The sequence below is a fragment of the Lathyrus oleraceus genome, chromosome 7 (assembly GCF_024323335.1).
Source record: "Lathyrus oleraceus cultivar Zhongwan6 chromosome 7, CAAS_Psat_ZW6_1.0, whole genome shotgun sequence".
NCBI lineage: Eukaryota > Viridiplantae > Streptophyta > Magnoliopsida > Fabales > Fabaceae > Lathyrus > Lathyrus oleraceus.
Window position 1 is genome coordinate 530,825,612 of NC_066585.1, and position 60,948 is coordinate 530,886,559.

General features: G+C 37.5%; 1 protein-coding gene across 2 annotated transcripts; it reads left to right on the forward strand.

Annotated features, from left to right (window-relative positions):
- The first annotated feature begins 32,619 nt into the window (after positions 1-32,619).
- On the forward strand, positions 32,620-37,133 carry LOC127105152 (probable serine/threonine-protein kinase PBL1). 2 transcript variants are annotated; one of them, XM_051042310.1, is made up of 6 exons: positions 32,634-32,846; positions 33,087-33,153; positions 33,758-34,425; positions 35,379-35,636; positions 36,035-36,154; positions 36,306-37,133. In XM_051042310.1, the coding sequence occupies exons 3-6, from the start codon at positions 33,799-33,801 to the stop codon at positions 36,936-36,938; spliced, it is 1,638 nt and encodes a 545-aa protein (XP_050898267.1). In that variant the 5' UTR covers positions 32,634-32,846; positions 33,087-33,153; positions 33,758-33,798; the 3' UTR covers positions 36,939-37,133. The 2 variants fall into 2 exon arrangements, with proteins under 2 accessions (XP_050898266.1, XP_050898267.1); XM_051042309.1 differs by lacking the exon at positions 33,087-33,153 and having other exon boundaries at positions 32,620-32,846.
- The last annotated feature ends 23,815 nt before the right edge of the window (positions 37,134-60,948 follow it).

Here is a 60,948-nt window from a genome sequence, read left to right on the forward strand (position 1 = left end):
CAAATAGAAAGCTCCATGAACCAATATACCATTTTAGAAAGGCACCACTAACCATTACACCTTGTTGCTGGCATTGTGTGATCTATTACTAGCATTATGTAACCGATTATACCTTGTTGGTAATAAATACAACCTTTATTTTCTTTGAAAAATGAACAGTAAACATTTTAATTCAATGGTTTGAATACTTTACTTTGAAAATAAGTTATCTTATGATTGAGTGAAGTTTCTCTTAAACTTTTAAGTGATATATAAGTGTAATGGTGACATATTAAAGATAAAGAGATGTTTAACCTTAACATAGAAGATTCTTGTCATTTCGCTATAGAACATTTGTTGCCATCATTTTTTTATTGATGTTTTGATCAAAACCCAACTTAGTAGAGATCTTCTTCACAGTTTAGTTGATTGTTTCATTGATATTAAGTTTGAGGTCAACAATAATTTTCTTTTCTGAAAGAGGAAAAATTCTAAAATGCATATTTGTTTTCCTGTTTTCCTTATCTCTATTAACTTGTGTTATTGATTTTATATGTTGATTAAGCTTTTAGATTAACATGGTGTATGCACAACTGCTGTTTTGATAAATTATAGATGGAAGTATGGGCCAATTATCATGTTAGGCCATCAAACACAATTGATAGAGATAAGGAAAATCTACAGATTGTTGATAATGGTGTAGTTCTTAGTGAAGAGCGGAACTTAAATTTTGTATGTGATGGTTGGGAAAAGTAAAAAATGAGGAAAAACTAATCTATTGAAAATTATAAATAATAATTGTCCTGGGTATGTTCGAATATGACAAAAATGGGCAATTGAGTTCACGGTAATAAATGCATTGCAAATAGTCTCACATAGAAATTGAAGCTAACATTAAAAACATTTATAAAGACCTTGAAACATTAAACTCACCAAATGAGTCAAAGAGGATAAGGTGGCAGCTTGTAGGCGGCCTCTTTAAATGACCTTATAGTTCATCAGATGGATGTTAAAACAACATTTCTAAATGGAGAATCTTGATGAGGAAATCTACAAGAGAAAATGCTTGATAAGTTCAAACACCTAAAATTTAGGAAATCTACATGAGAAAATGCTTGATAAATTCAAACACCTAAAATTTAAGGAAGTAACCACTCCATTTGATCATGTTGTCAACTCAATTGGAATATGCAAGTGCAATAGGGTGTCTTATGTACTTAATGCAATGTATCTGGCCCGATAGATGTTAAAACAGCATTTCTAAATGGAGATCAGGAAATCTACATGAGAAAATGTTTGATAAGTTCAAACACCTAAAATTTGAGGAAGTAACCACTCCATTTGATCATGTCATCAACTCAATTGGAATATCCAAGTGCAATAGGGTGTCTTATGTACTTAATGTAATGTACCAGGCCCGATATATCATTTGCAGTTAATAAAATGAGTAGATTTCCTAGTAATCCAAGTAATGAACACTGGAAGGCAATCACGAGAATTTTTGACTATCTACTAAAAATCAAAAACATTTGCCTTCATTATGGTAGGTCCTCTGCCATACTAGAAGGATGTACTGATGCGAATTGGATATCTAACGTTGGAGATCATAAATTTACAACTGGGTGGATATTTACACTAGCTGGAGGAGCAGTTTCTTGGAAGAGCAAGAAACAAACATGCATTACTCTTTCGACCATGGAATCAAAGTTTGTGACTCTCGCTTCCGCTGGTCAAGAAGCAGAATGGTTGAGGGATCTTCTATTGGAAGTTCCATTGGCTAAAGACAATGTTTCAAAGGTGATGATACACTGCGATAGCCAAGCCACTTTAGCAAGAGCATTCAGTGAAGTGTACAATGGAAAGTCTAGGCACAAAGGACTTAGACATTCGTTTGTGAGAAAAATGATTAAGGATAGAATCATTTCACTCACCTATATACGAACAAGCTATAATTTGGCCGATCCATTTACTAAGCCATTGGCTAGAGACTTAGTAAAAGCAACCTCGAGAGGCATGGGGTTGAAACTCTTTGAATAAGAGTTCCAACAACGGCGGCAACCCAATCTTATGTTAACAGAACATTAACTTCAAGATTCAATGGGTAACAACAAGTCATTGATTTAGATATAAGTCAGGCATTGGGTAATAATGTTGACTATTTTAAATAGAAGGTTGAGGTTTTCACGACCTCTTAATGAAGTTCATAACCAAGGAAAAGTATATCATGGAAAAGGATACAACATGAACTTCACCTATGTGAATTTCGAGATGGTGTTGTCTCAAAGTGAGAGTTGGAGTTTCTCTCATGGAAAATTCATGAAACAGGATAGCATATGGCCATAAATAAGAAAGAAACCTGCATTACTCTTTCGACCATGGAATCAGAGTTTGTGACTCTCGCTTCCGCTGGTCAAGAAGCAGAATGGTTTAGGGGTCTTCTATTGGAAGTTCCATTGGCTAAAGATAATGTTTCAAAGGTGATGATACACTGCGATAACCAAGCCACTTTAGCAAGAGAATTCAATGAAGTGTACAATAGAAAGTCTAGGCATAAAGGACTTATACATTCGTTTGTGAGAAAAATGATTAAGGATGGAATCATTTCACTCACCTATATACGAACAAGCTATATTTTGGCCGATCCATTTACTAAGCCCTTGACTAGAGACTTAGTAAAAACAACCTCGAGAGGCGTGGAGTTGAAACTCCTTGAATAAGAGTTCCAACAATGGCGGAAACCCAATCTTATGTTAACAGAACATTAACTTCAAGATTTAATGGGTAACAACAAGTCGTTGAATTGGATATAAGTCAGGCATTAGGTAATAATGTTGACTATTTTAAATAGAGGGTTGAGGTTTTCAAAACCTCTTAATGAAGTTCATAATCGAGGAAAAGTATATCATGGAAAAGGATACAACATGAACTTCACCTATGTGAATTTCGAGATGGTGTCGTCTCAAAGTGAGAGTTGGAGTTTCTCTAATGGAAAATTCATGAAACGGGATAGCATATGGCCATAAATAAGTGTTATGTGAGATATGTAGAGGAAGAACCTTTAAAGAGTGTGTGTAAGGTAATGTCGATCTAATCATATGGATTAATGGTTTAAAAGCATTGCTACCTAACATTTCGATTAAACTTTGTGTCATCTTCACTAAGGTTAAGTTTTAAATCGAAAGATATCTAACTATATTAACATTTTTTACATCTCATTTTTTGGAATTAGTTTTGTCATTATTAGAACAAGTAGGGGATTGTTGGAAATTATAAACAATAATTTCCATGGGTATGTTCCAATATGACAAAAATGGGCAATTGAGTTAATGACAACAAATGCATTGCAAATAGTCCCATATGAAGTGAAACTAGCATTAAAATCATTTATAAAGACCTTGAAACATTAAACTCACCAAAGGATCCAAAGAGGATAAGGTGTCGCATGGACATATATGGTGGTCCAAATCATTATGCCACATGTCACATTCAAACAACCACTTGCCGGTGTAGCCATCGGCGACACCAGCTCCAGCTCCGGGATCGGGTCCGAGGGTGTGGGCGTAGAGGCGCTAGTGGCGACTTGTAGGCGGCACTTGAGCACTTAGGCATGACGCATCGGAGCAATCGGACTATTCGCGATGTTAATGAGGCGGCGCTCGGCGGTCGGCCTTCGGCCGGCATACTGCAAATTAATTCTAAGTATTGCTCCAGGATTTTGGTCGTTGCTTACAACTTGAATTTTGAGTTCAAAATATATAACACTTCATGAAGTGGTGCATTGTAATTTAATAGGTGAACCATTGCAACATATGGTGAAAAGGTATCAAGAGATGAAAACTTATGAAACAACACATGCATGACCTATAAATACATGATTATGAATTCGGAAATCATTCACTCAAAATCTGCACATCCTCTTAAATATTCCAGACACACTTCCTTGCATTTGAGTTTTTCACCTGTCTTATGCAGACTCGATTAAAAGGCTGAATTATCCTGAGTATTCTTGCTTTTCGACTCTAAGACATCAAAGAGAGTGTTTGAAATAATTTAAGGAAAGTGACTTCGTTCACAATTCAACCTGGATCCATTTAATCTTGTCGAAATTTCTAACATAATCTTGAATCAAGTTAAATGGTTCTTCAAGTACAATATTAATAATGATGGTTACAACCGTCCAAGTCAAATTTTGGACGCATTTTCTAAATCGTCGCAACATGTTATGTTGTAGGGGCCATGCAGAACAGGCTTGTGACACAAGGTATTGCAACTGTTGGCAAACCGTCGTAACCCAGACTTAGCGATGTTAGAATCCCGTAACATTCAAAATAAATTATCACAATCTTTTTTCTGATTTAATCAAATGCACTTTTCTCATCATCACCATAACCTAGCTTCATCATCACCACCATTGTATCACCACCATAAAAAATAAAATATAAATCTTTTGGTCCTTAAATCCATATTTTTTCAGTTAGATTTTCGTATGATTGGTGTAACTTGAACCAATTGTGCTTCTCATTATTAAGGGGGTCATATATAAGGTCAATATGCTTATAAAGAGAGCATAAATTCTAACATATCATTCCTTATATTTATTACAACTAGCATGAAATAATATTGATAAAAACATTTTACTTATCATTCATGTCACAAATTCTAAGCCTACTTAGAAAACAAAAGGTCTTTAACTTCATAGGTTTGATCATAATGTCAGCAAGTTTCTCCTTTGTGCAGTTGTGACCCAATTTATTACTCCATCCTTAATAAGATCTCTTAATAAATGAAATATTACATCAATGTGGTTACTTCTTTCATGCATCACAAGTTTCTTCGACAACTTGATGTTGAAACTGTTGTCAAAATAAATAGTGCAACATGAATCATTGGTTAAACATTCCTTGTTATTAATCACTTTGGAGTCCCTTCCATCTTGAATGTGTTTGAATTTCAGAATGATCATTATCATCTCAATTCTCTTACAAGCATATGATGTAGCTGCCAAAAAAATTATCTTTAAATGTTGACAAAGAAATAATTGCTTGTTTCTTTGAGGACCATGATATTGCACTTGATCCTAACTTAAATACAAAACAAAAAATAATTTTTATGTCTCTTAATCACCTACATATTCAAAACCAGAGCATCCAAAAAGGTCTTCTCCCTTACCTTTTTCACACAAGACTCCATAGTTTGGGGTATCATGTGAATACCAGATAATCCTTTTGGTTGTTGACATGTGCATACCAATTGGCATCTCCATATACCTGGAAGTTATGCATACAACATATTTTCAAATGTGACATAGTTTCAAGTAGATATATGAAGCATCCCATAATTTAATTTTACTCCTTAATATCAATTCCATTTTCAGTTTCATCTTTACAAAGTTTGTATTCAGGCACAATTAGATTACAAACTTTGTTGCAATGTATGTTGAATCTCTACAAAATCAGATTAACACATTTTTGTGGGTAAATGAAGATTCCACAGTTTTCTTGTCTTACTTCAACACCAAGAAAACACATCATTCTTCCTAATGTTGGGTGAGAATATGAACAATAAATGGTCAAAGGGGGTTGAATAGACCTCCCAAGTTAAAAAATTATTTTAAAATGGCTTGAAAGAGTTTTTGTCAGAGTTTCTAAAATGAAAGTAATTTTGCATGGTGGAAGCAAATTTAGCATAAAGTTTATCAATTAGTGTTAAAACAAAGATACTTAAACAACTCACAATATAATCAAGATTGATAGTGAATCAAACCAACTGAATAAACTAATTGTATTGAACAATCGATCAATTACATAAAGAGTGTTATCATACAATTTCCAATACATATATAAGATTCTACAACCATAATTTTTAGGTTTAATCGACACTAAGACAAATTTGAATTACAAATTCTAACAAAACCTACTTTTTTACAATTAATAGCTACCAAGAGAAAATCCTAATGGCAAAAAATTCTAGAAAGAAATAAAGAACAACTTAATCATGTGATCAACTACAAAATTAAATGAGAGAGAGAGGGAGAAGAGAGAGATAAGAGAGTACACTGAGATTTATAGTGGTTCAGCACGTTCATCCTTGATTTGCGTTTAATCCATTCTCAATGGTTTCCCAATCATCCTTGCCCTATAAATATAGCCATCCTTTCTCTTAATTTGATCAACACATTCATTTCAAACAAACTCTGCAGAAATATCGCCCTAACCTATACTCTAAAGCTATCTTCCCTAGTCAAATAGAGCTTCGTATTGAATCTCTACTTGATTGAGCTCAGAACCGCGTACATACACAAACAACACCAAACCAATATAATAGTGCAAATAAAAAATAGGTATAGGAGAAAAGAGGAAGAAACAACATGCAAAAGAGAAGGGAATTCAGTGCATTCACCGATGCAGTTTGTCGGAGAAACTCGTCGGAGCCTCAAAACTCCTACAAATCCTTCATTACTCTATTTTCGGGTTTTTCTTTAGCCCTCTGTGTTGCCTCATGTTTGTATATCTAGGGTTTAAATTTAGGGACGGTCGTGATCTCTGAATCTGTAGAGTTTTTTTGTTTATTTTGTTTATAGATTGGTGTTTAGAAGTATTTTTTAGGGTAGGGTCGTGTTTGGAATTTATTTGTTTGGTTAAGATCTGGAAAAACTGGATTTCATGATGAACATCTTCATGATGTTCATCATCACCCCCGTAGAGTCCACCTTGTTCAATCTAAGTGGTGGTTGAGATTTGTGTTTAGGTTGTTTTTCATGGTGGGTATGATGAGTTAAAGAGAGAAAGGGGATAGACTTTGCATGAGGAGAGAGAAGATCAATTAGCAAATGCTCCCAATACGTGTGACCTCCCCTGAATATACTTATCAATTGGTGTTAACACGAAGATACTTAAATAGCTCACAATACAATCAAGATTGATAGTTAAATCAAACCAAATGAACAAACTAGTTGTATTGAATAATTGATCAATTACACAAGGAGTGTTATTGTACAATTTCCAATACATATAAGATTATACAACCACAATTTTTAGGTTTAATCGACACTAAGACAAAGTTGAATTACCAATTATAACAAAACCTACTTTTTACAATTAATTGCTACCAAGAGAAAATCCAAATGCCACGCAATTCTAGAAAGCAATAAAGAACAACCTAATCATGCGATCAACTACAAAATTAAATAAGAGAGAGAGAGAGAGGGGGAGAAAAGATAGAAGAGAGAGTACACCAGGATTTATAGTGGTTCAGCACATTCATCCTCGAATTGGGCTTAATCCAGTCTCAATGGTTTCCCGTTGAAAATTCGTTGGTCTTCTATTAATGTTTCTGACTAAATTACACGAGTCCGTACAATCACAATATCCAAAATAAATGATAAAAAATAAATTTCTCCTTTCTGGATCTTTGACTTGTACAGAGCTCCACGAACTTAATTCTATGAGAAATCCTTACTCGAAATCGCTTCTTGAATCTTCCATCCCTAAGAACCCGCTCTTATGTCTCCGTCAGCAGCAAATTCCATACAATTTCACCGGTATCTTGAGTGTTGGTATGTTCTGAAGATTGAAAATAACTCCTACCCTATCTGTAGACTTCTACAAAGTACTACCAAGGTCAACCTAGAGAAGGAAATCTCCTTCTTTTTCACTAGAATAGTCAGAACCAGTAACACCACCACACAATCTTGCAAGCCTCTGAAATCTTAACCAAATCTTTAAAGAAATATTAAATTCAAAAATGAATCTCCTCGACAATCCCGAATCTTCAAAGATAAGATTCATATTTATGCAATAATGGAAAAATAATGAGATAGAAGATGAAAGAAGTTGTTTGCAAGTGTTCAAAAAAAAATCCAAAACTCTTATGAAAATTGCTAGAACAAGTGTTTTGTGAGTTTACAAATCAATTTGGGAAGAATGTGTCTTCTAACATTGTGCATGATTTGAGACTAAAAATTATTTATAGGTTCTTGAGATGAAGCACAATAAGTAGTGAAAAATCATGTTTGATCCGAGTCATGAACACTTGTATGATTTGAGTCAAGTGTAAAACTAATGTGGAATTAGAGTTTCACTATATGAGAAACACATTTTTCTATGATTCGAGTCAAGTTTATATTGTGATTCTACTCATGCAAGTTGTGATTCGAGTTATGAAGAAGTCATGGTTTGACTTAAAACGGACAGGGGTTGACAAGAGTTTTATGATTTGACTCATGTGTAACTTGTGATTCGAGTCACAGAGTTACATGATTCAAACCATGTGTAAATTGTGATTCGTCTCACATACTCACCAACTTTTTATTTTCCACCTATTTAGTTTGATTCAACTTATAGGGTTGTATGATTCGAATTACGCACCCAAAATCTCAAAATTTGAAGTTTTCAAAGATGTTTTGAGATTTTACTTGGGATATGACTTGAACCAATCTTGACTATAATTCTTGTTCCAGAAACTCAATTAATTGACTTACAACATATCATACCAAAACATAAATAGTTTGAATTATACATTTTAAAAAGTACGGATCTAAAACTTAATCCTTGAATGTGCAATTAAAGCACATCGTTGCGAGCAGCATAGCGGGGTTGTACATAAGACCTACCTTAGAAAGATGGATAAGGTCATAGATCCCTTATTCTTCCCACATGGTTCTTTTCTATGACTCCACCCGGTCTAGCCAGGTAATATAAGCGGAGTCAGTGGTTTCAAAGGGAGGCAAAAAGCGAAAAATTCATTTTTGCAAAAAACCGAAGTCAAAGAAAGAACCTTTGAAAGCCATGGGGCCCTAGTTTTCCTTGGGACAATTGGGAAAGAAGTTTCCAAAACGCCCAGGTAGCTTAGAAGCTTTGGGAATAGGACCAGTGTAAGAAAAAGTAGTGTCTGCTACTAAAAAAAGGACTAACAGATTCGCGTACCAAGGACGCCTCTGAGCATCCGCTATAGGTGGTTCCCAAACATATGTTCGATCGTTGGCCAGAATCAACTCATCAAGAATAATAAAATATGGAGGGTGATCACGAATGAGACGCTATGGTACCATTTTCAAAGTCAGTTAAAGATGACAGGTTTGGTAAGGGAAAAGTAGTTGGTGACATTGTTTACGGTTCCGCTTTCAATAGCTTTAAAGATGAGAATAAAGAAAGAAAAAGGATATCATAAGAAGGAGGAGCTTAAACAGACAAGGAAAATATGACGAAAAGTTTCTCCCAAGAGGAACTCGGATAAGTGGCGTGTTCAAAGCCAATAAGTAGTCTCGAAGAGAGAAAAATCATGATTAATAAAATCAGAAAATCTTAAATCTCGATTTGGTGGCTGTTAGATACCCAAAAGTGCTTATTTGAGCTATCAAATATGGGTATCTTTCACTTCATTTCCTTGCTAAAGTGTTCGAAACCACCTTTGTTTTAGATGAAATACAATACAATGATAAACAATCTTGGTACCTTTGATTTGTGTGTTATTGTGCAGGAAGTAGGCATGAAATAATAGAAAATGAAGACACAAGAAATTTGGCAAAGGGATCAAATAAAACAAGCATTCATCAGCTTGCTCGCTAGGCGAGGGCTGTGGCGAAGGACTCGCTAGGCGAGCGTCCAGCGAGAGCCCAGCGAAAAGCTCCAGTATTTCACAGTGGCAAACATCAACAAGCTCGCTAGGCGAGCTGCCAGCGAGGTGTGTAGCGAACACGTCCAGACTTGGTGAAAAGCGCAGCCAGCATTCACTCGCTAGGCGAGCCATTAGCGAGCTCCCAGCGAGCATTCCAGTAGCAAAACCTCTCAAGCTCGCTGGAGCGAAGGTTGAAGCGTGACCTTCGCCTAGCGAAGGTTTTGTTCGCTCAGCGAACATGACAGTCTGGCAATGGTTGTTTCTCTGGGCGCAGGTGCCTCAGGTGCCTCATTTAGGGGCTCGCTAGGCGAGCCATTCTGCTCGCCTAGCGAGCATGACAGCTCAGTAGCAGCTCTATAAGTAGCAAGGGCTACTTTTTGGAACCATACCTTACTTTCCATACTTTTGTATTTTTTTAGATATTTTCCAGCATTGCTCTAAGGATCTTTTATGACCTAGAAACCATTTCTCTTCATCTCTTAACAATCTTTCATAAAAAGAAGGTGGATTCCCATCCAATCTCGATTATTCGACTCGGATGTTGATCAACCTTCTTCCGAAACTTGTTGAACAAGCTACCATGAAAATGAGTAGCTAAGTCCTTCATTTTGTCAAGGTTAGATGTAGATGATCATTAGCTTTGTGTGTAAATGTAAGGATCTTCATTTGTAAACTCTTTAATGGTGAATATATGGTGAAAACTTTGTTCTTATTGAAAACTCTTTGTGTGGTTTATGATCGAGAGATGTTTACCAACTCTTAACCTAGGTTTTCATCCAATCTTGTTTGTTAGCTAGAGATAGTAATGAATGATTTTGTTCACCATAAGGTTGAACCAAAAAGTTGTCATTTTGATAGATTGTGTTAGAGATAAACAATGAATCAAAATGGGAAAACTCACAATGTGTGTTAGAGATAAACACATTGGGAGGACTTTGTGAAATAGTTTATCATCTAAAGGAGTTTATAATTTTTGTTGATCGAACATATACATGCAAAGTGATCGTCGAACCCTAACTTTGGCAATATTTCTCAAATATTCAAACCAAAACTTTTACCGCATTTTATTACACTTTTATGCAAGATACTGTGACAAACAACAAACCCCATTGTTACCTTAAGCTAAGAATTGAAACAACTGTCGAAAGGCGGTGATATCTCACAATCCCTGTGGAGACGATAACAAAAACCCGACACTTAAAATTACATTCAACAAAATGGCGCCGTTGCCGGGGATTGTGAATTGATATTGCGAGCATCGCAATAGTTGTTTAAGTTTTAGCTTTCGAATTTTTGACTTGTGCTTGTAATTTGTTTGGTTTAGTGTGCAACTTTCGTTTTATGCGAGGGCAAATCCCTGTGGACGAACTTCTTTTTGATCCTGAGATCGAGAGAACCGCAAGGAGGCTTAATAGCAAAACGAGACGAAGGAGGCAACAAGCGAGACATCGACAAGAACAAGGAGAAAGTTCTTCTACCACAAATCCACCACCATTCATACCTAACATGGAGCCACCACCACCACCGCCTATTTCTACTCCATGCATAAACAGTCCAAGAAACACTGCTCAGTTTTCCAATCACACGGGAAGGCAAGCTGAGATGAAAACGGGAACTCTCAATTTATTATATGGAAGTCCATTCACCGGAATGGACCATGAAGATCCCTTTGCTTTTCTTACAAAATTTTATGAGATAGCATTGGCGGCCGGAGTGGATCAGGCTCAGGAGCTACCGTTGTGCAGAAGATTATTTCCCCACGCTTTGCTCGGCAAAGCAAAAGATTGGTACTTAGATCAAACACCAGCCGTCATGACAGACTGGAACGTGTTAGAAGAGAAGTTCATCGAAAGATTCTTCTCCCATAACCGGTTCATGGAATCCAAGACGGCCATCTCAGTGTTTGCACAAGGAATCAATGAATCCTTAAATGAAGCGTGGGAAAGATTCAAATCCATGCTTCGGAAGTGTAAAGGGCATGGATTTGATGAATTGACTCAAATTCATATTTTCAAAAATGGACTTCAACCAAATTGCAAGACGTTGTTGGATGCTACCTCGGGTGGCTCTTTATTGTCTAAAAGTGCCGAAGAAGCTACAAATATCATAAATCGAATGGCTCTAAATGATCTTCAGAGTCAAAGTAGAGGCAACTCTTTGAAGAAGCCGGGAGTGCTTGAACTTGGGACGAACGATGCCATCCTTGCCCAAAACAAACTCATCTCACAACAAGTGGAACTCTTAACGCAGCAAATAAAAGAGTTGAGAGAACCTTCTAAAGCTAAATAAATAGCTTGTTGTGAGCTTTGCAAAGGTGAGCATGACACCAGATTCTGTCCACCTCCGGGGTTCGAAGACGTAAACTACATGGCAAACCAAAGGGACTACCAACCGAGACAACAACAACAACAACCTTATCAACCACACCCTCAAAATCAACAACAACATTTCCAAGGGAACCAAGGGTTCCAACCTAGGAGTAACTATTACCATAACCAAGGTTATGGAGGTGGTTCTTCTAGCCGTCAAAACCCTCCCCAAAATCCTTATCAACCTCAACAACCGCCGGTCGTAACTTCTAAGTTGGAAGAGACATTGACACAATTCATGCAAATGTCAATGGCTAACCAAAAGAGCAATGACGCGGCTATAAAAAATCTCGAGACTCGAGTTGGGCAACTTGCTAAGCAACTCGCGGAACAACAACCCGGTCCTTCCTTTTCGGCAAACACGCAAATAAATCCTAAGGAACATTGTAAAGCGATCATGACGAGAAGTGGGAGGGAGTTGATCAGTGAGAATAAAAAAAGAGATGAGAAAGAAAATGAGGAGGAAATATTGGAGGAAAATATTGATGGTGAAGTGGGGGAGTGGAGTGAGGAGGAAGAAGTTGAAAAGAACGAAAAGAATGGTGAAGTTGAAAAGAAAAAAAGTGTGGAAATTGAGAAAAATAAAAGTGATGAAATAAGGGGGGAGGAAGTGAAAAAGCCTAGATGGAGGAGTTCTAGAGTTGCAAAGGGAAAGGAGGTAGTGAGCACTACTCCAATCCAAAACCTTCCTTATCCTCATGCTCCGTCCAAAAGGGAGAATGAACGGTATTACGCCCGGTTCATGGATATTTTTAAATAACTACAAATCAACATTCCGTTTGCCGAAGCCTTGGAGCAAATGCCCAAGTATGCCAAATTCATGAAGGACATACTTACAAAAAAGCGGAGGTATACGGAACCGGAGACCATCGTCCTAGATGCGAGCTGTAGTGCCATTATTCAAAGGACACTTCCAAAAAAAGAGGTTGATCCGGGAAGAGTTACTTTGCCAGTTAAAATTGGTGATATCTATGTCGGGAAAGGACTAATTGACTTGGGGCCAAGCATTAATCTTATACCTTTGTCTATTATAAAGAGGCTTGGCAACATTGAAATTAAGTCCATCCGAATGACGTTGCAATTGGCAGATAAGTCGACTACCCATCCTCATGGCGTAGCCCAAGATGTTTTGGTTAAAGTCGACAAATTCTTTTTCCCGATCGATTTTATTGTTATTGATATGGAAGAAGATGATGATGCTCCGCTCATCTTGGGCCGACCGTTCATGAAAACCGCGCGAATGATGATAGACGTTGATGACGGTTTGATGAAGGTGAGAGTCCAAAATGAGGAAGTTACATTCGATCTATTCGAAGCAATGAAGCATTCAAAAGATAGAAATGATAGCTTTCGCATCGATGTGATCGAAAAGGCAATTTTGGAGGTTTCTAAGCATATTCGTGAGATATCTCCTATGGAGTTAGCTCTTGATGACTCATTGGAAGTTTTCACAGCTGAAGAAGAGCAAGCTCTGGAGGAATGCTTAAGGGAACTTGATGGTTTAGACGAACTACAACCGTGGGAAGTTGAGGAGGAAGACTTGAAGAAGGAGGTTAATGACGAAAAGGCGCCTATTGAATTGAAAATATTACCTTCTACTTTGAAGTATGTATTCCTAGATGAGACCGAAGCAAAGCCGGTCATCATAAGCAACCTTTTGTCAAATGATGAAGAAGCCCGCTTGATCAATATGCTAAAAAAATCAAGAAGCCATGGGTTGGACTCTTTCCGATCTAAAAGGAATTAGCCCTTCCTATTGCACGCACAAGATCTTGATGGAAGAGGATTTTAAGCCGGTAGCTCAACCACAACGCCGCTTAAATCCTACCATGAAGGAGGTTGTAAGAAAAGAAGTTGTAAAGTTGTTGGATGCGGGAATGATTTACCCGATTTCGGATAGTCCATGGGTTAGTCCCGTGCATGTTGTTCCGAAGAAAGGTGGAATTACCGTGATCCGAAATGACAAGGATGAATTGATCCCTACTAAAGTTGCAACGGGGTGGCGAATGTGTATTGATTATCGGCGGTTGAATACCGCAACTCGAAAGGATCATTTTCCACTCCCGTTCATGGATCAAATGCTCGAAAGACTCTCGGGGCAAAAATACTATTGTTTCTTTGATGGCTATTCCGGGTATAACCAAATTGCGGTTGACCTAGCCGATCATGAAAAGACGGCTTTCACATGTCCGTTTGGAGTTTTCGCATACCGAAAAATGCCCTTTGGGTTGTGCAATGCACCGACAACTTTCCAAAGATGTGTGCAAGCCATTTTTGCTGACCTTATTGAGAAAATAATGGAAGTCTTCATGGATGACTTCTCGGTATTTGGTGGATCCTTTAGTCTATGCTTGGCAAACTTGAAAACGGTGCTCGAAAGATGTGTGAAGACTAACCTGGTGCTTAATTGGGAGAAGTGTCACTTCATGGTGACCGAGGGGATCGTGCTTGGCCATAAAGTCTCTTCAAGAGGGCTTGAAGTTGATCGTGCTAAGGTTGAAGTGATTGAAAAGTTACCTCCTCCGGTGAATGTGAAGGGAATCTGAAGCTTTTTGGGGCACGCCGGGTTCTATCGACGCTTTATCAAAGACTTCTCAAAGGTGGCTAAGCCTTTGAGTAATTTGCTAGCTAAGGACCGGGTATTTCTCTTAACCGATGAATGTTTGCAAGCTTTTGAAACTTTGAAAGAAAAATTGGTTACCGCTCCAATTATAGTCGCTCCAAATTGGAATTTAAATTTTGAGCTAATGTGTGATGCAAGCGACTATGCAATTGGAGCGGTACTTGGCCAAAGAAAAGAGAAAAAATTTCATGCGATACATTACGCAAGTAAAGTTCTTAATGAGGCTCAAATTAACTATGCCACAACTGAAAAAGAATTACTTGCGATAGTGTATGCGCTTGAAAAGTTTAGATCTTATCTTATAGGGTCTAAAGTCGTAGTGTATACCGACCACGCGGCGATTAAATATTTGCTCACCAAACCGGATTCGAAGCAAAGGCTCATCCGTTGGATCCTCTTGTTGCAAGAATTTGATGTTGAAATCAAAGACAAGAAAGGATCGGAAAATTTGGTGGCGGATCATTTATCCCGCTTGGTGAATGTGGAGGTTACCGCGTCAGAGAAGGAAATCTGGGAAGAATTTCCTGATGAAAAACTATTCAAAGTTCAAGTTAGGCCGTGGTTTGCAGACTTTGCGAACCACAAGGCTAGTGGTTTTGTGCCTCCCGACCTAACTTCGAACCAAAAAAGGAAGTTTCTTTCGGATGCCAAGTATTACGTATGGGATGACCCGTACTTGTTTAAGTTGGGTAGTGATAACCTTTTAAGGAGATGCGTTACTGGCGATGAAGCGCAGAGCATCCTTTGGCATTGTCACAACTCGCCTTACGGCGGACACTATAATGGGGTGAGAACGGCCACTAAAATCCTTCAGTCAGGATTTTATTGGCCCACTATTTTCAAAGACGCACATACCCATGCGCAAAATTGTGATAGTTGCCAGAGAAGCGGTGGGATTGGTAAGAGAGACGAGATGCCTCTCCAAAACATCCAAGAAGTCGAAGTATTTGATTTTTGGGGCATTGATTTTGTAGGACCATTCCCACCCTCTTATGGTAACGAGTATATGCTTGTCGCAGTTGATTATGTTTCTAAGTGGGTTGAGGCGATTGCCTCACCTCGGGCGGATGCGAAAACGGTGATAAATTTTTTGAAGAAAAACATATTTTCCCGTTTCGGAACCCCCCGAGTGTTGATAAGTAACGGAGGGTCACACTTTTGTAATGCACCGTTGGAAAGCATTTTAAAACATTACGGTGTATCACATAGAGTGGCAACTCCGTATCACCCACAGGCTAATGGGCAAGCTGAGGTCTCTAATTGTGAGATTAAGAGAATCCTCGAAAAAACTGTCAAATTCGAAAAAAGAGTGGTCACAAAAATTGGATGAAGCGTTATGGGCATACCGTACCGCCTTTAAAGCTCCAATTGGCCTAACTCCTTTTCAATTGGTGTTTGGTAAAACTTGCCATTTGCCGGTCGAATTGGAGCACAAAGCCTTGTGGGCTCTGAAATTTTTAAATTTTGAAAATGATTTGGCCGGTGAGAAAAGGAAGGTGCAACTTCTTGAGTTGGAAGAGATGCGCAATGCCGCATATCACTCAAGTTGGTTGTACAAAGAGAAGGTAAAAAAATACCATGACAAAAAGCTCTGAAAGAAAGAATTTGTGCCCGGAGAGTTGGTCCTCTTGTTCAATTCCAGGTTGAAGTTATTCCCCGGAAAGTTGAAATCAAAATGGTCCAGGCCATTTCGGGTCAAAGAAGTTAAGGAGTACGGAGCTATTGTCATTGAGGACCTGGAAAAGAAGGACAGTTGGACCGTTAATGGCCAACGTTTGAACGTTTATCTTGGCGGTCATGTGGATCGCGAGAGCTGTGCTATTCCTTTGGATGCTCCTCTGTGAGCATCACACCGTCGAGCTTAGCCGACGTTAAACAAGCGCTTGTTGGGAGGCACCCCAACATTGTAAGTATTTACAGTTTTTCTGTTCTGTTGTAGTGGGATTCCAATTGTTAAAACCTAGATGAATGTATCAGGCATGCTGTCTTTGAAAAGCCAAATGTTGTCATGCTCGCTTGATGCTCGCTAGGCGAAGCAGTAGCGAGCAGATTCGCTAGCTGCTCGCTAGGGCGAAGCAGCAGCGAGCGCTGCGTGACAGCACTAATTTAATTCTCAGCAGGCCACTCATTTTGGGCCCAAACACATTTTTCTTTTTTGCAACTCTGCGCACGAACACTCGCCACACTCTCTCATTTTTCATTTCTCTCACAAACACTCAATCCCTAAACTGAAGCATTGCAAACTTCACTACACTTCAAATTCAATCAACCCATTTTGCTAAGGTTTGCCCTAATGCCATTTCTTTATGTTTGAACTTTGTGAATTTCTGATTTGCATGTCATTTAGGGTGAATTTGGGGGAATGAGGATTTTAGGTTTTGCATGTGGGAAATTTTAGGTTTTGCATGTGGGAAATTTTAGGTTTTGCATGTGGGTTTGTAATTACATATAGCATAGAACGATTCTTTTCTTGATAGATTGTTTTGTTCTGAAATTGACACCTTGAGAATGTGGGTTTTGGGAAAATTTCACTGTAAACATTGCAGAACCCAAAACCCCGTAAGGTTCGCTAGCAACTCGCCAGGCGAACCTGGGGCGAGCATTTGCTGCCACTTCGCTAGGCGAAGCAGCAGCGAGCATGACAGTACTTTGAATTCTGGTTTTGCTGTCTAATCTGTTTTGTGTTTGTGTTGCTTCCTCTTTATGTTTTGCAGATGGAATCCATATCCGGAGCTTCGAAGAAGAGAAAGGGAGGGAACACTTCCCGTCCCGTACCAATACAATTTGACACCGACAAATTTGTCGGGCCGAAGCAAGCCGCAAGATACGTTGCTTTGGAGAAGCGAAAAATTCTACCGGAAAAGAGATTCATCATCAACCCTGAAGGCACGAACCGAACATTCGCCGGGTTGATTGACACCAAAAAGTGGGATCGGTTAATTTCCCCCCTGGAGCATTACGATATCGCAACGGTGCGTGAGTTCTATGCGAACGCACTTCCGGATGATGACGAGCCATTTACATGGACATCTAGAGTGTCCGGTCGTCCTGTTGCTTTTGATCGGGATGCTATTAACCGCGTCCTTGGTGAACCGCTCCAACTGGGAGCCGAGGAGAGAGACACCTACCACACAGAATTAAGGCTTCACCGGGATACGGATGCAATTTCTGCTGCCCTGCTTTTGAGAGGGAAATCAGTTGAGCTGAACCCATCTGGGGTTCCCATGAGATACCATAGGGAGGACATGACTCCCTTGGCTCAACTGATCCTGCTGTTGGTTCTTACAAACATCAAACCTAAATCCCACACTTCTACCGTGCCGATCCCAGTGGCACACTTGGTACACTGTATCCTCACTAACGTCCAGATCGATGTGGCGAGGATTATTGCTTTGGAATTAAAGTCCGTGATTGAAAGCGGGATGAAGGCGGGGGCACGAGTGAATTGTCCCCTGGCTTTCCCTTGCCTAATCATGAGTTTGTGCATGCAAGCGAGGGTGAGGCTACCCTCTAGGGGTCAAGTAAGGATCCCGCCACCCATTGATGACCGTTACGTGGCCAAGTATTGCAGGGCGAAGAATGTTAGAGGTAGTTCAGCTGCTGAGGGTACCCGGGCTTCTGATGGTCCTGATACTTCTACTCTCGAACCCGATCCTTACCAGCAGGCTGTCTGCAATTACAACTGGGACTGGATGGCGGCAACTCAGCGTGCCATGCTCGATATGCACGATTCTATACGGTTGTTACAGCTACAGGGACGTGACCCCACCGGTGATCACTCATTGATGACGCGTGAGCAGTTTCTGCTTAACGCTAATTGGCCTGTGGACAAGCCTGTGTTTGGAGAGGGGGTGGGTGCTGGTGCGTCTTCTGGTGCTGCTGATGGAGATGATGATGATGATGAGGCTACCGGTTCTGAGGCCGGTACTGATGAGGGTTATGAGTCCGTGGAGGGCTAAGTTATTTTATTTTTCATGTTATGTTTTATTTCTATTGTATTTTCAGAATTATGTATTTTGATTTTGGCTATGTACTTTTGGGGTGTTTTGTCCCCCATGAACAATTTTAAATTTTGAAGTTAATGTTATTATTTATGTTTTAAATTTTGTTTGTTTTAATAAATTTTTGGTTGGTTGAGTGGCAAACCTTCTAGATTGGTTGCTCCTCAAAGAAGTATCCAATGAAGGTGCATCCGAGCTTGGATGGCAATGATAAAAATAAATAAGTGAACAAGGCTAAGGTACATGGTTACCTCCGGCTAGAATTTTAGAATGCACTAAGAACTTTACTCTTTTTTGTAATTGAGTATTGTCTTTTTGCAACATAATTGAATGAATGTTTCATCTAGGACTTAAAACCACAAATTGTGAGGAAACCTCCATTTTACACTTAAATGCTGGATTCTAATAAGCTTTGTTGATTCATTTGATTCATGCTTTGTCTTTTATTATTGTGAATATGTGGAAGCAATTAGAAATGATCAATGCACTTGTTTTCTATCGAGCACAACTAGTTCTAAATACAACTTACCTGTGAGCAGAGAGAGTATTCGTCAACCCCTTTGAGCTTAAACAGTTGAATCTTAGCTTGAAATAAAGCGAGATTTCAAAAATCTTTTTCTAGAAACCCGGAAAATTTTGATAATTGTTCTTTTGCCGTAAAAAGTCAAGAGCATTCACTTAGGGTGAGTAAGAAATAAGTTGGGGAGAACGAAAATGAGAATCGATAAGTGCCACAACTCTTGAAAAACCGAGCAAGCATAAAAAAAATATATATATATATAAAATATAGAAAAGAGAAACATTTGTTTTGTAAATATGATGTGAAAGAAAAAAATATATAGAGAAAATAAAAATGAATGCTTGCTTGGAAGAAAAATAGTGAAAAACAAAAATTGAGTTGTGAAATAAGAGTTGTGAAGGTTTCAAATGAGAAATAAATGGAACGAAGTTGAGATGTGTGAATAATGTACAGTGAATGTCTCTTTTGCATCGGCAATTTCGTTTTCAATGGCCTTAGAAATGACCCTTGTTTGTTAACCTAACCAAGCTTCAACCGAAAAGCCCTTAGTGATCTTCGTGCTTCCACATTACCATTTATAATTGTTAGACATTGTATGAATCAAATTGATTTCTTCATTGTTTGTTAGAGAGTGAGATTATTCTCGCGGTTGCAAACGCGTAATTTCTTCAATCCTTATTCGAAGAGGAGAGATAGGGTGATTCATTCAAGATAATATTGTTGTAGATAGATACATATTTCGCATTTCTACTAAGTCTTAGTTCTTGTGTATTATTTTATTCGAACCGTTGGAAATTTGTATCTGCTGATTCGCTTGTGTTTGAGCCGTTTTATCCAACTTCGGAGAAACCTTTCTCTTAAAGCAAATCCTCTTGTCCTTCAAGAGGCATACTTTGCTTGAGGACAAGCAAGAATCTAGTTGGGGAGAGTTGTTAGATACCAAAAAATGCTTATTTGAGCTATCAAATATGGGTATCTTTCACTTCATTTCCTTGCTAAAGTGTTCGAAACCACCTTTGTTTTAGATGAAATGCAATACAATGATAAACGATCTTGGTACCTTTGATTTGTGTGTTATTGTGCAGGAAGTAGGCATGAAATAATAGAAAATGAAGACACAAGAAATTTGGCAAAGGGATCAAATAAAACAAGCATTCATCAGCTTGCTCGCTAGGCGAGGGCTGTGGCGAAGGACTCGCTAGGCGAGCGTCCAGCGAGAGCCCAGCGAAAAGCTCCAGTATTTCACAGTGGCAAACATCAACAAACTCGCTAGGCGAGCTGCCAGCGAGGTGTGTAGCGAACACGTCCAGACTTGGTGAAAAGCGCAGCCAGCACTCACTCGCTAGGCGAGCCATTAGCGAGCTCCCAGCGAGCATTCCAGTAGCAAAACCTCTCAAGCTCGCTGGAGCGAAGGTTGAAGCGTGACCTTCGCCTAGCGAAGGTTTTGTTCGCTCAGCGAACATGACAGTCTGACAATGGTTGTTTCTCTGGGCGCAGGTGCCTCAGGTGCCTCATTTAGGGGCTCGTTAGGCGAGCCATTCTGCTCGCCTAGCGAGCATGACAGCTCAGTAGCAGCTCTATAAGTAGCAAGAGCTACTTTTTGGAACCATACCTTACTTTCCATACTTTTGTACTTTTTTAGATATTTTCCAGCATTGCTCTAAGGATCTTTTGTGACCTAGAAACCATTTCTCTTCATCTCTTAACAATCTTTCACAAAAAGAAGGTGGATTCCTATCCAATCTCGATTATTCGACTCGGATGTTGATCAACCTTCTTCCGAAACTTGTTGAACAAGCTACCATGAAAATGAGTAGCTAAGTCCTTCATTTTGTCAAGGTTAGATGTAGATGATCATTAGCTTTGTGTGTAAATGTAAGGATCTTCATTTGTAAACTCTTTAATGGTGAATATATGGTGAAAACTTTGTTCTTATTGAAAACTCTTTGTGTGGTTTATGATCGAGAGATGTTTACCAACTCTTAACCTAGGTTTTCATCCAATCTTGTTTGTTAGCTAGAGATAGTAATGAATGATTTTGTTCACCATAAGGTTGAACCAAAAAGTTGTCATTTTGATAGATTGTGTTAGAGATAAACAATGGATCAAAATGGGAAAACTCACAATGTGTGTTAGAGATAAACACATTGGGAGGACTTTGTGAAATAGTTTATCATCTAAAGGAGTTTATAATTTTTGTTGATCGAACATATACATGCAAAGTGATCGTCGAACCCTAACTTTGGCAATATTTCTCAAATATTCAAACAAAAACTTTTACCGCATTTTATTACACTTTTATGCAAGATACCGTGACAAACACCAAACGCCATTGTTACCTTAAGCTAAGAATTGAAACAACTGTCGAAAGACGGTGATATCTCACAATCCCTGTGGAGACGATAACAAAAACCCGACACTTAAAATTACATTCAACAGTGGCTAGTGAATGACATTGGAGTTCGAGGTAATGATGTACTGACGTTTGCACGTTTTAAAAGACGTGACGTTTGGTAAGAAAGTTAGTCATAATGACTGACAACAAGCATGACTGAAGTGACATGGCACATAATATGAATAGTGATTAAGTAGTTACAAACAATGTCACTTTTTCTTCCTTCGGATGTAGGTCGACAATGACATTTTTTGGGGGGCATCTGTTACACTTAGATTCTCAACTATTAGAAAGTCAACAAAGAATGTCAATGAAAATGTATTGATTGAATAAATACTAATGAAGTGTCTTTAAGAGAAGCATTAATGAGGATTCGTCTACAAACCAACGACGAAGGCTCGACCGAGCCATTGACACAACGAGATATGGTTTGGAAGACTCTCAGGGGTAGACTTCCTAAAAACCCAAATTCTAGGGAACTACATCCAAAATCTCGAAAAGGATAGTCGACAAAAACATGTCCAAAATCTCGAGAGGGACAATCGGCAGGAGCCCTTATTCCACCAAAGGGATCGATCGACCAAACAACATGGTATGAAAGACTTGGTAATTTTATAAGTCTCGAAGCTTTAATGGGCATCGTCGACAACACATTAGAATGGTCATCATTGGGAGATCGTGAAAATGTAGAAGAAATGGAAAAACACACTCAACGTGGGTTACAAGAAGATAACGTATTGGAAGACACGTAAACGCAATAGTGATAACCTGAAGAACTGGACATGGAGCAAACACAACGAACCCCCTAGTGGTCATAACCGCCGTCTACAATTATCTTGTAAATAAAATAAATAACAGACTCGTACATTGGATCAAAGGTTGCAAAAGTTCGTACATACTTTCCATACCACTGGAGTACCCGAGTCAAAGAGCGAAATTGTTGAGCGAGAAACATGTATGCGTCTGCGTCCATCATTTTTTAATCTTTTTGTCTCCTTAAAACATAACATGTACTTTTTTCTTTGCTTTATTTAATGTTATTTACTGCATTTCTACCTTAGCATTTATTACAACTTAACTTCATTTAAAGTCTTTTGTCACACTACATTCCGTTCAAACAAATTATTTACACAAATTCTTTTGGAGATTTTTCGAGTTAACATCAGAGACTTTCAAACTCGTGAATTGTGAAATTTCCAAAAATTCTAAATCCACGGTACATGTGTCTTTGTTACGGTAAAAATGGTAAATATTCAAAATTTCTGATACAAACTGAAAATTCTCAATAAAAATCTATAACTTTCTAAAATTTTCGAAATTCATTCAAAAGTATAACGATAGAATTGCTATAAATAGAGGGTGACATATATAAGTTGGGGTGACAAGTTAAATTCTCCGTATTTTAAGTCTATATTATAATATAATTTTTTAATTCAACTCTATAAATTTTAAGGTCCGCTAAAGCATCTCTTATAAGGATAATTCATTTTACTTGCTTGAGTTATTTGTGTAGGACCAAATTGGCACATTACATTTAAGCAACATTTAACTAATCTATTACATTTAAGCAACATTTAACTAATCTAAACAAATTTTACTAAGATGCTGATTCGAATAAAAAATCCATACTTGATCAATCAATTTGTATTTGATCCTAGAAATCATCAAAATTAATATTATTTAATGTTAAACAACACATTTTTTTGGATTGTTTCAAAAAAACAACGTACACAAATATTTAAATCAACAGAAACACGACACATATATCTCTTTCAACAATAAAAATGTTGAGTTTCAAATTTTATAAATTCTAATGTGCATTAAATAAACCTCAACCTCTTAAAACCGATTCATTTAATCAATTTTGACAACTCTATTTTAGATTTTGAATCTGAAATCTGTTGCATAGGTATCATGAAGTTTTAGATAATATTTATAATCTGTCTGAAAAAAATGTTTAAAAATTGAGATTTTTGTGTTGAAGAAAATAGTTTTAGAATCAAAATAGAGTATAAGTAAGTACATAGAATTGCAATCAATCATTAATACTACGGAAACGTACCAAATCATACAAATATGTCGGTCAAAGAATTTTTGTATAAAGAACTGAATTAGTCAAAGTTCAAACTAAAATATTCAAATTGCGTCTGTTTTTACAAAGCGTGGCTGTAAAGGCATTTTCTAGACAGAAAAATAAGCCAAATTAAACAAAAATCCAAAAAATACCACAATTTATTTTAGATGAAAATGTAAATAATTTCAAATATTTCTAATGAAGGCAATGAGTATGCATTTAGGATGTAAATATAAATTTATAATTATTTAATAAAAACTTATTATTTTGTTATGTTTTTTTTAATATGATGTGATATTTGCATAATTATAAAAATTAATCGAATTCGAAATAATTAGAATGAATGATAAAAAATTTACTTAAAAATTTAACAAAATTCATTTCAAAAATTAAATTCGAATCCATAAATCTATTTTGTAGATCTATCTTTCTACGTAGATATATTTTATAAATGTCTAGATATATTTTATAAATGTCTTCTGAAAATTATGCATATCGTTTCTTTTTCTATTTCTAATTGGATTTTAGTATTCTCAAATTCATTTACTCTCCCAAATTCCGACTATAAATAAAATAATCAATTTTGTGTTAATTTAAGAATTTAATTAAATAGAAAAAAGTTATCTCATAAAAATATTATAAATAAAAAAATGAGTTTTTTTTTTAAATAACCATTTTTTTTCAAAAAAAAAAATTGAAAATAACCAATAATTCAAAAAAAATACAAAAATAACCAGGTTTAGAAGAGCATACGCTAGATGAATTGACGCACCCCTTAACCATTAAGAGGAGGCGCCAATAGCATTGGCGCATGCATTGAGCTCCTCATGAGGAGGCGCCAATGCTATTGGCGCATGCATTGACCCTCATGAGGAGGCGTCAATGCTCCTGACACTTAGGTGCAATTTGCAATGTGGGTGCCAATCCCTCTGGCGCCTGCGTGTCATGTACATTTGATGTTCAATCTCCATAAATACCACGCCTTGGATCCAATATTTTTCACTCAAAATCATCTCCTAATACCATAATTTATCTAGTTTAACCACCATCACCTTCAAGTTTTTCTGTTTTAACAATGTCTGCATACATTCAGAAACGAAATGCTGATGTAATATTTTCCGCCGTTGCGGCTCCGATACAAATTCGACTTTGGAACACATACGTTTGAACGTCTTAATCAGATGTTGTACAGTTGGTTAGAGGGAGAAATTGGAGAGGGTGAAAGGATTAGAAGAATACAATGGTGTGTGTCCACGTTCAACCAAAACGGATAAGTGCGCGAATGGGTGGATATTAAGACCGACCAAGACGCTCGTAGGATGATGCATTACATGTTCAAAATTGTTTTGATGGTTGTAATCGCATAGTTCTTGTATTGTATTTGTTATAATTATTTGTGTTACTGTTTATGTAATGTACTTTCGTCACAGACGTCTAATATGAAATAAAATTAGTTTTTCATATATTGCAATAGAGGTACATGTCAATTTATCTGGTTGTGCTCGTTCCAACACTATGACAGTTATTACGATTGTGACCTGGATGACGGTATGAACTACATAGTCTAACCATTTTGTTCGTCGTATCCATTTCGGTTCGAATTCGGGTGCTGTTTGGGCGACCCTTTTTCTTCCTTCGCATAACTTCGTTGTGACAGACGATGTCCCCTTGATATTCTGGCCAATAATCCTCTTTTGCCACTACGGAAAAACTAATTTTATAAACATTTGAAAGGATGAAGACTTTGTAAACTTCAGATAGCAAGTATGATGGATCTCTTCGAACCTTTGAGCATGCCGCAATTACATGGGAGCAGGGGGTACGAAAGGCTTGAAACTTTCCGCAGTCGCACCAACCTCTATCTAGTTCGACTCTGTACTGTCCCATCGGCATGCCCTTATTGTGATCCATGGACTCGACAACACTATACCAACCTTTAGTGCGGTCAAAGACCGTAACCACGTGTGTGTTTGCTTTGGCAACTTCATGTCTGATGAATTTCATTGAAGCATCACTGAACATCTGTCCAGATTACAACACTGAACTCCATTTTGAGCGTCTGGTTTCAAACAGCGCCCCTAGCCTGAAATATGTTGCCTGCACCAAAGCGGTTATAGGTAGGTTACATATGCCTTTGAAGACAGAGTTCATAGATTCCACAAGATTTGTTGCCATGTGGCCCCAACGCTAACCGTTGTCGTATACCCTAGTCCACTTCTCCAATGGAATACTATCGATCCACCGTACTGCATCTTCGTTTAACAATCTTATTTCCTCGTGATAGTGTTTGAAAGAAGGTTCTGATAATGTGTAACCTGCATTGACAACCTTCTTCCGCAACGTCTTATCTTTGATTTCCCGCATGAAATTCTGAGCAATATGTCTAATACAGAACACATGCGTCGAAGGAGGATTTTGCCAACTGTTATCAATGTTATTATATGCACTAATGATTGAAGGGTGTCTGTCGGAGATCAAACATAAGTTAGGCTGAGGTGTAACGTGCAATCGGAGATTTCTTAGGAAAAAACTCTATCCCTCAGCAGTCTCCCCTTTACCTAGGGCAAATGCGATTGGAAAAATGTTGTTGTTCCCATTTGTGCCACTTCCATTAGTAACGTTCCTTTGTATTTTCCGTACAACCATGTACCATCAATTTATATAATTGGTTTACAGAAAGAAAAACTTATGATGCATGGTTGATACACCCAGAAGAGACGGTGAAATATTCCATTTCGAACAGCACACATACCGTCTAGTGTATACGCGGGCAATGTTTCCAACTTGACAATAGTCCTGGAAGCATATTGTTTTAGAGCCAATAAGTATTTTAGAAGTTGTTTGTAAGACTCCTCCCAATTGCCAAACACTTTTTCAACAACCTTTGTACTAGCTATCCATGTCTTCCTATATGATGAAGTGTACACGTACTCTGCCCTAATATGCGAGATTATTGTACTCACCTTTAACGACGGATTGTCACCAATGACAGACAATATTTCATCGCATATTAGTTGAAAGCTTAATTTGTGATGATCCTGCATTGGGTTTATCAACATGCATGTGTGATCTGGACCCATTGATCCAATCTTCCAAGACTCGCTCCTCTTCCGGTACGAAGCTAACAACCTAAAAAGGAAGTGCTCATTCGGACAATAAACTTTATACCTCGATGCATCAGTTCTGTCAACTCTGAAATCAACTGATAGTTGCATGTGGAATTTCTTAATGGCTTTTACACATTCCTCTTTTGTGAGAAATGTGTCTCCTTTTTTCAAAGATCCTTGCATTTGCACGTAAAGATTGTACCATACATCTGATGAAGGTTCGTATGAACCCAAATTCAACCCTGTCATGTGTTGGGGTTGACAGTATACATGACTTGCTGGTATTGGCTCCTTTTCCTCGTCAACATTCACCATTGAATCAACCATGATCTCGGCTTCTTCTTCTTCGTCATCTGGAACATTCACCTCAGCTTGTTCGTCATCAGTCTCACAAAACACTCGTGACTGATCAATGAACTGAGACACCTGTTGTTGATGTGGTAATATATACAATGTTATATCGGTGTAACCGGATTGTTCGTGTCTGACAAACATATGCTGAACATCATCATCATCTCGAATCTTCTTCTGATAAAATTTCACCTGGTTTTCTGCAAACCAAGTCGGATTTTTGTAGATGATTTGGCCCACATTAATGCACAACAAATTCTTTTCTATTCTTTGTTTCAAATGTGAAAAATTTGATCGTCGATTTATTGTAAACCGAGTTACCTCTGTGTTTCGAAAACAAAAACCAAACAATTGATGATCAAATATTTCACCTTCGACATGGGCACTGATCATGTAATGTTGTGTGGAAAACATCTTGTTCAAATATTAAAAATCTAAGTTTCTTTATTGGAATTGAATGCATTGCTAATTTGTTCATCTGCACAGCATAAATAGCATTGCACATTATACGCATTGATCACTTAGTTTGTCTGTACAGACTTGACCATGCATGCAGTGGAAAGAATCCACATGCAGTGACAAGAATGACAAGAATACACATGCGCCCAGGGAATCCAGGAATCTCTGAAGCAAGGAATCTCCGAGCCCTAATATTCCTAACATGTGCCCATTCCCTAGGCGCCATAAAGAAACTTGGGCGCCAAGAGGAAGGGCGCCCCTTCACTTCAAATGCACTAAGGCGCCACTAGGAAGGGCGCCCCTTCCCATTCCCTACACTAAGGCACCAAGAGGAAGGGCGCCTCTTCCTTGCATGTTAAGAATCACATGCAGGCGCCAAGAGGAAGGGTGCCTCTTCCTTTGCATGTGATTCTTCACATGCATGCGCCTAGGAGAAAGGCAAAGGCTATGTGTAGTCTGTATTTTGTCATTCCATTGTCTACTTTTGCCGTTGCATGCAACCAATCCCATTCTTCTTAGGTTGCAAACTTACTAACTTATTCATCTATAAATAGACTTTCATATCAACAATATCAAATAATCCCCATCACTACTTATCTATATTCTTTCTTTGCCACACTATTTCTCTACCACATTCAAGGTTTGTAACATCAAATCATGTCTTTGTTGACTATGGGCGATGAACGCAGAGGAACACTCGAGAATATCTCGACATTTGTATGTTATCTCTCTCTTTTTATTTATTCTGTTTTTTAGTCGTATACCTTTGTTATCTATGTTTTTCTTACTTCTTATACAGTTGTCTTTGTTGATTATGTATTCCTTCTTCTTATTGCATTTCTTACTTGTTTGTTATTAGGATCTGAAGCGTTTTAGATGTCGTGTACATGAATATGTACCCCACAATCCTTTAATATAACCATATATTAGAGGATGTGGATTTGGAAATCTACTCAACATTGTTTCGTACTCGGTGGACTACAAGTTCATTCTTGCTTTGTTGGAGAGGTGGAGACCCGAGACTCACACATTTCACCTTCTGGTTGGTGAGTGTACCGTCACACTTGAGGACGTGTACATGTTGTTGGGTCTCCGTATATATGGAAAGGTCGTGAATGATAAAGTTAACCAAGACAACTCTAACTGCAATGAATTATTTGGTGCCCCTTTGTTAGACGACTAAACTGAGGGAGAGACATTCGGTCAAGCAAGGGGGCAAGGTATAAATTTAAAATACCTTAAACAATATTATGGCAGTATAGTATTGTCCGAAGATTCAACCGGGTACGAGAAAATAATAAAAGCTCAGTGTTATATTATGATTTTATTTGGTAATTTTTTGTTTCCAGAAAGTACATGTAATTTTGTAAATATAATGTATTTACCCTTATTACGCAACATTAATAAGGTAAACACATATAGTTGGGGTTCAACTGTGTTGGCCCATCTATATAGTGCAATGTGTAAAACTGCAAAAAAGAATATCTGTATTTTTTTTTCATGTGCGTATTTGCTTCAAGCTTGGGGTTGGTCAAGAATGATGTCGCTCGCCCCGATAAACGAGCGCTCATTCGTGTTCCCGTTTACAACCAAGTAAGTCTAACACCTTACCATTTAGTTAATTATATTTTATATTATAATTAACAGTAAATAATATTTTTCACTTTTTTTTATCTAAGGTGGTCAGTAAGGGGGATGCATTACAATAGGTGTCTGAAACATGCTATTGTAGTCTATCGCAATCTATTGGACCACATTGGACATGACGATGTAATACTCCTACACAACTATATTTTAATATAAAAATACTTATCAAATTAGTTTCCAACTAATCGTTTCTTATTGTTTTACAGTTTATCTGGAGACCATATATGGGTCTTGATCATGATGTGAACCATGATGATGCTGCAGTTTAGACAGTGAAGACACCGATTATCCGATTCACTACGGTGGAAATGCACCATAGTGACCGGGTTAAACTGCAGTTCAACATGCTACAACAGATTCCAGAATCTCCCACGTGTTTGGGGAATTGACATCAAAAAAGGGTTGATGCACAATGGGATTATTCTGACTGGAGAGACTTTGCAAAAGAGATGTGTCATCAATGGAGGAATCGACGACAACATATCTTAAACGAACCAGTCATCCATGGTGCAAGATCGACTCAACAATATATGGCATGGTTTAGGTCGGTAACAACTCGACAATTTGTATCAGAGCTGCGATATTTGATGGATCCACGCCAACTTGCTTCGTCATCGTACGCCCCACAACAATTCCCCACCCAACACCAATGTAAACCCACCCAAACCCAACAACCAACCACACAACATCAACCTACCACATACACATAACAACCAAACACCTAACCTCGCAACCCATTCATGTCATCCACCCAACAACCAACCATCCAACGTCGCAATCCATTCATACCACCCACCCAAACATAATACCAAGAATCAAACCCCGCAACCACAACCTTCTATAGCCCAAATGATTCATATGGGTCACTTCATCGTAGCCCCCCACCAATGACCACCTAAACATCCCATCAACATAACACCTAACCATTGTTTAACTATAGTACGTCCCAAGAACCATTGCTTCGTTTCCAAAACGACTCAATGACCCAATTTGGGCAACTATACCGCCCCCAATCCACCCAACCCCAACGACATAACTACGATGACATGGGCACCGAACTCCATTACGGAAGCGCCGTTGGCCAGAGCCCCTCTAGATATTGGGAACAAATGATGACACATCTGTCAAATACCGCTAGAACTTCCGCTGGGCTTTCCCACCAGCCATCGCTCGATTAGGTCAGCACACAAAGACCTCAAACACCTCAAGAAAATCATGGGAGACCTCGGAGACAAACTAACACACATGGATGTGGAACATGGGGACGTTATAATCGGGTCAGTCATTAGTTTATTGTCAGTCCAATGTAACCAATTATTACATCATCAATAAATTTATTTTTTCCATTACTATTTTTTATTTATTAAATAAACAAAATTAAAATTAAAAAGAAAAATACAAGGGGTGTATGCGCCAGATGAATTGGCGCATACACCATCCATTGCACCTAGGCGCCAGGAGCATTGACGTCTCCTCATGAGGGCCAATGCATGCGCCAATAGCATTGGCGCTTCCTCATGAAGAGCCCAATGCATGCGCCAATGCTATTGGCGCCTCCTCTTAATGGTTAGGGGATGCGCCAATTCATCTGGCGCATCCTCTTATAAACCTGTTTATTTTGGTCTTTTATTTTTGAATTATAGATTATTTTCTATTATTTTTAAAAAAAATAGTTATTTAAAAAAATTAGAAAATGGATAGACTCTTATAAACGTACAAAAGAAATATTTAAATTTTAATTAAAAAGTATATCTATATTTTCATTTAAATGATTGAATATGAATAAAAATAAAAGTAACACACTCGATAGAAAACACAATTTATAGTAATTAAATGATATACATTTGGACTAATATCATTAAATAAAATGAAATTAGTAAAATTTATTTAAACTCAAAATTTTCTATATAATTAATACCATTAAATATAATTTTTTCTTTATATAAATACTTTTGTTTTGATTATAATTATAAGTATTTATTTATTGGATTTAATTGAAATACACTTACAGTGTAAAAGGATTTTACATTGTCAGTTAATCTTAAACGTTGGATATTAAAATAAGTTTGACTTTTATTTTAAAAATCTATAAAATAATGCAAACTGGTGATGGTGATGAATTGATAGTGTAAAACTTTTTACACTGACAGTGTATAGTAATTAATCTCTTATTTATTTACTAGAAAATATATAAATATTGTAAAAAATGATATATCAATTTTTTTAGAATGTATTATTTTATATTCAAATATTGATGTGTAATTAGGGGTGTTTAAAACCGAATCAACCTAATTAAATCAAATTGAAATCGTAAATAAATTGCATTTGGGTCGTGTGTGTTTAGATTATTTTTTAATAAAACAATGCGATTCGTTTTAGTTTGCCATTTGTATTCTGCAAACCGAACTAAACCTAATCAAATTGCATTATGTTACCATCCAAACTTCATTTATCCTACATCCAATCCAAAACCCAAATTTATCATCCCTTAGTCTTACCATTAAAAACGATTTTCTCTTACTCATACTTAGAATTTCAGTTTCAACCTTCTCAAATCTCTCACAGTATCGTACATTCTTCTCATCTTCTTTGTCATGTATGTCTCGCATCATCTACTATAATATCTCACTTCTTATGTTTTTTTTTTCATCCTCTCATTTTCATGCTACTGTTCTTTCTTCTAATTATGTTTGTATAATACATTTTTTCCTTTAATCTCGCATCTCTTTTTGTTTTTTCTTTTTTATCTTCTTCTTTAATCTCTCTTTTCTCCTTTGTTTTTGTGTTTTATTATAATACATTTGAAATTGTTTTATGCCACTATTTTATTATTTTTATTGTATTTTTGTCTAATATGATTTTAGCATATTGAATAAGTAACTTTTGTCTAAATATCATAAATTTTGTTGTTATTTTGTAACATATGAATGACTAATAATATATAAAAAATCGAATTAACCAAACCAATCCAAAATGCATTGGTTTGGTTTGATTTTATTTTAAAAATCATCCAAACTAAATTGAATCGCATATTTTTTCTTTCTTACCATTTCGAATGACTTTTAAACTGTAACATAAAACACAATTTATAGTAATTAAGCTATGTATTTTGACTAATACCATTAAAGAAATTAAAATTTGTAAAATTCATTTAAATTTCAAAATTTTCCATATATTAATACCATCAAATATAAATTTTTCTTCATACAATTTTTTTTGCTTTGACTACCATTATAAATATTTACTTTTTTTACTAGAAAAATATATAAATATTATAAGAAATGATGTATCTCAATTTTTTCTAGGAAAAAATGTTTCATAATTCAAATTCTTATATGTAATTGAGTGTCTAAATTCATTCCAATACCAATACAAATATTTGAATATTAATAACCAATCTTATTTGGTCATTAGTGTTTAATAATTTAATTATGATAATAACATTAATTAACTTTGGGTTTTTAATATCTTTGACCAATGTTAATTATTTTCCATCTTCTTTTATAATCTCTCTCACTCTCAATATTCTTCTACTTTCTCTCTCTAAAACCTTCACTTCGCAGCTTTTTCAATCTGCTTTCTTTGACTCTATAAGAGTTCAATCGTGGACGAATCAAAACCACACGAAATTTCAATAAATTTTTACCATTTCTTCGACTTTTGATCGCTTCACTGTGAATTGCATGAACAACCATTTCTCGTTCAGGTTTGTTTGATTTTTTCTACTTTACCTTCGATTTGTGTAATTTTAGCGTTTTTCTATGGAAATTTCATTCGGAATTTAGGTTTTTGTATTGATGATTTTTTTTTTTTCAATCTGTTTGTAACTATTGGGGATGAAATTTCATTTTTTTTTTATATTGATATGTTAAACTAAATTGATTGAATAAATTTATGTTAAAATTCCATTGATATTATGGATCTGAGATGCTTTTCATTCATGTAGTTTTTGATGTGGAGATTCGTGCAGTTGAACTAGTAAGGGTTTAGCAATTGAGTAGTTTTGTTCATCGGTAAACATGCATTTCTACACTTTTCTTTTTCTTTTTTCTTTTGCTTTTATTTATTGAATATTTGTTGTGGAAATTGGGGAGTGAGATGGGGAAAATAATATAACTTGGTTAGACAATTTTTTTTTGGAATGTGATGTATACAAGTTGGAAATGGGGTTTATGAGGTGATTGATTGATTAACCAATTGTTTACTAATCCTAGTAATAGTTCTGAATAAGGAATGAAAAGAATGGAAATGAAAATTGTTTGTGTAGTAGTTACTTTTCCCTTGGACTAATCAAAGATAGTTGGTAGGCACTTGATAATTCGAATTGCATGAATCATGATTCGATCAAGGCCTCACTCCAGCAATACTAGTCACATGAATCGTGATAGGTGTGGCGGGAACCTCATTGGCACACTGCTTCACCAATTTCTTTTAAGCTTTTATCTATCAAGTGCCTGCCTTATTTTAATGAGATAGGAAATTTAAAATGGGGTGTCACACTGTCTTCAGAAACACATGTTTGCATTATTTCTTTTGGGGTATCAGAATGTTATGTTGAATTTCAGTAAGTTGTTTTGGATATCTTTAATTTATGCTCCTTCTATTTTGTTTTTGCAGACATAAACAGTTTTCTATAACATCCTAGTTCTGTACATACCATGGGGTGTTTTCCTATATTGAAGAGAAAGAAGAAAAAGTCTGATCAGATTGTGTATGTAAAACGCGTAAGCCCTGGCGAGGATTCACCAACAGTACTACCTGAACCTCAAACTCATACTCGCTCACTCCAGTCAGCACCTCCTAGCTTTAAGATCAGAGTGAAACCCATTCAACCTAGTGTTAAAGTTAGTAACAATAGAATACGAGCATTGTCTGCTCCATCGTCTCTCGATGAAGCAGACCAAGATGCTTTGGCCTCAATTGAGTATGAGGAAGAAGAGCCAAAATATCGAGGTGGATCAGTGAAGGAGCAGCGTTCACCTAGTCCACAACCTTTACCGCTTCCATCTCCTAAGGGTGGTGGTACACTGAAGACTATGGGAAGCTTTAAGTTGGGCACAGCTAGTGTTCCCTTATATTCTTCTGGACCTTTGCCGCTTCCACCAACTGGGTCACTTAGAAATTTTTCTTACGACGAGCTTGCTGCTGCTTGCCACAATTTCTCTTCAGATCGATACATGTCAGAATCTCTTTCATCCACCATCTATAAAGCTTCCTTTGGTGATGATGCTTCAAGTTCAAAAAAGTTTGAAGCCACGGTCACACGCCTTCGCCCATCAAATCAGGTACTTTTCTCTGTATTTCAGTATTTTAGTTTTACACGCCTTCACCCATCAACTTAGGTACTTTTTCTCTGTAGTGCAGTATTCTCATGCATTCAAATTATTAATTGCCTAATTGGTCATTACTCATTACATCCCCTATTTGCATGTTAGTGTTTTTGAAATGTGAGTTGATAATAAAACGTGTTACTGGATTCAATAAAGGTAAATTGCTATCATCCTTGTATACACGTTAACCATGAAGCTACAATTCTTGGCTTTTATGGTGAGCAAAATCGATTCTTTATTTTATTCAACATGTTTTCTTTTACCAAAATGCCACTGGGTTAGTGATGTTTCTTTTTGCCCTATCATCAGTACTCGTGGGTTATTGTTTCTGATATTATGATAAATGTTTGTGACAGTTATTTTGTATCATTCCGTTATATGTATGATGTATGGGAGTCCCTGGATTTGATTGGTTCTGTTTTGGGAGGAAAAGCCATCCGATCCAATCTCTTCGGTTTTGATATTTGTTCATCCAATTGGTTTGGTTCAAAAATCTACTCCGATCCTTTTTTTTTTCAAGGTTTGGGTTGGAATGGCTTTAAAATGATCCTTAGTGTCACTTTATTTGATACTAATTTCCCTTTCCCTAATTAAAAATGAAGGAATTCACCAACAAATGCAACAATTAAGACTGTTTTTATGTTTTCTTAGTTTGTGTTGTTCAACTTGCTATATTGCAGTGTTTATAAATTTTTCTTCTTGCTATTGGCTATCCTCCTTTCTCTGTTTTGTTTCTAGTCAATGCATATGAATATGTTGCCAAATCTTTGTGGTGATCAAAAACTGTGAGAATTGCATACTTTCTGATGGAAGCATAATTTCAGTTACAAGTTACTGTTAGTGTTGTGAATTTTCTTACATAAAAATTCTATATTACGTTTGGACTAATACTATATGCCTTTTTTCAGGGCTTGAAGGAATTCATAAATGAGGTTAATACTCTTTCATCTTTGCGGCATCCAAACCTCTGTAGAGTGCTAGGATTTCACGCCCGTGATGGTTCGGAACATAGAATGTTGGTTTATGAGAAGCTACACCATGGAAGCTTGGACCGCCTATTGTATGGGAGATCTGATGGACCATCAATTGATTGGAATACAAGAATGAAAATTGCAATATGTGCTGCACTAGGTCTATCTTTCTTGCACGAAGAAGGGCCTTTTCAGGTAATTAATATGTAATTATATTGAATCATGTAATGAGCTGAAGAAACCTCATGCTGTTATGTCTTCATTTTCTATATGATCACACTGAGGGAGAGTTAAAGGACCTAGCTATTTTGTTTGTCACAATCTATGAAGCAATGACACTTTGGCACCAATATATAATTTTAGAAAGTAAAATATTTGAATGTAACTGCATGTGATTGTGTTGTACTTAACACGTGTCAGACACCGGACATGCTTTCACTGTGAAGTGTCTGTGCTATATGATCATTATATGGACGGGATAATTTCAAGGATTTCATGATTAGTTATTTTGTTTCCATTGACCTCTCGTTAGCACATTATTCAATCAAGTGTATGTTTTTCTCTTTGTTGACATAGATCTTTTGCGTCTGCAGGCAATGTATAATGAATTCTCAACAGCCAACATACAGATTGACAAAGATTTCAGTGCAAAGCTTTCAGGGTATGGCTGTGTTGGACATGTCCCCAAGGAAGAGATTTCAAGCAGTTCATCTGTAAGTGCTTTGATTTATACTGTAGTGTTACTCGAAAATCCCTACAATATTTTGCTAATACCCTCTTACGTTTATTGTTGTATTTATCATGAATATCTCTTCCATAATTTTTGTTCGCATTCATCATGTTCATGAATATAATATTGCTCAGGCCGTTGGAAACCTATCCATGGAAACACTGGAGAAAGGATTGCTCACTCCAAAGAGCAACGTATGGAGTTTTGGAATTTTTCTTCTAGAGCTACTTACGGGAAGAAAGAATCTCGATAGCCGTCACCCTAAGGAAGAGAGGAATTTGGTGAAGTGGAGCAGGCCTTTCCTATCAGATAATCACCGTTTGTCAATGATCATGGATCCTCAACTCAAAGGTCGATTTCCTTCTAAAGCGGCAAGAACAATAGCTAACATTGCACAAAGATGCCTTCAAATGGAGCCATCAGAAAGACCAACTATGGGAACCGTTGTTGAAAATCTAAAAAAGATACAGGATTTGAAGCATTCTTCTAGATTCCCATTGCAAGAACCAGCACAAACCTCTACAAAACAAATGTCAAGATCACCAAGTCTCGATGCTATAATCCACCCTGCATCACGGTCGAGTTTCTCTCCTTCACCATCAGCCAGAGCCCTGGTATCTGTTTCGCCTCCAAGATGGTCGGGAGTGCCGATTCAACTTCCGCCTCACGCATTTTCTTCTACCCTATATTTAGAGGAGCTTGATAGGCAAGAAAGCCGCAAGTCATTAACCTCAGCCTCTAGGAAGGCTAGTGTTGAAGGATTTTGATTGTCTATAATTTTCATTTTTTATTTATTATTCTTTTTCTGGGTGTAGCTCAACAAAGATTTATAGGAGTTAAAGATTTGTAATCATCCCTCAGTGTGATGCAGAGAGGATGCTCTTTTGTACATAGTGCAAAGGTTGGTCCCCTCGGTTCAATTAGTTACTCCATTTTTATAAAATTTTATACAATCTTTAGCATTTCTTCCCTTATCAAGTATGAAAAAGAAAAAGAATATGGTATTACCAGAATGTTGCAAAGATTTTACTATATGAGATAAAATGTGCAATGAAATTTGGTCTTGAAGTGCGGAATAAGAAGCAAGACATGTATACTTTGATAATAGATATATAAAAATTATTTATATATAAAATTAGTGTTTATTATCTATTAGTTTTTCTTATTTTGGATACAGTTGCAGCAATCGGAATTTATTCAGAATTTAGGATAGGGTTTCCTTTGACAACTAAACTAAAGCAAATGGAGGCATTTTTGCTAGGGCAAAGTGAGGAACCAAAAGAAAGCACAAGATGAAGATGATGTGAAAGAAAGGAACACAGAAATTCAAAGGAGGGGAACAGGGTTTCTCAACACACTCTTCACTCACTAGAGACTACAGTTATGTGGTGGGAGAGACGGTGGTCAAAGAGAAGATCCCGAGGAAACCATCTAATGAAAATTATGTTTGTAGGGGACAAATCATGATATGGTTTTGGGGACAAAATGTTTGAAGTCAATAAAGGGAAGTGACTTGAGGAGGAAGAAATATCAATGGGTGAGGATTTGGAGGGTATGGAAGGCATGAAGGGGAAGAACATGTAGAAGGAAGATATGTTTATCCAGAGTTCATCATATATAGTAAAGAGGAGAGAATTCACAAATTTTGGAGAAGATGAGTGATTGTGAAGCTTCTAGGAAGAAGAATAGGATATAAAGCGTTGAACACCAGATTGAAACAAACGCGGACGAGGATATGAGTGATTAACATCATTTATATGAGCAATGATTACTATTTATTCATCTTCTCACATGATGAAGATCATAATGCTGCGATCACGGACGAGTCTTGGTTCATCTATGATCACTATCTCACTATGAAAGAGTGTAGTCTGAACTTTCACCTGTCAAGTGACACATTAGAGAGGTTTGTTGCTTGGGTTTGAATGTCCGGATTACCAACTGAATATTACGATTCAAAAGTCATCTTTTATTGGTATAAGGTGTGAAGACAAGCTTCCTACAAGATTTTGATGAAGACAACATATCAAGCTCTCCATATCAAAAGAATGGAAAAAGAAGATCATTTCAACATTGCTCAAGTTTTTCATGGATCTAGTAAAGGTATATGGAATTCTTGACAATATACTCCTAGTGCTCAATTTTTTTTATCATACATTAATATGATCACTCTAAACTTTTTCTATCATGATTATTTGTTTTAAAATGATGTTTAAAAAATTGCATATTTAAAAGTTTTTTAACTTAGAAAATTTTCAAAGTTTTGGCTATGTCAATCGATTGATGCCATCTTGCAATCGATTGATCAAACTTTCTGTTTTAAAATTTTTCGTTTTTAAAGCTGGACCAATTGATTGATCTTAGTGTATTTTTTCAATATTTTGCTTATGTCAATCGATTGGTTATGAGGGTCAATCGATTGATGCTGGAAATTTTTTGAAAAATCTGAAGTGTTATTTCACCATTCTTTGCACCATTTCATCATAACTCTTCATGGCAAAAGCTTACATCTTTTCATCAACAAATCTCTGATTTTTATTCTAATCATTGCCATGTTATGATTGAAGGGATGCATTCATACTATAAATAATCTTTATATTTTCATTTCAAAATTCACCTCTTTCAAATCAATTTGCAAAATCTCTATACATTCATTTTCATCTATTTTTCATTTTGAGATACTTTTGAAAAAGAATTTTCATATCATTTTCTTCAAAAGCACTCTTGAGCACTTAGAGATTATTTTGTTTTAAACTTTCATATTGAAAGAGAAGAAGATTCTAATCAATTGATTAAAGTCTTATCCAGTACAAATATTCATATTCATTCAATTGCTTTGTAAAATCCTAAGTACCAAGGATTGTTTGGTTTTAGGTGTATTGCTTATTATCCATGATTGTTGGATATAAGTGTCAAGAAAATGAAGGATTTTTTTTTGTGAGTTAAGTTTTCAAGAGGACTGTTCTTGATTACTTAGTTAGAGACTTGCTTTACGAGATCTAACAATAATAAAATCTCTTACACATTGTAAGGGGACTGGAGTACTCTCAAGTTGTGAGGGGAACCAGTATAATTCCCGGTGCTCTTTACTTTCCGTTCTTTACCGCTTTCAATATCATACCAATCCAGAAAAGAAAAGAACATTTATCCACCAAATCCGAATAAATTTTCTAAAGTCCTAATTCACCCCCCTCTTAGGATCATTCCTAACTTACATTTGGCATCAGAACAGGTTCTGGTAACTTGTTCCACAGATCCAAACAATGGCTTCCGCAAGCGCAAACCCGGTGTTTAAAGATGGAGGTAGTAGCAACAAACCGCCTCTATTTCTGGAGAATATTTCGACTTCTGGAAAATCCGCATGAAAGCACATTTAGAAGCACAAGGAGATGGTATCTGAGAAACCGTAGAAAATAGTCCGCATAATCCGACAAGTGTGGTCAATGGTGTTGGCATCCCAAAGATCAAAAGTTAGTATGATGAAGACGATAAGAAGAGAATACTTAATGAGAAGAAGGCCATCAATATTCTTCAAAGTGCATTAAGTATGGACGAGTTCTTCCGCATATCTCAATGTAAATCTGTAAAATAAATATGGGATACTTTGGTGGAGACTCACGAAGGAACCACTAAAGTCAAAAGATCCAGATTAAATACATTGAGTCAAGAATACAAAATGTTCAGAATGCATCCCGGAGAATCCATTGTTGCTTTACAGAAAAGATTTGTTCACTTAACGAATCACTTAATCGCTCTTGGAAAAACCTTCACAAATGATGATCTCAACCTTAAAGTGCTACGATCCTTGACAAGAGAATGACAACCTAAAGTTACGGCCAAATCGGAGAAGAAAAGTCTTTCTACAATGACGTCCGCATTGTTATTCGGAAAACTCCAAGAACATGAACTTGAACTTGGACGACTTGAAAAGCATGAAAATCAGGAAAAAAAATCCAAAGGAATTGCTTTAAAATTGAATCAAAGGAAGAAAAATATGAGGTTGCATTGGAGGAAGATGAAAATTTCACGCTCCTTGTTAAAAGGCTTGATAAGTTTTTTGGTAAAAATGACAAACCTTTTCATGCTAAAAGAAATAAACTTTTCAGGAAAAGGGAGGCTTTCACTTCCACACAAGAAGTCACATGTTATGAATGTGGAAAACAAGGTCATATAAAACCAGACTGTCCAAGACTCTCAAAGAAAGGAGTCTTTAAAGGCAAGAAAGATTTCAAGAACAAAAAGGCGTATGTTGCATGGGAAGATAATGAGATAAGTTCTTCATCCGAATCGGAGAGCGAAGAATGTGCAAACTTAGCATTAATGGCTTCACACCACTCCGACGATGAAGAAGATGAGGTTAGTAGCAACTTTTCTCTTTTCGATAGTGATGCACAAGGTGCTATAAATGAACTTCTTGAAGAATGCAAAATTCTGTATAAAACTATATCATCTCAAAAGAAAACAATTTTATCTTTAGAAGGAAAAACTGTGACAATTGAAAGAGATGTCAACGATGAAAAACAAAAGATGATTAGTGAAAAACAGAACTTTGTATGTAAAAACTGTGAGTCACTTTCTTTCCAAATTGTCCAATTAAAAATATTTCTTGAAAGATATGAAAAATGACAAATTGGATTGGAAGGAGTCCTTAGCCAACAAAGATATTCAAATGATAAAAGTGGTATTGGTTACTCAAAGTTTTCCAAACCAAGTACCAGTAAAACCATTTTCGTTAAGGCTAAGGATCAACCATCCAAAGAGAAAGTAAACAATCCCATGGTTGTTCATCACTATCCTAAAAAGAAGAGATTTCCTAAAAATAAATCTTATGTTCCTAGATATAGAAGCAACTTTGAACCTACTTATTTTTATTGCGGAATAATTGGCCATACACCAAATGCATGCTATGTTAGAAATTTCAGCGTAGCAAGTGGGCATTATGTATGGGTAAAGAAAGACAATAATTATGAAGGACCCAAAGCAATTTGGGTACCTAAAAAAACTTAATTATGTTTTGTAGGTATGCTTGAAAACCACTTCAAACCTCTGGTATCTTGACAGTGGTTGTTCCAAGCATATGACGGGAGACATTAACAATTTTTCAAATCTAGCATTAAAGGCCAAGGGTTATGTCACATATGGTGATAAAAACAAAGGGAGAATTCTTAGTGTCATACCCCAAAATTTGCCCATTAATCTTGCAAGACATTTCTCGGAGCACTCCAACTTATTCTGCAAGGCACTGACCTTAAAGGAACAAACGCCCAGCTCACAACAGACCCAATCCAGAAGAGGCCCAAACTAGCTTGCTCGCTAGGCGAGCAACTCCTTCGCCTAGCGAAGCTTGCGAATACCAGAATGGTTGGGCTTCATTCTGAGCCCATTAGGTCATAAACTGCATGCTCGCTAGGCGAGCAAATCCTTCGCCTAGCGAACCTTCGCTACAGGCTCGCCTAGCGAAGCTTGCGAATATTATAATTTTCGGGCTTCAGTCTGAGCCCATTAGGTCACCACTACCACTATAAATACCAGCTCTTCAGCCACGAAAATGGACGGACACAAACGGAGAGACCAAGACGGACAGAGAAGGACGGAAACCCTGGCGCAGAAACCCTGCTAACCCAGAGAATTCAGAGTAAGGAAACCCTGAAGGCAGCTCATCCGCACCGAAGCTACCGCTGCCCAACTCAATCCGGCATCCAGAGTGATCAGTCCCTTTCAACATCGCAATCCAACATCGCAATTGCACACAGGTTTGCGTATCACCACTGTTTTACGCTTCCAATCGGTATTCTTTACATACATGATGCATTACGATTAAAGTTTTGATATGTAATTCGATTTCACATGTGAATCTAAGTATGTCTGAATATCCTGAATGTTTGTCCATGATATTCATGCAACTATATGCCATAAAGTTCAAAGTTCCGGAGATAGTGCCGTTGCCAAATTCAAAACCCGCAGACGCTCGCTAGCACATCGCTAAGCGAGCCCGTAGCGAGTCCTCGCTAAGCCTTCGCTAGGCGAGGCCGGGGCGAACGTACCAGTAGCTGTTTTTTGTGTTTGTCTTATGTTTTGTCTTATTATAATCATGCATTACTTGGCTTTATGACTGCTGTGTCCATTTTGTAGTGCAATTTTCTATTGCACTTTATCTTGGTATTCTCACCCGTGTGTTTGAATTGTGCAAAGCTTGCATACTTCCGAAGAAACGGCCGGCTAGGTATTCCACTTTATTTGTGGGATACCCTCATGGAGATGTATTCCTAATTGACTAATTAATTTTAATGTGGATAGTCATTCCTAATTGACTAATTAATTTTAATGTGGATAGTCATCCTTATTGCCTTATTAATTTTAATGTGGATGTTCATCCTAATGGATTATAATATGGAAATTCATCTTAATTACCTAACTAATTAAAACATTACCTTTGAATATGTGATCTTGGACCTCTCTTTGTTGCCTTACGGTATTACGGTAATACAGTCATGTCCCGCGAACGTGGGGATACCCTTAGCAAAGACCCTTCGGTTAAAATCATCATGTCCCTACAAAATAAATCATAGTCCCTCGGATGTTGCCTTCGAATATATGATTTTGTCCCTCAATGACCCTTCGGTGTAGCCTACGGTTAAATGATGATCGTCCCTTCGAATGCTAAGGTATCCTTACAACTGTTGCCTTCAATGACCTATCGATGACCCTACAATGACCCTTTTACATCCAAAGGATAAAACTACTTACTTCTCAATAGTAAGGACAGTTTTACCCTCATAAGGATAGGAAATGCCCATAACGACCTTAGGAAGGTATAACTCTCAATTACTGGATCATAACCTAAAACATTTTCCACCCCTCACACTTTGCAAGTCCTAGAAAATCACCACTTGGTATACATTCATACTAGAATCATTACCAAGTTATATTTTTCTAAACTGTTTTTCAAAATCAAACGAGATAAATACTTTGTATACATTCATACGAGAATCATTACAAAGTTAAACTCTCTTTTCGAAACATTTTTAAACAATTCACCAACACTTTTCAGACAAAAATATAAGTGATCCAGCAATTAAGAGCCCATGGATAACCATGGATACAAAGGGTGCTAATACCTTCCCTTTGTATAATGTACCTCCCGAACCCAAAATCTATTGAGGTCTTTCCTGTTCTTTTCCACCTTTCCTTATTGGATAAAAGAAAAGTCGGTGGCGACTCTTGCTATCCGCGACATTGCGATAAAAAGCAAAATACCCCAAGTCAGTTCACCGTATGACAGAACTGGCGACTCTGCTGGGGACTTAAAAAGAGAGGTTACCTTAAAAAAACAAGATCACTTATTCAAATTGTCTGATTTACTTTTAAGGGATTGCTTGGGTATTTTATGCTTGAGTGAAAGATCCTACACCCGGATCTAGTGTACCTTAGGTAAGTAGCAAAAGATCATCGCGACTATCCGGCGTATACTGGAATGGTCAAAATGATGGCTACGGTTAGTGTGACACTTTGGATGTCCTGATGTTCCTCATGTTTACTTGAGGAAAAATTTGGCTTCCGCGTGGTGTCATCAAAGCATTAACCAGACCTTTAGAACCCTAATTGACTCATCCTAGCCATTAGAAAGTAGTGAGATAACTGACTTCGGTTCCGACTGGGGTTGGTTGAGACTCGATACTACACTCCTTGAGATTGGACTTTAGGGAAGCTTCGGTCAACCACTTGGTGTTGCACTGAAGTGGACCTAAAGGAAGGTCAATGATTGGAGATCCTTCTAGAACCCGAGTACTATTCTAGGACAGGTTGAACCAACCAAACTTCAGTGGGGAGGGTACTTACCTATGGACTCAGCCAAGCCTTAAAACCTAGGGATGATTGTTGTGTGATTTGTGTGCGTTTGTTATCTACATAACATCATAACATCATGGCATCATAACATAATGACATTGCACTAATCATTTCAAGGACTTAGGGATTTAACTTGGCTCTATTTTGTAAGGCTATGGCTCCCAGGAAGACCATCCGGATCAATTTTGCAGTCATCTCTCCTCAACTCAAGGACTTAGTGTCAGAACTTCCAGATCATGCTCAGTTCATCAAGAAGCATGGTTCTCTCCTCAATTTGGTTACCACTGGTTTCAAAGAAGACATGATGAGAGTCCTATTCCAGTTCTTCGATCCTAAACATCATTGCTTCACATTCCCAGATTATCAGTTGGTGCCCACATTGGAAGAATTTTCCAAGCTGCTTGGGGTACCTATTCTTGATCAAGTGCCTTTCAGTGGTTTAGAAAAGATTCCGAAGTCCGAAAAAGTGGCCGCAGCATTACACTTGACAAAATCAGACATTGAAACTAATTGGGTAACAAGAAGTGGAGTTAAGGGTTTACTTGCCAAATTTCTGATGAATAAGGCCCGAGAATTCTTAAGGGTCATGAATGTCCATGCTTTCGAAGAGGTTCTAGCATTACTAATCTATGGTTTGGTGCTATTTCCCAACCCGGACCAATTCATAGACATGAATGCTATTAAGATATTTCTCACTCATAACCCTGTACCTACCTTGCTTGGAGACATTTGGCATTCCCTTCACACTCGTACTATGAAAAGGCAAGGGACTCTCATGTGCTGCATGCCTTTACTGTCTAGGTGGTTTATTTCGCACCTTCCTCCATCAGTCTTGAAGAATGAGCAGAATTTGAAATGGTCTCAAAGGATAATATCGCTTTCCCATTCAGACATCCGGTGGTGTCCTCATCTCAAAGAAAATGCTATCATCATTGACCGATGTGGAGAATTCTCTAATGTACCACTCATGGGGATAAGAGGAGGTATTACTTATAATCCTACTCTAGCCCTACGTCAGTTTGGTTGTGCTCGAAGAGATGGTCCACATGAGATAATTATCCAAGGCACTGTGTTTGACTATGACAACGATTCCCAAGGTCTCCGTCAAAGATTTGTACGAGCTTGGGGCATGGTGAAGAGAGGTACGTTAGGACAGAAAAATTCTATTCTTATGGAACCTTATCTCAGATGGGTACGCGCCAGAGCTCGTGAACTTGTCATGCCATATCTTGCAATCGGACCTCAGATTGTCGAACCTGAAGCTGAAGGAGGTGCTCCTCAGATCATTCCTTATCCAGATATGCCTACCAATGTTGAGGAACTAAAGAGATCCTGGATCCAGTTGAGAGAAGAAAGGGATACTTTCGAGACTCAGTTCGTCGCAGAAAGGAAGAAAGTGTTAGAACTTACCAGTCAGCTTAATGAGGAACGAAGACTCAATGCGTATCTTCGCCCAAAAAGAAGCCGCCCCTGGGAGACTTGAGCTTTCATTGTATTTTTATTATTATTCCTTTTGTAATGAACATTGGTCAAAGAAATTAGCAATAAACATTTCTCTCTTGTTGGTGATTTACGCAAAGTTAAATTCCAAAAGTCCTTGAAAACATTTCATACATTGCATAGCATAACATAACACTGCATAACAGGTATTCTACAAGTTCAATGTTCTCACGGTCTTCCTTCTAAACAGAAAAATGGATCTCGAACAAACTGTCAAAGATCTCCAGACTCAGAATGCTCAATTCAAGGAGATGATGCTAAGCTTATCCAAGGGGCAGGAGGAACTGAAGGCTCTTTTGCTCGAAAAGAAGAAAGACAAGAAAGCTGTGAGTTTCATTAACCCGGGAAGAAGGCGTAAAGGACAGGCCGCAGGAGTCAAGTTTGGGATCCCGAATGGTCCGGAAGAGGAAACAGAGACAGATTCAGAAGATGAGAATGCTGATCCTTGCAACCCTGAGGACGACGATGAAGATTATGAAAATGAACAGTACTCTCCAAAAGATGACAAGTATAAGTCGCTGGAAGAACGCATGCTAGCTATGGAGGGTCAAAAGGCGCCCGGTCTGGATTTCGAAAGCTTGGGACTGGTCTCTGATGTGGTCATTCCTCGCAAATTCAAGATCCCCACTTTCACTATATACGATGGGGCATCTTGTCCTCAGATGCATCTGAGAGCTTATGTGAGAAGGATTCAGCTGTATACCACTAATAGGAAACTATGGATCCATTTCTTCCAAGAGAGTCTGTCTGGCACACAGTTGGAATGGTACTATCAGCTCGAGAGCTCTGACATCCGCACCTGGACTGATTTAGCAACAGCTTTCTACAAGCATTACCAGTATAATTCTGAATTAGCGCCTACTCGGTTACAGTTGCAAAATATGACTATGGGCTCTAAAGAAAGCTTCAAAGAATATGCTCAAAAATGGAGAGATTTGGCTGGCAGAGTCAAACCTCCTCTGACTGACAGAGAGTTAGTAGACATGTTCATGAGCACGCTGACTGGCCCATTCTACAGCCATCTATTGAGGAGTTCCTCATCGGGTTTCACTGAACTTATATTGACAGGTGAACATGTTGAAAACGGCATTCGAAGTGGAAAGATACAGGCGGCTACCTCTGATCCTCCGGAGACTCCTAAGGTCATCACTGCTCCTCTGCCTAACCATGACGAGACTGTCAATGCTGTAGAAGATGCTGATAGCAATTGCAACTTGGATAGCTGGATTTTCCCAATAATTGGTGACGGACTCAATAATTGGAAGGCTGAAGACACTATCCCGATTTCCTTTAGTCAGGAGTAATTGTTATTGCCATTTTTGTGTTTCAAAGCATTGTGTCTATACCCGGGGCACAATAGCTAATTTTTCATGGGTTTTGTCATTTTCATAAGCATATTCATATTCAATAAATCAATGGACCTTTTGCATTCAAATATTGCGCTCTTTATCTTTCTTGTTATTTTTCAAACAAGCTATGTTTTCTTGCACACACTCACGTAACAAATTGCATATCCATATCCACTCTGGATCCTGTCGATAATAGTTCTGCTACTGTTCATCATGACTTTGAAAATCCGACCTACCAAGCCGAGGATGGAAGTGAGGAGGATTGTGAAGTCCCTGGAGAACTTGCCAGACTGGTACTACAAGAAGAAAAGACCATACAGCCGCAAGAGGAGTCAATTGAAATTGTAAATCTGGGTACTGAAATAGACAAGAAAGAAGTCAGAGGTTTCTTGGGACACTTGAATTACATTGCCCGATTCATTCCACACTTGACTGCTACCTGCAAACCCATCTTCAAATTACTAAAAAAGAAAAATCAAGAGATGGTATGGAATGATGAATGTCAAAGTCAAGAAATATCTCCAAGAACCTCCAATTCTGATGCTACCAGTTGAAGGAAGACCTCTAATCATGTATTTGACTGTGTTAGAAAATTCAATAGGGTGTGCTGGGGCAACATGACGAGTCTGGTCGAAAAGAGCATGCCATACACTGCCTTAGCAAAAGGTACCGACTGTGAAATAAGATACTCACAGCTCGAGAAAGCTTGCTGTGCTTTGGCTTGGGATGCTCGCCGACTAAGACAGTATATGTTGAATCATACCACTTTATTGACTTCTAAGATGGATTCTATCAAATATCTACTTGAGAAACCTGCTGTCTCCTGAGAGAGTTATCACTGATAATGGTACTAAACTGAACTCTGCATGCAGTCCAAAATAAAACACCATAACTCTTCTCCGTACCGGCCAAAGATGAACGGCACCGTGGAGGCTGCTAACAATATCAAGAAGATCATACAAAAGATAACAGTAACATACAAAGACTGGCATGAGATGTTACCGTTTGCTCTCCATGGTTATCGCACTTCAGTGCGCACTTCGATATGGGCAACTCCTTTCTCTTTAGTCTACGGAACGGAAGCCGTCTTACCGGTGGAAGTTCAGATTCCCTCTCTAAGGATCATGAAAGAGGCGGGTTTAGACGAGGATGAATGGATTCAAACTCGACTCGATCAGATAAATTTGATTGATGAGAAGAGACTTGCGGCTGTTTGTCATGGGCAGATATATCAGAAGCGCATGACCCAGGCATTTAACAAAAGAGTCAAGAGACAGGTGTATCAAATTGGCGACTTGGTGATCAAGCGTATCATTCTACCACAAGGTGATCCCAGAGGCAAGTGGACTCCCACATACGAAGGGCCATTTGTGGTTAAGAAAGTATTCTCTGGTGGAGCCATGATACTTGCTACAATGGATGGCGAAGACTTCCCGCATCCTGTGAACGCGGACATAGTTAAAAAATACTACGCGTAAAAGAGACCCGCTAGGTCGACGTACCTAGGCAAAAGTAAGGGCATCCCGGCGAACCAAAAGGGTTCAGGCAAAATTAGGGATAAACATATAAAGACGTACACCCGGCAAGTCGAAAACCTGAAAAGGCGGCTTGGGCAAAAAAGGGCATCCTGGTGGACTGAAAACCTGAAAAGGCGGTCCAGGCAAAAATTAGGGATTAAGGCGTATGACTATGTCCCGTCCTCAGTCAGCTTCACCCAAGTCAAAGGGACTGAGCAAGCCAATCACTTTTATCCGACAGCAGGAGATGAGATGCTTGAAGACATAATGGCAGTAGTGGACTTAAGATCAATAGGACTTTTTCTGCATAGCTTTCTCTTTGTTTTTGACAATTCCCTCTTACTAGGGTTTCTGTCTCCTTGTACACAAATTGCCTGTTTATAGGCCCCCTTTCAAAATCAATGCAATTCTATTTCGAAAATATGTTGTTGTTTTACTTCATCTGTTTTGTTTGCATAAACGTCCATTGATTTAATTTGAATTGATATGTGCATCTGAACATGACTGATACTTACCAAAATGCATACCTAAAATAGCAATAGCAATTACTACAAGACTTCAGGATCAAGGAAAAGGTCTAACCATGCTTTCCAATGAATCCGTTGCTAATTCTATTCCCCCAGCAAGTCTGCTATTCCCCACGAGAAATTGGCATTATTCCCCGGCAAAACCAGCTATATCCCAGAAGAGGTCAGCATCACCAGACAGGCTGATCATCTCATCCATCCCCAACTAGTCTTCTGTTGAATATTTCTACCATCAGACAGAAATCAAATATCCCCAGCCGAGAAAGGGTCATCACACAAATATCTCCAACCAGTATATGGGGATTTATTTTCCCCAGTGGAGTCCCCCGACAGCACTTCTCAGACACATCATTCATTCATTACATCATTTCACAGCATACACATACATACAACATTCGCATTTATTTTCGCAAGCATAAAACATCTCATGCATCATGACATGGCATAAAGCTAACTTTCGTTTTCAGGTTAGTTATCCTCCTGGTATTGTCAAATTAAGGAGTTCATTCAGGCAGACACCGTTATCAATCGCATTCAAGATTCAGGTTCATCTTTCAGATATACTCTATAAACACTCATTCTAACAAGCAGTCTGGTATCCTCCTAATGATGGCATCTCTAAGCCCATCCCAGACATTTACCGCAAGTACAACAAATATTATCAGATACAGCCTAACGTACGGTTCATTCTGATTCAGCCCAACCTATAATTCCTTCAACTATTCCAAGACGGTCTAACGTACGACCCATTCGGATGTTCATCTCCTCAGATGCTACCTAGCGTACGGTACATTCTGAAGTGTAGTCTAGCGTATGACTACCCCTTTCACGGTCTAACGTACGACCCATTCGGATGTTCATCTCCTCAGAGGCTACCTAGCGTACGGTACATTCTGAAGTGTAGTCTGGCGTACGACTACCCCTTTCATCATCAGATTCAGCCTAACGGACGGCTCATTCTGCAACTCAGATACGATCTAACGTACGATCCGTTCTGACCTTCAGCAACTCCAATACGGTCTAGCGTACGACCCATTTGGATCCTCAAATCCTCAGATACTGCCTAGCGTACGGTACATTCAGGGGTGTAGTCTAGCGTACGACTACTTTCTTCTTCGGATACAGCCTAACGTACGGCTCATTCTGCAACGCCAATACGGTCTAGCGTACGACCCATTTGGATCCTCAAATCCTCAGATACTGCCTAGCGTACGGTACATTCAGGGGTGTAGTCTAGCGTACGACTACTTTCTTCTTCGGATACAGCCTAACGTACGACTCATTCTGCAACGCCAATACGGTCTAGCGTACGACCCATTTGGATCCTCAAATCCTCAGATACTGCCTAGCGTACGGTACATTCCGGGGTGCAGTCTAGCGTACGACTACTTTCTTCTCCAGATACAGCCTAACGGACGGCTCCTTCTGCTACCCAGATACGATCTAGCGTACGATCCATTCTGATCTTTCATCCCCAGTGAAGTCACCTGCCTAATAAACAACTCATTCTGTTATTCAGATACGGTCTAGCGTATGATCCATTCTGATCCTTTAACCCCAGCAGCGTATGACACACTCTGACTCCCTAACGAAGTCGACAGTCTAATGGATGACTCACCATACGGTCTAACGTACGACCCGGTATGACACCCATGTCTTCAGATATCGTCTAACGTACGACACAATCTGAAGCTCTCATCATTAAACTTCCTGGATGGCATCTTTAAGCCCATCTCCCTCAAGACTAATTGATAAGTGCAAATTTTTGGGGCATTCTAGTGTTCAATAATCTTCCACCTCCAGACCACGAATGGCATACTTGCCATCCTAACTCTCTCGGTTCAAGAATATTGAACAGGGGCAGCTGTCATACCCCAAAATTTGCCCATTAATCTTGCAAGACATTTCTCGGAGCACTCCAACTTATTCTGCAAGGCACTGACCTTAAAGGAACAAAAGCCCAGCTCACAACAGACCCAATCCAGAAGAGGCCCAAACTAGCTTGCTCGCTAGGCGAGCAACTCCTTCGCCTAGCGAAGCTTGCGAATACCAGAATGGTTGGGCTTCATTCTGAGCCCATTAGGTCATAAACTGCATGCTCGCTAGGCGAGCAAATCCTTCGCCTAGCGAACCTTCGGTACAGGCTCGCCTAGCGAAGCTTGCGAATATTATAATTTTCGGGCTTCAGTCTGAGCCCATTAGGTCACCACTACCACTATAAATACCAGCTCTTCAGCCACGAAAATGGACGGACACAAACGGAGAGACCAAGACGGACAGAGAAGGACGGAAACCCTGGCGCAGAAACCCTGCTAACCCAGAGAATTCAGAGTAAGGAAACCCTGAAGGCAGCTCATCCGCACCGAAGCTACCGCCGCCCAACTCAATCCGGCATCCAGAGTGATCAGTCCCTTTCAACATCGCAATCCAACATCGCAATTGCACACAGGTTTGCGTATCACCACTGTTTTACGCTTCCAATCGGTATTCTTTACATACATGATGCATTACGATTAAAGTTTTGATATGTAATTCGATTTCACATGTGAATCTAAGTATGTCTGAATATCCTGAATGTTTGTCCATGCTATTCATGCAACTATATGCCATAAAGTTCAAAGTTCCGGAGATAGTGCCGTTGCCAAATTCAAAACCCGCAGACGCTCGCTAGCACATCGCTAAGCGAGCCCGTAGCGAGTCCTCGCTAAGCCTTCGCTAGGCGAGGCCGGGGCGAACGTACCAGTAGCTGTTTTTTGTGTTTGTCTTATGTTTGTCTTATTATAATCATGCATTACTTGGCTTTATGACTGCTGTGTCCATTTTGTAGTGCAATTTTCTATTGCACTTTATCTTGGTATTCTCACCCGTGTGTTTGAATTGTGCAAAGCTTGCATACTTCCGAAGAAACGGCCGGCTAGGTATTCCACTTTATTTGTGGGATACCCTCATGGAGATGTATTCCTAATTGACTAATTAATTTTAATGTGGATAGTCATTCCTAATTGACTAATTAATTTTAATGTGGATAGTCATCCTTATTGCCTTATTAATTTTAATGTGGATGTTCATCCTAATGGATTATAATATGGAAATTCATCTTAATTACCTAACTAATTAAAACATTACCTTTGAATATGTGATCTTGGACCTCTCTTTGTTGCCTTACGGTATTACGGTAATACGGTCATGTCCCGCGAACGTGGGGATACCCTTAGCAAAGACCCTTCGGTTAAAATCATCATGTCCCTACAAAATAAATCATAGTCCCTCGGATGTTGCCTTCGAATATATGATTTTGTCCCTCAATGACCCTTCGGTGTAGCCTACGGTTAAATGATGATCGTCCCTTCGAATGCTAAGGTATCCTTACAACTGTTGCCTTCAATGACCTATCGATGACCCTACAATGACCCTTTTACATCCAAAGGATAAAACTACTTACTTCTCAATAGTAAGGACAGTTTTACCCTCATAAGGATAGGAAATGCCCATAACGACCTTAGGAAGGTATAACTCTCAATTACTGGATCATAACCTAAAACATTTTCCACCCCTCACACTTTGCAAGTCCTAGAAAATCACCACTTGGTATACATTCATACTAGAATCATTACCAAGTTATATTTTTCTAAACTGTTTTTCAAAATCAAACGAGATAAATACTTTGTATACATTCATACGAGAATCATTACAAAGTTAAACTCTCTTTTCGAAACATTTTTAAACAATTCACCAACACTTTTCAGACAAAAATATAAGTGATCCAGCAATTAAGAGCCCATGGATAACCATGGATACAAAGGGTGCTAATACCTTCCCTTTGTATAATGTACCTCCCGAACCCAAAATCTATTGAGGTCTTTCCTGTTCTTTTCCACCTTTCCTTATTGGATAAAAGAAAAGTCGGTGGCGACTCTTGCTATCCGCGACATTGCGATAAAAAGCAAAATACCCCAAGTCAGTTCACCGTATGACACTTAGCATAGGCAAAGTTGGAGCACCACCTTTCACATCCATTGAAGACGTCCTTTATGTCGAAGGACTAAAGCATAATCTTCTAAGTATTAGCCAATTTTGCGACAAGGGCTTCAAAATCAAGTTCACCAAAGATGAATGCTTGATTGAAGATGAAGTCTCTCATGAGGTAAAACTCAAAGGTACAAGAATTAATAACATATTTATGATTTCCCTTGATGATGTTTCTTTGAAGATAATATGTCTTATGGTAAACAATAATGAGTCATGACTGTGGCATAAAAGATTTGCACATATTCATATGGAACATTTGAATAAGCTTATAAAGCATGATCTTGTTATTGGTTTGCCCAAGATAAAATTAGTCAAAGATAGGCTTTGTGATGCATGTCAAAAGGGGAAACAAATCAAATCAACTTTCACATCAAATAATGTGGTGTCCACTACAAGGCCACTACAATTGTTGCATATGGACTTATTTGGTCCATCAAGAACAAGAAGCTTCGGAGGTAATGTATATGCTTTAGTTATTGTTGATGATTTCTCTAGATAAACTTGGACTTTCTTCTTAGTGCAGAAAAATGATGCATTCAAGGCATTTAAGAAATATGCGAAGCAAATCCAAAATGAGAAATCACTAACTATTGCCTCCATAAGAAGCGGCCATGGTGGAGAATTCCAAAATGCCTCCTTCGAAGAGTTTTGCGAAGAACATGGAATATTTCATAACTTCTCGGAATCAAGGACTCCTCAACAAAATGGAGTGGTGGAGAGAAAGAATAGATCACTTGTGGAACTTGCAAGAACAATGCTTAGCGATTCAAATCTTCCAAAGTATTTTTGGGCAGATGCGGTAAGCAAGACATGCTATGTAAGTAATAAAATTATCATTAGACCTATCTTGAAAAAGACTCCTTATGAACTCTTCAAAGGAAGTAAACCCAACATATCTTACTTTCACATTTTTGGATGCAAATGCTTTGTCCTCAACAATGACAAAGCCAATTTAAGTAAGTTCGACGAGAAGTCCGACGAAGGTATATTTCTTGGATACTCTCTTACTAGTAAAGCCTATAAAATATATAATAAAAGAACTTTAAAAATTTAAGAATCTATGCATGTTACTTTCGATGAATCTTAACCCCTCCAAGGAGGATATTATTTTGTGTGATGATGATGATGATATTGTAGAAGTTCCTCAAATAGATACTTCAAGTGGAAACAATGGTGATCAACCAAAACATCAAGATCATCAAAAAACAAATGATAATGATCTACCTAAGGAATGGAGAACTCATCGGGATCATCCAATTGATAAAGTCATTGGTGATATTAGTCAAGGCGTTGCAACAAGATTAAATCTCAAAGATGCATGCTTAAATATGGCTTTTGTTTCACAAATTGAATCTTCCAAAGTTGATGAAGCTTTAGGTGACGACCAATGGATGATTGTTATGCAAGAAGAGTTAAACCAATTCGAAAGGAATCAAGTTTGGGAACTTGTCCCTAGGCCAAGTGATAAACACATCATAGGTACCAGATGGGTGTTTAAGAACAAGCTTGATGAGAATGGTATAATTGTTCGAAACAAAGCAAGGTTGGTGGCCCAAGGATACAATCAAGAGGAAGGCATTGATTTTGAAGAAACATTCGCTCTAGTTGCAAGGTTAGAAGTTATTCGTTTATTACTTGCTTATGCATGTTGATTAAATTTTCAATTATTTCAAATGGATGTCAAGAGCGCATTCTTGAATGGCTACATCAATGAAGAAGTTTATGTCAAACAACCCCCCGGGCTTTGAAGACTTCAAAAATTCTTCACATGTTTTCAAGTTGAGGAAAGCTCTTTATGGCCTAAAGCAAGAACCTAGAGCATGGTATGATTGTCTCATCAACTTTATTTGTGAAAAGGGATTTGAAAAAGGTAAAATTGACAAAACCTTGTTTATTAAGAAAATTAAAGATAACACTTTATTGGTTCAAATCTACGTTGACGACATCATATTCGGCTCAACAAACAAAGAAATGTGTGAAGAATTTTCATCAATGATGCAAGGAGAATTCGAGATGTCCATGATGGGTAAGATGAATTATTTTCTTGGACTTCAAATTAAGCAACTGGAGGATGGCATCTTCATCAACCAATCAAAGTACTGCAAAAAGTTGTTAAAAAGATTCGACATGGATAGTTGCTAGGCAATGTCTACTCCGATGGGATCCGGATCTTATGTTAATCAAGATGAATCAGGTGTTTCAATTGATATAACAAAGTATCGAGGTATGATTGGTTCCTTACTTTATTTGACGGCAAGCCGTCTTGATATGATGTTCAGTGTGTGTCTTTATGCTCATTTTCAAGCAAATCCAAAAGAATCACATATCACCGCTGTTAAGAGGATCATGAAGCATCTCAAGGGAACAACAAATGTCGGTCTATGGTATCCTAAAGGTAGTATTTGCAAATTAGTTGGTTATTCTGACTCTGATTATGCAGGAAGTAAACCTGATCGAAAAAGTACTAGTGGTACATGTCACATCCTAAGAAATGCATTATTATCGTGGGCGTGCAAGAAACAAGCGTGTGTTGCTCTAAGCACTGCCGAAGCGGAATACATAGCAGCAGGTAGCTGTTGCACTCAAATACTTTGGCTTAAGAAACAACTTCGTGACTACGGACTTGATTTTGGATGCATTCCTCTTCTTTGTGACAACACAAGTGCGATAAACATTACAAAGAATCCGGTCATGCACTCAAGAACCAAACATATTGACATTCAACATCATTTTCTTCGTGATCACATGCTTCAAGGAGATGTCGAAGTCACATTTGTGGATAGTCATAATCAACTTGCCGACATATTTACAAAACCTTTGGCACAAGAACCGTTTTACAAAATTCGAAGGGAACTTGTGATTCTAGATGAGTGTGATATATAACTCATCAAAATCACATTAAAATTTAAAAGGTGCACTCTTTCTCATAATTTTTAGTAATTAATTGATTAAAGTTATTAAAAATGTTTTTATTTTAATAAGTATGTTTGCTTATGTGTTATTTTAAGTATTTTTCAAAATTTGTTGAGTGTCAATCGATTGATGGTCAGGTGTCAATCGATTGGTCCCTCTTAAATTCTCAAATTTTGTTTTACAGTAAGTTCATTCAATCGATTACATCCTTCTATCAATCGATTGGTTCCTTATTTTTTTTTCTTAAATTTTTTCCCAACCAATCGATTGTATCTCTAACATCAATCGATTGGTCCCCTTTATTTTTTCAACTTTTTCACCATGCCAATCGATTGGTCCTTGCATGTCAATCGATTGGTCCTTTAATTTTTTTGTTTTATATGTTCAACATACGCATGATTCCTTTCCAATTTTATTCTCACTTTAATTTTTCACATGTGATTTTTGATTTCATCTACTGATACACTCCTTATATTGCATTTACTCTTGTTTTGTCCTTTACCTCTTTTTTCTCTGATTCCTTCTCCTTTTCCTATTTTCAAGTAAATGCCATTTACCAAGATTTCTTAAGATCTCTTTATGTCACTTTATTTCTATTCATTACTTTTTATTTTCTTAGTCCAACCACTTGATTCTTCTCATTACTACACTCCACCACCATAAAACCACATCTTTCCTCAAGCAAAAATTCAGCTTTCTACACGACTTATCACATTTCCTCAAAGGTTTTTGCTTTATCTTTTGATTCTCACTCCAAGCAACATTCATGGCCTCTCAACTTTCATCCAAAGGAAAAGGCAAGGGCAAAGCTTCTAGTTCTAGAGGCCCTCTAGATTTGTCAAGACTTTTTACTACCAAGAGTCAACAAGAAAGGTATGAGACTTATTTCTTCCAAAAGAAAATCATGAAGCCTAAGTATGGTTCTTTCGTTTCTTTTCTTGATGATGTGTTTACCTTTCCTACTATTTTTGAGGAATTGGGCTTGAGTGACCTCATTCGTTACAACACAAATTTTTATCCTGAATTGGTTAAGGTGTTCTATTCCAACATGGTAAAGAAGAAAGGGAAACTCACATCGATGGTGAAGGGAGTTCCAATCTCCTTAACGACTTCTAATATAAGTGCTATTTTTGAAATTCCTACTGGTGGTCACAAATTTGTTGGGACAAAGGATCCATGGGAAGACTATAGCAAACATGCTTTTTACTATAGTTTGAGTCGGTTGTCTGAACATCAGTTTTACAACAAGAGAAAGAAGAGTTTTGGAGGAGATAACCCGGAGCGTGTTTACTGGTCCCCAACAAAGTTTTCTATTAATGATAGAATGTTGCATTATTTTCTAGTATATGTTATTGTGCCTAGATTCTTCAATCACTGCACTATAACAGATCCAGAAATGATGTTTCTCTATGCCATCAAAACCCATTTCCGTGTTGATTAGGGACATACAATCCTGTCACATATGATGTCTCATGACAAATATGCTGAGGGTCTACCATATGCTCATCTATTTTGACCAAGATTTTCCGTCATTTCAACATTAACATGGAAAGTGAGATGTGCTTCTCGATGGAAAAACCTTCTTTCATGATTAGTATCAAGCAGGTGAATAGGAAGATGGGAGTCATTTTCAATCATCGGACTCATGAGTTAAAATACCTGGACAATGAAGATAAAGAACCTCAACCAGAAGCCCACAGTGATGATGAGTTTAACCCGTCTTCAGAAGCTCAACCAGATCAACCTTCCAACCAAATGATAATTGACTATCTACAAGGATTTCACACGGATGTTATGACCGATATTGGTCATTTATCGTCTAGAATGGATCGTTGGGAGTTGTCTCAAGGTGGTGGCTATCAAGATGGTGGGTCTAATGATGGGAACAAAAATCAGTGATTGGAGATCTTGTGGTGTTTTATGATGTGTTCTGTTTTAATTATGTCTTTTATCATCCTTGTTTTATGTTCTGCATGACTTATTTGGTTCTTTGTGTTGTAATATTTAGATATCTTTCGTGTGGTTTAATGTTTAATTTTATCTTAGATTTTATTGTGTTTCTTTTCCCTTCTTTTTTATTATGACAAAGGGGGAGAAGATGTATGCATATATGTTCTGCTTGTGTTGCTTAATGCAGGGGGAGTTTTTCATGTGATTATTTCGAAGAGATAGGAGGAGTATGAGTTCAAGCTTCAAATTGGTTATCATCGTCAAAAAGGGGGAGAATGTGAAGACAAACTTCCTACAAGATTTTGATGAAGACAATATATCAAGCTCTCCATATCAAAAGAATGGAAAAAGAAGATCATTTAAACATTGCTCAAGTTTTTCATGGATCTAGTAAAGGTATATGGAATTCTTGACAATATACTCCTAGTGCTCAAAAGTTCTTATCATACATTAATATGATCATTCTAAACTTTTTCTATCATGATTATTTATTTTAAAATGATGTTTTAAAAAATGCATATTCAAAAGTTTTTTAACTTAGAAATTTTTCAAAGTTTTGGCTATGTCAATCGATTGATGCCATATTGCAATCCATTGATCAAACTTTCTGTTTTAGAATTTTTCATTTTTAAAGTTGGACCAATCGATTGGTGTTATATGTCAATCCATAGATCTTAGTGTATTTTTTCAATATTTTTCTTATGTCAATCGATTGGTTATGAGGGTCAATCGATTAATGCTGGAAATTTTTTGAAAAATAAGAAATGTTATTTCACCATTCTTTGCATCATTTCATCATAACTCTTCATGGCAAAAGCTTACATCTTTTCATCAACAAATCTCTGATTTCTATTCTAACCATTGCCATGTTATGATTGAAGGGATGCATTCATACTATAAATAATCTTTATATTTTCATTTCAAAATTCACCTCTTTCAAATCAATTTGCAAAATATCTATACATTCATTTTCATCTATTTTTCATTTTGAGATACTTTTGAAAAAGAATTTTCATATCATTTTCTTCAAAAGTACTCTTGAGCACTTAGAGATTATTTTGTTTTGAACTTTCATATTGAAAGAGAAGAAGATTCTAATCAATTGATTAAAGTCTTATCCAGTACAAATATTCATATTCATTCAATTGCTTTGTAAAATCCTAAGTACCAAGGATTGTTTGGTTTTAGGTGTATTGCTTATTATCCAGGATTGTTGGATATAAGTGTCAAGAAAAGGAAGGATTGTTTTCTTTTCTTGTGAGTTAAGTTTTCAAGAGGATTGTTCTTGATTACTTAGTTAAACGCTTGCTTTAGGAGATCTAACAATAATAAAATCTCTTACACATTGTAAGGGGACTGGAGTACTCTTAAGTTGTGAGGGGAACCAGTATAATTCCTGGTGTTCTTTACTTTCCATTCTTTACCGCTTTCAATATCATACCAATCCAGAAAAGAAAAGAACCTTTACCCACCAAATCCGAATAAATTTTCTAAAGTCCTAATTCACCCCCCCCCCCTCTTAGGCTCATTCCTAACTTACATAAGGATTGACACAACACTTAAAGTTGATAAGAACACTTTGATGCAAGAACGTGAGAAATATGCACGACGACTGTGTGTTAAGGCTTGTTCACCATTAAAGGGAGGAAGTACAATATGGAGTATGAAGATATTTATCTATTCATTTGTTGTGCATTAACTGTGGTTAGATTTGATCATTACAAAGAAGGATTTCCGAGAAAGCAAACATTAGGAGCAAAATGCAGACAACAACACAACGAAGAAGATGCAGGAAGGAGGAATTGTTGATGGACCGTGGATGGTGGTTTAAAAAGCACAAGGGACGAGGAAACTGCGTGACAAGGAGGGTGTGGTGGCCATTGGTGATGGAGGCAAAGCGTCGCCTGTCATAAGTGTAACATCCAAAATTATTGGAACCATATTGACTAATTTAAATGCTGCAACTAGAGTTACCAGTTCGAGATTTATCACATTAAGTGAGGAGATTCCAGAAATGATAAGTATGAATCTAAATAGTAATGAGAAGTTAATGGAGAATCAATACCAAAAATAATGCAACAACAGCGGGCAGAGGCAGAAAGAGCAATATCAGTGGAGACCAATAAGGAATTGCAGTGTAACAACATTTTGAAAAATAATAAAAGCGAGGTAGGTTCTCAAAGGATAATTATGAAGACTAATATCATCATAAATAAGAATAAAGGGCATCCAGGTATTATTAATCCCAATAAGGAAACCATATTTGCTACACGTGGTGTACAAGGAACAAGTCTCAAAGGGAAATATGCATGGCAACATAAAAATTCGTGATTGATTTAGTGGTATTTAAAATTCGTGATTGATTTAGTGGTTTTCTTAATTATACTTGAAATTTTGTTAGTAATTTCTTAAGAAAAAAGTTAATAGCAGCGAAAATAAAAAATAAATTAGATAGTCGAATTTAAAGACTTTAAGGGTTAGAGAGATTGCACCATAGGTTTATCCAGGTTTTTTTTCTTCTGAATGTTGGCCTAGTCCAATCCCCAAAAGATCTTTTGAGATTTTGACTATAAACTTTAAGCTTTTATAGGTTATGCCCATGAACCTTAATAAAATTTGATCGTGAGATTTTTAGAGGCTTATCCTCAACCAAAATATATCTTTTACCATAGGCAAAGTTGACGAACCTTTAGATATTTTCATTCTAATCCCAATAACCAAAACATAACTTTTTCCAACAAAGTTCTAAAAAATCAAAATAAAGATTCTATAAATGGTTTATCTCACGAACCCAACTTAATCTCCCAAGAGTATCGCACTCTCGAGAATTAAACAACCAGCCCTGCCACTTACAAATCTCTTCCTCGCAAGTAAAGTTTCACTCAAAGGAACTAAGGCAACTTAAGTGACACCAAATATTTCTAGAGAGAGAAAGAGAGAAAATTTAGAGATAAATTCCAAAGAAAATGTAAAGTTTTGGAAAGTGGTGTGAAATGAAAAGGAGGCGAACCTCCTTTATATAGGTGATGGAAAAACTATAAAAGAAAATAATCCATGGCCATAATTGATGAGTCAATCGATTAGCATCTTGATCAAATCAATTAGCAGCTCTTAAAATAATCGTATACCAAAGTTTAAAAGGAA

What these genes read in the sequence shown, in the direction of transcription:
- LOC127105152 (XM_051042309.1), top strand. Translation starts at nt 33,799, where the DNA reads ATGGGGTGTTTTCCTATATTGAAGAGAAAGAAGAAAAAGTCTGATCAG. An exon ending in ACGAAGAAGGGCCTTTTCAG is followed by an intron (nt 35,637 to 36,034) that starts GTAATTAATATG and finishes TTGCGTCTGCAG; the next exon opens with GCAATGTATAATGAATTCTC. An exon ending in AGATTTCAAGCAGTTCATCT is followed by an intron (nt 36,155 to 36,305) that starts GTAAGTGCTTTG and finishes AATATTGCTCAG; the next exon opens with GCCGTTGGAAACCTATCCAT.